This window comes from Mauremys mutica, chromosome 6 (genome assembly GCF_020497125.1).
Source record: "Mauremys mutica isolate MM-2020 ecotype Southern chromosome 6, ASM2049712v1, whole genome shotgun sequence".
In the NCBI taxonomy this organism is placed as follows: domain Eukaryota; kingdom Metazoa; phylum Chordata; order Testudines; family Geoemydidae; genus Mauremys; species Mauremys mutica.
In genome coordinates this window covers 78738295-78805411 of record NC_059077.1, presented here as the reverse complement: position 1 = coordinate 78805411, position 67117 = coordinate 78738295, and the positions used below count along the sequence as shown (strand labels likewise).

General features: G+C 41.5%; 1 protein-coding gene across 4 annotated transcripts; it reads right to left on the bottom strand.

Annotated features, from left to right (window-relative positions):
* Nucleotides 1–11978: 11978 nt before the first annotated feature.
* Nucleotides 11979–65441, bottom strand: LYRM7 (LYR motif containing 7). Of its 4 annotated transcripts, none has more exons than XM_045020097.1 (6): nt 65174–65441; nt 57557–57629; nt 55448–55518; nt 52718–52799; nt 47451–47537; nt 11979–12072 (listed from the first exon to the last, which is right to left on the bottom strand). In XM_045020097.1, exons 1-5 carry the CDS (start codon nt 65189–65191, stop codon nt 47467–47469), a joined length of 315 nt encoding a protein of 104 aa, XP_044876032.1. In that variant the 5' UTR covers nt 65192–65441; the 3' UTR covers nt 11979–12072; nt 47451–47466. The 4 variants fall into 4 exon arrangements, with proteins under 4 accessions (XP_044876032.1, XP_044876031.1, XP_044876030.1 ...); XM_045020096.1 differs by lacking the exon at nt 11979–12072 and adding an exon at nt 38941–39359; XM_045020095.1 differs by lacking the exon at nt 11979–12072 and having other exon boundaries at nt 45890–47537; nt 65174–65436.
* Nucleotides 65442–67117: the final 1676 nt, after the last annotated feature.

Genomic DNA, 67117 nt, shown 5'->3' with positions numbered 1-67117 from the left:
CAACTCCCATTAAAGTCAATGGGAACTGAGAGCACTCAGTGCCTTTCAACAGATGATCAGAATCTCACAGAATTCCCAAATGCCCTGGATTCTTAAATTAGGTCCAGGTTCTGAGCGCCTTTAACTGCTGACTGCCTCACAGGATTGGGCCCTTATTCAGCGATGGCAATAGCAGCCTGATCTTACAAGCGGTTGACTACCTCCTGTACATCTTCAGTTCCCATGGATTCAAAGGGATGTGAGCTGCTTAGTACTGTGCATGGGGCACTCCCCTCCGTGTAGATTTGGCCCTATCTGAACAAGGAGAAAAGGCTGAGCTTTCACTCCACTGAGCTGAAAACTACAAGTATGGAGTAGAACAGGAAATGTGACTGATTTACAGGGTTAGATCTTCCTCGTCAGTTGGCAAGGGTGGTGACAGCCTTCAGCGGAAACTGTCCATTAATTTCCAGCTCTCCGCATTAAAAAAAGTGGTAATCCTTCTTGTACCAGGTCACATATACCCAACTTTATGGATCATATATAGTTAACTTTATGAACAAAAATGGACAATGTCACAATAGAAAAGAATTTTCAATAAACTGCACTTGAACATTATCATACATCTGAATGGTGGGAGTCTTTTCTACAGTGGAAAGTTTCTTTATCTATACCACCTAGAACAGAAGGTTATAAAGTAGTCTAGGTAAGGGAGCATACAAAAGACTATATCTAAACATTTAAAAAATGGTCTTTTTGAATGCACATGAATCATTCCGAATTTTATACACAGCAGTAATACAGGTTTAAAGTTCTTCATATATCCTAAATCACTCTGAAAAGCAACTGTTAATGAAACACAATAGTCTATCCTAACAGTGTTTTCCACTGATTTTTCTTGTCTTTTTGCCTGTTTTTCTCCCTTGCTATTGAACATTTTTCCGTGTTCTTTCTATTTACACTTTATTTGTATCTGCAATAAAAATATTAAAAATGTGTTGAATCCAGAACAACTGAGTCCCAGTCCAGTAGTCTAACCATAAGATCATCTTATTTCTTAGATTTTAAAATGGGATTTTAGAATTTCATCCCTGAAGATCTGTCTGAAGGAGGCAACAAAGTAATATTGAAGAAAAATATAGCAACAGAATAACTGTATGAACACCAGTTCATGCTGGAGATTAAATGGTTAAATGGAGATGTTGGGGCTTGGTAGATTTGCATAGAAAACTTTCTGAAGTGTCATCATCCTGTGCTGTCAAGTCCATAAGCCAAGATTGGGGACCTTCATACCATGATCTATAATTTCTATGTGCAAAATATACATGACATCCAGCTGAGACAGTTGCACAGCTCCTACTGCCTAAATTTTCCATTTGGCCTACTTCCAGACCACAGGAGTTCCAAGCCAAATCTTGGCTGTGGTTTGCACAGGATGCAAATTTGTGGTATGTCTACACTACAAAGACTATACCAGCATAGCTATGTTGGCATAGCCCCACAGTGTACTGACAGAATGTTTTTTATGTCAGTGTAGGAACACCGAATGGAGTTAGCTATGTAAAAGAGGCATTCTTCAAAATAGCTCAATCTACACCAGGCGTTATATCAACATAGCTATAGTAGTCAGGGGAGTGTTTTTTTCAGACCAGACCTTGGTGACTCCAGTAAAGACCTGTCCACATTACAGTTATCACTGTATTTTTAACCAATTTGTGACACTTTCTTTGCATTCTGTTACAACAAATATAGTTGGAGTTGTGTCCACACCAACAGCTTCCTTCACAACACAACCATTCATGAGTCAACTGTGTTTATGCATCCCCATCACCCATGACTTACATGTTTTGTTTGTTTGTTTTGGATCACTCTAAGAATTTTTGGGCAGCTATCCCATAGGGCTTCAGCAAAGGTTAGCGTATCACAAAAGAGTCACAGTTAGGGGCCCATCTACACTGCAAAAGAGTGTGCCAAATGGTGTCATAAGACAATCATGTGCCAGCCTGTGCTCCTGGCAAGGACAGCACATATTTAACTGTCATGGTTACTAATAGAGCATTAATCATGTTGTGTGTGAGAACAAACTGTATTTGGAGCCAGCCATGCTGCTAACTGGATACAAACTTAGTTAAAAGTTGCAGTGTAGACAAAACCTAATTGGATAAGTGTAATCTGGCCACCATTTGGGAGACACAGCAAATATACTCTGTTTTATTACCAAGCTAGTTCTTAATAGTGTTCAACCACCTTTCCTTTACTTCCCTCCAAATATTTCTCTAATCCTGCTTCATTAAAAATTGGACATTTTCCTACTAAGAATTCCTTCCCAGTGACAAACAATCCTTAACCAAATGCTGATTATTTTCCACTCACTGGTTACTCTCTTTCCATTTTTATGTTAAGCAATAACCACACGTTTCAAGAGTTTCATTCTTTTTCCATTCTGCTGCCTACAGGGTCTAACTTGAACATCTGAAAAAAGCCGCATTGAGCCCAATCCATGTTCACATAATCCAGGTTTCTGTGATAAATAATATTCCTCCTTTCCTGTGTGCCAAATGTTTACTGGCAGGCATGTCAAATAGGTCAATATTAGTGTTTTGGGTGTCGCCTGAAAAGTCCTCATCTTCATACACTGTGACACCCAGGGAGCAAAAATCCTCCATTTGCTGAGTTTGGTTGTATAAGTATTGATTTTTAAAAGGGAAAAAATGTTTTCTAAATCTGTTTTTCCCTGACTTATTGATTAGGTTAGGTTACAGGACTATGCTATGTGTATTGTGGTGGAGTCCAGACATTGTAATCAACCATTCAAAAAAAGAGTCTACAACGACCATTCCATTTCATTTCTGATTAATAATATTGTGTTATTTAAAACAATGCAAAACTAAATCCTAATTTAACCATATTGCCACTAGTTCTCCATCACACCTGCTGCATTGCCTTTGCCTATTAACTTTCCATAGAAATTAAAGAACTATGTGGACATACCTAATCTATTCATCAGTAAGCCAGGTTCATTCCAGCTGCATTAGTCCCAGGCTGGGGTAGTTTGTATTTGTTATTCTTTTTTTTTTTTTTGCTTATGTTACTTTGTTTGGTTTTGTGTTTGTAGATTGGTTCTCATTGCTGCTTTCTTCAATATTTGTAAACTGAGCTTCATCTTGAGGGTTGCCACTCATTCTAGACCCCCTTATCTATGTTCCACACAAATCTGGTGTCCCCTCACTTGTACTGTTGAAAGTTATTTACATCAGAAGTAACAACTCGAGAAACAAATTATAGAAAGAATTTATTGCACTAATGTTAAGTCCAGATTTAATTTTATTTTGCATCTCTTGTTTTAGATCCTGGTCACATATTGTGTCCTACATTTGGGCCTTGGCAGGTTGAAAAGCATGATTGCTGTGTTTTGTTTCTACTCAATCATCCCTCCAACTTGCAAAAGATTTAAAAACTGTTTCCAGTCTTATATTTGGAAAACTAATATTAATTTAAATAGACATACTCATATGGATGTAACAGACAATAATAAATCAAGACTATTCAAAATTAAATTGAAAGATATTGGTATAATCTCAGCTTTGCAGTTATTAATCAATCAATAAAGATGAGGTCATTCGCTTTATATAATGTCAGCCGCAATAGTCAATTAAATTAAAGCCCTCTTCCTAAATGTAGAAGCTTCTATTTCTTATTTTAAGAAGGTGGGGGAGAGACAAATCTGGAATTAAGTAGCCTTGTTTTGCAACAATTGGTCTACTGTATTTAAAAACAAAGGAAAAAAACTGATTCATCTTATATTTACCTTTAAAACACTGGTAATAAAGTATAGCACCAATATATCAACATTTTGATTGATTGTAGTTACACTGAAAAATAAATCATCTCATCGGAGTAATAAGCTGTCATTGAATCTGCTGACAGGTAGATTAGGACTGTATCAAAATGAAAGGATGAGGCGTATTATGGCATGTCTTTAATTCAGATTCACTGGAGGTTTCCTTTGAACAAACAGTAAGAGTTATTTTTCACTCATATATGTTCATTGAGGCAAAGCAGTAGAGTGGGGGCATAACACTAGAAAACACCATGGGATACATTTATTTCCAGTGTAACTCTATTCAGTCAGTAGCAACAGGGCTTAATATTAGGGTCCTGTTTTTGAAAATCTTGGCCTACAAGCCAACAATTATAGCCTCCTCGCCCCCCATGTTAGGCGCTGATAAGATATTAGCTGTGCCACAGTATACTTACCATTTAAATAGACAAGATGGAAAGAGTGGGAGAAAGGAACTGGACTATCCTTTCCATGATGAACATAGCTAATTGTTCTAACCTTTGTTGTTCATGGACAGTAATATTCATAGAAATGGATGGCACTTATCGATACATCCTATTAAAGGAAACAGCATTTTTTTGTAGGCAATAGCCACTAAATTACAGTACTTTCTCCATGAGGTCCCTATTCAACACTCCTTATTCATTCTGGCAAAACTTCATTGAAGTCAACAGGAATTTTGCCCAAGTAAGGAACACCTAGTAAGACTCCCATTTGTGATTATTCTTCCCTACATCCACCTAACAGTTCTCCGCTTACACACATTCAGAAAGTTGACTTTGTTCTTTTTGTTTTTATTCTTCAGTTCATCTTATTTTACCCTCTTTTTCATTTGGAGTTTGCATGCGCTCCTCTTTCTTTTGAGTAGGGCTGCTGTATTAACTAGCTAACCTGCAAGCCAGGCTGACAGCTACAGTCTCATTTTAGCTGAGCTAGCTCAATTCAGCTGAGTTTTAACTAGGGGGCAACTCTGTAACTGGTAACCTGCATGAATCGCTTCAGCTCTTGTTTCTTCAAGCCATTTGAACTCTTTCTTTTGTCCACAAGGGACATAAAAAACAAACCAGCCAACCCTGTTTCTACTGGTGCCTTCAGGACTGCTCCATTGTTGGCTTGTGAAAAGTACAACAGTACATCTTATCCGGTGTCCCTTTCTCACATGGAGAAGTCAATCAGCTGCAAGACATGTCCCTGGACCCAGAAAGGTGCCATTGTCAGATGCTGAACCCAGATTTCTAGGGTGAGGTTAATGGGAGCTTTGTCACTGACATCAATGGGGCCAGGATTTCCCCCATTATATTTGTTGATCCCGTGTCTACAAGCTGCCTCATTGAATGATTGGCCTATTTTCTTTACTTTCCATTAGAAAGGATTTTATATTAGATTTCATAATGTAAATTGCAATGTACCCTTTCCTCCTATCTGCACTGCTTAATATACCTCATTTAACTGGCCATTTAATTTCTGAAATTGCAAACAAAATCTAGTTTAGTTGATGTATAGAAGTGTATTGAGAGTCTGCTTGCAGCAATAGTCTGGCTTTGGTACAAGCAGCCCTTCTATATTATGTTACCTCCTTCATTTATCTGACTGCTAGTTGCCTTAACACATTTGGTGACTCAGATATTGTTGGTATTTTTGATTCCCAGCCAAAACTGCTAGTCTAATTTTGAACAACTTTCAATCCCTAGCCACCCAAGATTGACACTGTTTGTTCTCAACAGAAAATTCGTATACAGACTAGAAAACTCACATGCTTTGTGAACACTCACTGTATAATCCAATGGTTATGCTCTTTGAGCTTGCAGTTTGAGTTTCATATAATAATAAAACTAATGGTTGAGGTCTTTTTCTTGTCCATAGGACTGGGCAGAAGAGGTGTGGCTTATATCAGGAGAGGTAAAAACACCAGGGCTCTGTCTACACCAGTGCTCTAACTGCTGCTAGAGTTGCATTGGTGCTAGAGAAATGATGGAGGAATTTTAGAAAATCCTCAGTGTAGATAAATCTAAAGACTGCCCTGCATCAGTGATTGCCTCTAAAATTACATTCAAATCCTTAACAAATGAGAACCTGCATGCTTAACAAAGCTTTTAACCACCAGCCTCGTGGGATTGGTCTTGGAGGAAATACTGTTCTCAATGGTTTGCTGCACTGCAATGTTAAACAAGTGTTTGTCACAATTAACTTAATCAAAACAAAAAAGCATAAACCAGGACCTGATGCAGATACAAGTGAATGGCCCAAATGTAAATGCTTGCTAGCACCAAGAGGTTATTCTCTGGCTTTAAGGGGGACCAAGCCCAAAACATTTGTGGACAAATTCAGTGAGCTCTCAACATCAACAGCCAGCAGATCCACTGGAAGATTAGACTATTCCTACGCTAGATGATCACATCTAGATTTCAAACCACATGGACATCATCCATAATACTGACCTATTACGGTACAATGTTTGCCTGTATTTGAAATAAATAATAACAGTGTCTATTCAGACTCCCAGTGTCAGAGGAGGGCAGGGGTAGGCAACCTGTGACATGCGTGCCAAAGGTGACAGGCTAGCAGATTTTTACTGGCACGCTGCTGCCAGCTGGGGTCCTGGCCGCTGGCCCCACTCAGCCTGCTGCCAGTCTGGGGTTCTGTCCACTGGCCCCACTCAGCCCGCTGATGATCTGGAGTTCCAGCCACTGGCCCCTTGCCAGCCGGGGTCTTGTCCACCGGCCCCGCTCAGCCCGCTGCTGACCTGAGTGAACAGAACCCCTGGCCGGCAGCAGCTGAGCTGGGCCAGCGGACAGGACCCCAGTTGGTAGAAGCCGGTGGACAGAACCCCAGACTGGCAGCAGTCTGAGCTGCTCACCCGCCGCTGGTCTGGGGTTCTGTCCGCCGGCCCTGCTCAGCCCGCTGATGGTCTGGGGTTCTGGCCCCTTGCCATCCAGGGTCCTGGCCCCCGGCCGCACTTAGTCTGCTGCCGGCCTGGGTGAATGGAACCCCTGACCGGTGCAGGCTAAGTGGGGCCGGTGGCTGGGCCCCCGGCTGGCAGGAGCCGGTGGACAGAACTCCAGACTGGTAGTGGGCTGAGCGGCTCAGCCCACTGCTGGTCTGGGGTTCTAGCTGCCGGCCACTTGCCAGCCAGGGTCCCGGCCATCAGCCCTGCTCAGCCTGCTGCTGGCCTGGGATACCAGCCGCCGGCCCCGCTCACCTCGCTGCTGGTCTGGGGTTCCAGCTGCCCAGCCCCCTGCCAGCCGGGATCCGGGCCTCAAGCCCTGCTCAGCCCTCCTGCCGGCCTGGGATACCGGCAGGCAGCCCAGGGCTCTGCTCCTGGCCTGGTCCCAGCACTCTGCAGCCCTTATCAGGGCCGGCTCCAGACCCCAGCGCGTCAAGCGTGCGCTTGGGGCGGCATTTTGCCGGCAGGGCGGCAGGCGGCTCCGGCAGACCTTCCGCAGTCATGCCTGCAGGAGGTCCACCGGAGCCGCGGGACCAGCCGACCTCCCGCAGGCATGACTGCGGCGGGTTCGCTGGTCCCGCGGCTCCGGTGGACCTCTCGCAGGCATGACTGCGGAAGGTCCGCTGGAGCCGCCTGCCACCCTCCCAGCGCACCCTCCGCAGGCACGTCTGCAAGAGGTCCCCCGGAGCCGCGGGACCGGCAGCGTGCCCCCTGCGGCATGCCGCCCTGCTTGGGGCGGCCAAATTCCTAGAGCCGCCCCTGGCCCTTATAAAAAATTACACTACAATTAGCTTAACTTAAAAAACTTTCAACCTTTGTTTGTATATTACAGTAATCGTTAAAACATGTATAATGTTAATAAATACATAGGTTTGATGAAACAAAGTAGTTTTACTTATGTGCCTGTGCTTAATTTGTGTTTTAGATGATTTACCTTTTAAAAAGATCTCACATGTCTCGCACCCCCAGAAAGGGCATCTCACACCCCTAGGGGGTTCATGCACCCCAAGTTAAGAACCACTGCACTAAATTGATAAGATCTGCATTTTAATTTAATTTTAAATGAAGCTTCTTAAACATTTTAAAAACCTTATTTACTTTACATACAACAATAGTTTAGTTATATAATATAGACTTACAGAGAGAGACTTCTAAAAACATTACAATGTATTATCAGCATGCGAAACCTTAAATTAGAGTGAGTAAATGAAGACTCGGCACACCACTTCTGAAAGGTTGCCAACCACTGGAGTAGGGTATAGCAGTTACATTTTAATTCCTTCCAAAATGAGGACAAAACTAAACATATAAGATGACATCGGAGTCAAACACACTAAAAGCAAAAGAACAAAAATGAGAGAGCCTCAGTAAAACAGTCCTAAAGAAAGCAAATGGAATACTGAGAAATGCCTTTAGACAATTACAAAAGCAACAATATTCCATTTTTATTTATTTGTGACAATGAGACCATAGCCTGGGAAATGGAACAACTCAATTTTCTTACCCGAATACCATACTTGAAGTCTTAGCTCCCAATAGACAAGAGGCCAGAATTTCCTCCTTACCTTTAATTGCCTCAATAATACATTATGGCAGTAAGCTCCATGGGCTAATTACATTATAAATCTAATTGTCCATTTTAAATCTGTTGCCTCTGAATTTTGAGTGACCTCTTTTTGTTGTATTATGGGACAAGATTGAAAAAGGAGCATCAGATTGGCCTCTTCCTTTCCAGTTCCTATTTGATATTTAGGCCTGGTCTACACAACAGAGTTAGGTCAAAGGAAGCTGCCTAAAGCTGACCTGTTAATGTATGTGTCTACACTACCATGTCCTTTATGTCAACCTAAGTCACCTCTGATGTCGACTTCTGTAATCCACCTCTGTGAGAGGCGAAGCTCTTAGTTAGATTTTCATGGGCCGACTGCGAGGTAGTGCAGACACAGCGTTGTGTAATTTGACTTAATTGGCCTCCAGATCATGTCCCACAATGCTCATCTGTGACCGCTCTGGAGATCATTCTCAACTCTGCTGCACTGCAGCCAGGTACACAGGAAACATCCCCTCCCCTGCTAAAGCCCTGGGAACTTTTGCTTTCCTATTTCCTGTTTGATCAGCACTGGGAGTGTGCCAGCTTGAGCACAGCTGATCATGGAGACTACACGCCCCAAACGCGCTCCAGCTTGGTCTGCACAGGAGGTGATGGAACTCATAACTGTGTGGGGTGCATAGGTGCTGACTCCGTGGGTGCTCCAGGGCTGGAGCACCCACGGAAAAAAATTGGTGGGTGCTGAGCACCCACCGGCAGCTCCCTGTGGCCCCGCCCTGCCCCTATGCTCCAACTCACCTCTGCCTCCGCTGCGAGTGCGCTGCCATGTCCTGCTTCTCCTCCCTCCCAGCTCTTGCACCATGACACAGCTGATTCGCCGGATAGGGAGAGAGGGGGGGGCGAGGGGGAACACGCGCGCTGGGGGAAGAGGTGGGGGCAGGGTGGGGATTTGGGGAACAGATCCAATGGGGCAGGGAGGGGGCAGAGTTAGGGCAGGGACTTTGGGGATGGGGTTGGAATGGGGGCGGGGCCAGGGGCAGGGATGGGGTGGGGTGGAGTCGGGGCGGGGCCAGGAGCGGGGAAAGGGGCTGCGGGGTGTGGGCACCCACCGGCACCGGAGAAAATTGGTGCCACTGGTGGGGAGAAGAGTCTGTGCAGGCAGAGCTCTGATTCAGCAGAAGAAACACTGACATCTATGCAAAGATCGCTCGTGTAATGAGGGAGAAGGGCTACATGAGGGACACGAAGCAGTGCCGTGGGAAAATAAGAGAACTTCGCCGAGCGTACCAGAAGAACATAAGGCAAGAACAAAGAAGGCAAGGTGGCAAGGGAGACAAACAGTAGTTCTGGTGCTGAACCCCATGCCAGTTCTACAACAAGCTGCATGCGATTCTCGGGGGTGACCCTACCAGCACCCCCACAAGCAATGTGGACAGCTCACAGGTGTGTGAGTGTAGGGACAACAAAGAGGATGATATGGTGAATGAAGAAGAGGAGGAGGAAGAGAATGGGAGACAGGCAAGCGGTGGATCCATTCTCTCCAAGAGCCAGGAAATATTTTTAACCCTGGAGCCCTGTGGGTCGCAGGACATCACAGTTGCCAACCGTGATGCCGAGGAAGGCACCTCTGGTGAGTATACAGTTACTATGAAAGTCCAGTTAAACTTTAGCGGGCACACACATTCGGTGGTATTGCATGTTTACCGTGAAGAAAAGGCGAAGTACTGTGGTTTTCTGCTTACAAGAGGCCGCTCCAGCTACACAGAGGGTTGGCCCCAGAAAAGACTGTTTATGTGGACTGGGATAGCCCGGGAATCCTCCATGGATATCTCTAGGAAACTTTCATGGAGGTACTCTGCAATCCTTTGCAGAAGGTTTCTGGGCAGGCCAATCTTATTTCTTCCACCATGGTAGGACACTTTCCCACGCAACTCCTGAATTAATTCTGCTGGCATCATTGCGGTACACAGCATAGCAGCATAAGGACCAGGTCTATACCCAGACGCTTGCAGCATCTACTTCCTTTCCACCTCTGTTGCTCTCAGGAGACTGATATCACATCGGGTCACGTAGGGGAAATGGGGGAAGTTGTCATTAAAACTGCTCTTACACAGAAAAAAAGGGCATGTAGACCCACTCCAATCATCCACATTCTGGATTGCCAAACCACGCAGCCACTAACGTGCCTATACTGTGCTCGGCATAGGTCGGCAAGTAGTTTAAAGTGGCTGATAGGAGACTGGGGCCTCACATGAAAGATTCCGCAATTTGGAAGTGAAACCCCACCCCCCACCCCCGTTTGTAAACGTTTCCCGTGGTGCTATGGGGAAGGGCCATTGTTCAACTAGCTACCTGTGCTCCTGCCATGAACCTGCTATAAACTTCATTAAAAATGCAGTCACCCATGACCTGGGAGGGTCTACTCACCATGGCTGGAGCAGCAAAATGGCACAGTGAACAGTTACAGATTCTGATTATGTTATGGCTTGCACCTAGTGTAATAAGAGGGGTTTTTTTTTTGTTTTTTTTTAAAATAAAAATGGCCTTGCTATGGAAACATTTTATTCATGTACAATGGCTCCTTTATTTTTTCCCCTGACTAACAGCTGGAAATGTGTCCTTCAGCGTGTCATCAGACTTTCAGTGCTTAGAAGGAGGAGAAAGAGAATGCAGGAGGACATGTTCACTGGGATAATGAATGCCTCCAGGACAGCTGATACAGAGCTGAGAACGTGGAGAACTGCACTGTCCAAAAAGTTAGACATGGACACGGAGAGCAGGAAAGTTTCCAATGAGCATGAGTGCATGGCACAGGATGAGATGCTTCGGATTATGAGGGACCAAGCAGACATGTTGAGGCGTTTGGTTGAACTGGAGGAACAGAAGCAGAAGGGTAGTCCCTCTGAGGACCCCAATGGACAGCCAGCCAGCATCGCCTGGTGCAGAATCACCCTCCCCCAAGTGTTCCAGGAGGTGTGGATGAAACATCCATTATCCCTTTCACTTAACTAAGGGGCGGGAGGGTACAAGGAACAGAAGGTGCCCATTCACAGACCTTTGATGGTCTGGAATGCGGTGTTATGCTACCCAGTTGAAAATGTTTCTCCTGTTCCAACTTTACAACCCCTTTTCCCCAAGGTTAGCTTTTATTTCTGTTCTCCCTCTTTACTTATGTTTGTTAAGTAAAGTAAATGGATTCAAGAAATAAATGCTCTTTATTGAGTAGAAGCAGTGGGCTTGGGTGGGGGGGGTTGGCTTTACAGGGACAGTGATACAAGCCAGGTGAAGGTTTGGGAAAGCACAATGCAGACAAGCAGCTCACATTACTGTAACTCATTAGTGAAATGGCTTTTCAAAGCCTTGCGGATATGCAGAACCCCTTGCTGTGCTCTTCTTATTGCCCTGGTGTCTGGCTGCTCAAAAATGACTGCCATGCAATCTGTCTCAATTGCCCACCCCTGCGGTAAACTTTCCCCCTTTTTCTTACAGATATTATGGAGCACACAGCAGACCGCTATAACCAGGGAGATGTTCTCCTCACTAAGGTCCAGCCTTGTTAGTAGACTTCTCCAGTGCCCTTTCAAACAACCAAAGACACATTCAACCACTGTTCTGCACTTACTGAGCCTATAGTTGAACCGTTCCTTACTGCTGTCCAGATGGCCGGTGTAAGGCTCCATGAGCCAGGGGAGCAAGGGGTAGGCTGGGTCCCCCAGGATAACTATAGGCATCTCAATGTCATCAGTGTTCTTTTGTGATCTGGAAAGAAAGTCACAGATTGAACCTTTTTGAACAGACCTGAGTTCCTAAAGATGCACGCATAGTGAACCTTTCCTGACCATCCTATGTTGATGTCAGTGAAATACCCACTGTGATTCACCAGCGCTTGCAACACCATTGAAAAGTATCCCTTTTGGTTTAAGTACTCTTTGGCAAGGTGGTCTGGTGCCAAGCTGGGGATATGCGTGCCATCTATCGTCCCACCGCAATTAGGGAAACCCATCACAGAAAAACCATCCACTATGTCCTGCACACTTCCCAGACTCACTACCCTTTGTAGCAGAAGTCGATTAATGGCCCTGCACACTTGGAGCACAGCAGGTCCCACTGTTGATTTACCTACTCCAAATTGACTCCCCACTGACCAGTAACTGTCTAGCATTGCAAGCTTCCAAATAGCAATCGCCACTCGCTTCTCCACTATCAGAGCAGATCTCATTTTTGTGTTGCTGAACTGTAGGGCAGGGGAAAGCTCTGCACAAAGTTCCTGGAAGGTGGCCTTCCGCATTTGGAAGTTCGTCAGCCATTGCTCGTCATCCCATACCTACAAAATGATATGGTCCCACTAGTCACTTCTTGTTTCAAGGGACCAGAAATGGCACTCAACAGAGTGCAGCTGCTCTGTGACTGCCAGCAGCAACTGTGAATTGTTTTTTTCAATGGCTTGCAGCAGGGCTGCTTGCAGAACATCGCTATGTTCCATGCGGTGGACCCTACTTTGGCTCTGGAAATACTACAGGAGAAGGCACAAGGTTTTTGAGATGCTCACAGCAAGAGTGCACAATTGAGCAGGCTCCATGCTTCTGGGGCTATGGCGTATGCATGCTGGTTTTAAGGCGCGAAAACCACTGAGCTGTTTGCAGTTGATGTGAGGGAGGAAGCACAGTGCATCATGGGATGCTGATGCAATGTTCTCATTCTCCCCTGCAACAATGTTTTGGTCCCATGAGGCATTGCACAAACTTCCCAAAACACACTGCGTCAAGTTGCACTTTGGGATAGCTACCCACAATGCACTGCTTTGTGCATTGATGCAGGCACTGCTAGTGAGGACGCACTCCATCGAAACAATGAACATGGTGTGGCCACGCTTAATTAATTCGGAGGCTCAAGGTAGAATTAGATAAAGTCAACTTAATTTTGTAGTGTAGACAAGCCCTGAGTCTTAACTTTTCTCCTTTCCAAACTAACCAGTGCTAGGAAGTTAAAGCTCTCCCTACATTTACAAATCATTGCGTAAATAACAACATTGCTACCTGAACTAACACAGCATCTAGGTGCCATTAATTAATTAAATGCAATTATGTTATTAAACAAAATGTAGGTCCCTTAAAACAACGGGCCTATACTAAAACCCCTCACAATGCCTGCTGCAGGAATGGTTTAACAGTCCATTCAAAGTATGACTTAGCAGATAAATTTCATGCTGAAGCTTTTCAAACTTGGCCTGCTGAGGACTGCCAGAAGGAGAGATTTCCAAAGGCATTAAACCTCCACTGAGAATATCTTGCTGCTGGGCCTGGAGAGTTCTACCCAAGAACTAAGAGCAAGAGCAACAAGATGGATTGTAACTCTTGTAATAGGACACAGTCTGAAAGAGTCCCATTTACTTCCAGGAACCAGGGGTGTGCACAGGAATTGAAATTTGTCTGCTTTTCGAGGGGCACGTTCTGTGCCTTGCTGCAGCCCCAGGGCTGGAGGAGCTCTGTAACCCTGCCATGGCCACAGGGGCCAAAGGAGCTCGCTCTCCCTGCTGTAGCCCCAGCGTTGGAGGAGTTCTGTGTCCTCGCTGATTGTTAGGGGCCTGGGCCCCTGATTTGCCCCCCTTTTGCCCACCCTTGCCAGGGACTATGATATATCAGATATCTGGGACCCAGACTACATAGGGCTTTATAGATTATAATCAGTACCTTGAACTGCACTTGGAACAAAAAGCTCCTCAGTTCATTAATACTTTTTATTGTCCTTCTTTGAGCTTTTCCTATTTCTGTCATGTCTTTTCTTTTACATGTGGTAGCTAAAATTGAACTTAGCCTAGAAAGACATCCCTAGAATGTGGAGAAGAGGCTTGCCCAGGCAGTCAGTAAAATCAGGAATGTTTCAAAACATTGCACTTTTACCCAAACACTACCTATAGACCGCAATATGAATGTTTAAAGAGAATGTTTTTAAAGGAGGGTAATAAAACATCCACACTGGCTCATACAAAACAAGTTCTGTGAGAAATCACAGGAATGCGAGCTTGATTTTTCCCATAAATAGAGGCATTTAGCTTCTGCTGATTGGATAACCCAAATATTGGAATTTCTAGTAGAGTTCAGTGGAGCTGGAATAATTGCAGAAAAAGGCATGCACAGCATGGTAGAAGTGGGCAGACACTAACTTAAAAACAGTCTGAGTTTTAAATGGACAATAAATGTCATTTCGGCTCCAAATTATGGGCCAGTCTAGGAGCTGTTCCAGGATGGCAAATCAATGGCAGTTCTGCATGCAGAGCAGCTCCAGGACTGAATCCTAATCTTACTACCATTTATTAGAAAGCAGTATATTACAATAGGTCCTTTATCATCCCAGAGTATATTTTGATTGTTTATTTCAGAACTAGCAACAAATATAAACCAAGCACATTAAGTATAGGTCTGACACATAAACAAAACTATATATATGCACTAGCAGACAGATATTAACAAAGGTTCAAGACTGATACTAAGTAATGCATTTTGTTTCTTTTCTAAAATTCTAAAAAGAACCATGATTCCATAATCCCTCCTTGATAATCTTGTTTTCTTTACTTAAAAATTCCCAAGGTCACAGAATGCTTACAGTGTGTATAAATCAAAGAATTATAGCAACTGAATGGAGAACTGCAGTGTGGACCAACAGTGCAAAAAAAGTCCAGCTCGTGTTATATTTGAGGAGATATTCTAGGAAATGTAAAGGGGCTTGTATGCAAACATTCAGTAGCTGAGCTTTAATTTGTAGTGATCCACAAATAGGATTCTATATTGTGATGATAAGGATATATAATTTAAAAAAAAAAGTCAGTATGTACTTTAGTGCTCTGTGTCCATCAAGTGATTTTTCCATTTTGGTTTCAATATTTTTTGTCTTGTTGGCCCAAATACACACTTGGAAGCAAGTTACGCATCACTTGTTTCACTGGGATCAGACCAGGTTACTTATGTAATAAAACCACGGTCATCGAGGACTTCATGGTTGTTAGTGTGCTGGTGCACCAAGTGGCAACAGCAGGGAGTAGTACACACACAAGCCAATACATGACGTCTTCTTGTATTATTAGGTAGAAGGGAAGGATTTGAAATGCATGGGATTTGGATCAGACTGTGAGGGATTGCGATGGCATTCTGCTCTACAGATGTCCGGCTCTTAAGGTTATTTTTACATGCCCCTATTTTTTTTTATTATCTGGCTGTATTCTGTACTTCTACCTTTAGGCCCTATCGCAGAGTGACTGGTCCTTTTAAGGGGAAATGGGGCCTCAGCCCACCTGTGAAAAGATCAGCTCACCTCCCCTAAAGTGCCTAAGAATGAGCGCATATGATTAACTCAGGAAGGCCTGGTGAGGTAACAAAGGAATGAGCAGATGCTTGGGAGAGTCCCTAGGGAAGAGAACTCAAGGGGGAACTGAATGCTGTCTGGGATTCTCTGCTCAGCGTCCCCCTCTGGCTCCCTTGTTTTGGCCCTGTAACCTTCACTCTCATCTCTGTTTTTCTCATTTTTGGCCTCCAAACTCAGTTGTGGCCTGGGTTTTGGGGTTCCTCACTCCTTGGTTGAAGGGATGGGCCTAGGCCTGCCCATCTCTATACTGACAATGGGTCGAGTGGGAGTTGCCTGGAAGGAAGGAAGGAAGGAAGGATAGTATTTTTATGGTATTAGGCTGGTACTCTTGTGGTCTGAGTTCAACTCTGAGATCTGCCATAAACTTCCTTCCTGACCCTGGGCAAATCAAAGAGAACTTGGTAACACTTCAGCTAGGAAGCCCAGATAGGAAAGAAGACTAGGAAGCTATAGCTGGTTTGAGGAAGCATCTGCAGGTGAATGCCCTAAGAGAACTGAACTCAGCTTTGAGAAAGAGAGCTGGGGCCTTCTGACTCAAGGGGAGAGAGACCCTGAACTGGGACTGGGATCTAAAAGGCCAAATTCCTGACTCAAGGAGAGAGACAGAACCCAGCTCTGGAAAGGAGGGCTCCTAATTCAAGGAGAAAAACACAGAACTGGGCTTGGGACCCAGTGGACCACTGTGTAAGAACTAAATAAACTGGACCCCAGGAGGGGAGTGTTTTAATTACTGTTGGACTGTGACAAATTATTGAGGAGCCCCGTGAGAAGGGAAACTGAGGCTGGGTGGTGCTTAGGAAGGTGCTGCTCTGTTACAGCCCTGCTTACATGGCATTTCAAACTTTTAGCCACCACTATGCTTAAACCAGGCTGTTCCTTAAACCAGGCTACACAATTTAGATGTCCAGTGCAGTCAGTTTATAAACTGTTTTAATCCACTAAGCCCGTAGCCTTTGTCTACATGTAGGAGTATTTTTTTGGTTTAAAAATGCTCAAGTTACTAATACTAGTGTAGGTTCATATAGCAAATGGAAACACTAACATAGATAAGTCTCCTTCAGCTACTGGCATTCTTAATGCTGTGTTGTCTAGACCTACTCTGAGTGGCTATTGGAGCTTTGTCTTCATTTGGACTCCCACCAGCAGAGTTACACTGCTGTAAAGAATGGTGTGAAATTTTTTGACAAAAAAAAAATCTCATTGTAGATACTGCCCAAATCTATACCTTGATTTGGTAAAATGATTTATATCATGCTTAGGCCTCATTTATATTGCCCAGGTAAACTGTCAGCAACTGGACATATGTCCACAGGGCTTTAACCAAACTGTGTTATAATCCACTATGGCTAATGCTGAGATTTTGACTTGATCTTTCAGGTTTCCTCACTAATCCATTTTACATCTGAAATGAACCTAGAATCTTTCTAGAAAGAGAAACTCCCTAAACATCTGCTCTCCTGCAGTGTAGGTTGTATTTATGACACCACATTCTAACAAAAACATAATGATGCATCCCACGTGCCTGTTTCTGTGCCCACTGAAATCAGTTAAAAAACTCCCAGTGACTTCAATGGTAGCAGGATCAAGCCCCAAGAGCTATGTTAGCTTCAGAAGATATATAATAGGAGATTATATACCTGCCTTGGACAAAAGAAGAATAAGGAATGTCCAAAGCATCAGTAAAATGACATGGGGCTTCAGGTCTCTTTATTATACCCAGGCAATTTATGGTTGGAACAGGTCAGTCAAATATTTTTCTGTTCTCCTATACAAGTTACTTCTACTTTCTTCAAATGAGAGGTTTTTTTTTTTTAAAAACCAGCAACAACCAAAGCCCTAAAAGTTGCAAGAAACCCCCCAAACAACAAACAACTTCTCTGAATCAGACGGTTGTGTTGTAGAATAAAAAAATCAAGATTTTAAATATTTCTGAACCAGGAAGTGCCTCTGCTTTGTTTCAGATATAATATTTCTCTATCAGCATCAACCACAGTTTGTATTACTTCATGTATTATTGATGGGGTCACTGTGTGCTGCATCCTAATGTTGGTAAGATCCCAACCAATGCAAATTTGTTGCAGGTTTTATGCTGTTAAGTATTTTCCTGGGTCAGAGACTGGCTAGCCCAGCTGTACTGTTGTTAGAAATTCACCCATCTAATAAAAAACTACTCCACTCCTGAATACACAACTTTTTACAAGTACAAAGAATGGAATCTACAGTAGCAGTACATAGACTTCTATATGTTCTAGTAGATATAATAAGTATACCCATTGTTCTCCTGGGGTATTCAGAGTTTTTTTTTTAATAAAGTTTATATTAAACCTGAGTGCCGTTTTGTTATGGGGATAAATTGATATTTGGGTGTAATGCTATTGTAGCCAATTAACTTACACAAGAAATGCATTTGGCTAATGGTTTTGTATACTCACTACAACAAAATTTCAAATTTTTCATGTTCTCTGAACTTATGAGAAGACAGAGGAATACATGAAATACATCTTGACTCTAATCAGCAATAACTTTCCTTTTCCAACTTTCCTTTTCCATTGCTTAGCACATGTACAGTGATGTCCATTTTCAGAATGATGAGGTATTGAGGGGTATTGAGACAAGATCTTACAAGCCCCTGAACATCTTTAACTCCATTGACCTGAGCAGGAGTTGATCGTACTCAGCTCCTGTGAAAATCAGGAGCAATACCCGATATAAAATGAAAGAGAAAGTTTACCGGACTCTCAGGTTTATTATTTAATATTTGCCTTGTGCTAACACCGACACTCCCCCACCCCAAAGGATCAGTTTCAGAGCCCATTGTGTTGTGTTTAACCTAAACAAAACACCCCACACACCTGTATCCAGAGTCCCTGCCCTAAGGAACTTACAGTCAAATTTGAACCCAAGATACAAGAAGCAAGTGTAAGAAGCAACCCTGAGGGAAGATGAAGGTTCAGTGCTGAGATCACAAAGGTCCATCAATTATCTGTGTGCACTTCCTGATGGTTCTAAATCACCAATCAGAACACAAATCCACTCTTGACATTGGATTTTATTGCTGGAGGTTCTGGTATAACCCAAATTGATACCAACTTGGCAGAATGTCTCTGGCTGCACTCATTCCATTCAGTCTACAGGCAAGAAACTCAAAAGGATAAACAAAAATCTCCCATACTCATGTCTTCCCAGAGCTTTCTGCCTTTGCTTCTGTCTGCCTTCTCTGGGAGTAACCCACCTATCTTTAAAATGTTGAACCCAAATAGACTCAGCTGCCCTAATTAATTCACAGCAGGAAATACCTCCCTGAGCAGCTTCTGAACCCTGGCTGGGAATTAATGCACCAAGGCCCAGCTATGGATATGGTTTGGTGAGCCCCTCTCCTTGGGGCAAAATCAGGCTGGTGTGCATGACCTCTCAGTCCCCTTCAATGGCCTTCAAAACACTTGCACACTGTATCACAGTATCCATGTTACCCAAGAAGGATTTAGGTGCCAAACATTGTCACCTAACTTTGAACACGCTCATGTAAAGGTATGTCTACACTTTGAGCATGAGGTGTAATTTCCATTTTGAGAAGGCATACCTGCACTAGCTCTGATCAAGCTAGCACACTTAAAATTGAGTGTAACCATGACAGCATGAGCAGTACAAGGGGCTAGACCCCTGATCCTCATTTAACAGATGGGGAAACAGACACAGAAGTTTAGTGGCTAGCTCATTTGTAAAGTAATTCCCTTCTCTTCATGTGCCAGTATATTTATGCCTGTATCTGTAATTTTCACTCCATGCATCTGAAGAAGTGGGGTTTTTTACCCATGAAAGCTTATGCCCAAATAAATCTGTTAGTCTTTAAGGTGCCACTGGATTCCTCATTGTTTTTGTGAATAAAGACTAACATGGCTACCCCTCTGATACTTTGCAGTCTCCATATGGCCACAAGCTGCTAATACTTCAAGGCATTTATTTCCAAAATCTGACCTGCTTTCATTTTGTGCTTCTATGACCAAAGGAAAAATAAATACTGCAGAATATGATGTGTGACCTTACAATTTTTTCTTCTCAGCCTGGCAGCAGCTAGAAGTGCTATGGAAGAGGTTCTCCAGCATGGAGCACCCTTTACTACATGCTGTCACTACCACCTCCTCACAGTCCTCCACTCCCAGCCACCAACTGTGTAATGATTTTGCAACCACAAAGGGTTCTATTTCTCTCCAAACTGCAGTGCTACCTTTGCATGGAATTAGGCTACCCATAATATTGCAGGAGAGATGGGAGAAAAGGAGACTCTTGGGGCAGAAAAGGCAGCCAACAGTAAGAAAGGGAATCCTTCTTCAACACATTGCTCCAGCAAGGAAAGGGTCCCCTCTTGATTGGGCTGAACAGAATGAATGCCCATTCTTTGAACATGTAAAGGGCCCCTTTATCACAAAAAGAGAATGAAAACCACATTCTCTAACTGGCTTGAAACACAGCTAGTACTGGACAAAATGCACTCCAAACATTTTCCCATGAACCAGCCAATATTTTTCACCTACAGTAACCCTGTGTGACAACTCAATACATTGGTATATCAGGCTGCTTATCGAAGCTCTTTAGGACAGTGGCTCTTTCCATTTTGTCTTTTTTCATCTTCCCTTTTTCCTGAAAAAACACTGATTAAAATTAAGTTCTATAGAGACATGAATGCAACATGAATCCCACAAACATGCACTTAACTATACACATGAGAGCAGCCCTATTGAATATACGTGTAACTAGTCCCATTGAAAAGTTACTCATGTGCATACTGCATACGTGTTTGCAGCACAAGTCCTGATCCAGAGAGGTGCCAAGCACATGAAAATCTAACCTTTGGTTGCACTCTCTTTTGCTATCAGCCTCTTCTGATGCTTCTGGGTCTTTCCTACTCCTTTTTACTATTTTTTTCATCCCTTTGTGCCCTGCAGTGAAACACAACAGGACCCAATTTGTTAAGAACCAAATTGTCCACTTGGAATAAGCACAGGCTGCCTACAGCCATCATGTGCAAATAATCATCCCCTTGATTAACTTTATTTTTCTTCATTGTGATTGAAAAGCATAAACTGACTATTACCAGAACACAGATCTCTTGGAAGAATTGTTTTCTTTTTTCTGGATGAGTTTTGCCACAGTCGGAGTGACCAAACCTTTAGGCCCCAACCCTGCAACGACTTACACACTTGCTTAACTTTATGTACTGTGAGCAGTTCTGTTGATTTCACTGGGACTACTCAGTGACCCTAAAGTTAAGAGTGTGCAAATGTCTGCAGGACTGGGGCCTTAGTGAGCATACCAAAACAAAAACAACCACCCCAACCATCCCAAAATGCTGATGTTGCCTTAAAATATTTTAACGGATCTGGGTGATAAAAGTAATATCTCAAATAGAGATGTGTAAGTTTTCATTGTATTATAACTGAAAAATTTGGGCTTCATTTTCCTTTCATTTCCACCAGTGTAAACTAGTATTAACTCAATCATCATCAAGAGAGTTTCACTGGGGATAGTGAGAGGAGAATCAAGTCCTCTGTGTATGTTTTAAGTCTTTAAAATGTCTTGTTGCTAACCAGAAACTTTTATGTAAAAGCACATATTTTTCCCACCACATGTAATCTGAAATAGTTTAATGAAAGTCTAAGTTTAACAAAGCTATTTTTATTTTCAGGAAGTTATAGTTTACATGGTTTAAAAGCATGAATGCATGAAAGACAGCCCAGGGGTAACTAAACCCATATCTGGGAACGCAGTGGCTGGTGGTTCATGCCAATTGCTGACTTAGCAAAGTTGGCTTGGAGAAGTCAGAGCTAATTCTGGACATACTAAAACTTTCCAAACTTTTTGTTTCCCTTAGTGATATATACACTGCTGTATTTTCCTAATTATTTTGCTTTAGTCTCATCAGTGGAATTACTAAATACAATTTGCCATTGTAACAAAGGACAAATATGAATAATAAAAGTCATTACAGGGAGACAGCATTACCTGATAGAGCAAGGATTTGTGAGTTAGGACTCCTGGGGTTTATTCCCAGCTCTACCATTGACTTGGTGTATGATTTTGGGCAAGCCACTAAACTTCTGTGTCTGTTTCCCCATCTGTTAAATGATGATCACGGGTCTTCATAAAACATTACTGAGGAAGGGAAAAGATTTGAGATTCATAGAGGAAAGGTGCTATGTAAATGCCAGGTGTCAGTAATATGTAAGAACCAGGGGTTAGAGAAAGGACTGCTACTGCTACTGCTTCATTTTATGGTTCTTGTGTTCACCGAAGGCCAGGCACAAGGCATTGGTCAGCTGCAGGTAATTTAGTCACTAAATGTCAGATAACACATGGATGGGTGCCAGTAGAATACCCTGAAATAGATGCTCAGCACAAACTTTACCAGGGATTTAATCTGGATTTTTCTGCTCAATGTCATTTTAGTTTGTGTCACCACTTAGTCCTGTTCCTGTAGGTAGAGCTTGAAAGTGAGTTTAATGCAGGTCTAAGGAAGGTCACTGTGGAAGCTTTTTGGGGGTAGGGGAAGGCACAACAGAGTTATGGAAATAAAGCAGAGAAGTGAATGCAGGCACTTGTCACTCTCTGGGTTTTCCATACAACCTTCTGTCCTTCCAGACTCTCCACCTGCATCCTTCTCCTCCTGGCCTTCCAGCCCTTATATCTATTTCTGTAGAAACAGGACCAGCCTTACTACACTAATGAGGAATTAAAGGTTCATCTACTTCTGTGGTTGATCATCTTATTTTGCAATTGAGCTCAGTGGAGTCTTTTGTAGTCATCAGTAAAGCTGGCTGAAATTTTTCTAGTTTTAATTTTTTGACAATTGTTTATCAAAAATCCTAGTTTGGTTAAAAAAATTTGCCAAAAAATTAACTTTGTTTTTGTTAGCTCCTATAGAGCTGATCATTATTTCCCACTCTCCCCGCCACGTTTTGAAATTTCCAAATACTTATGCATGCATAAATTTATGCTATGGGAACATTATTCCCATTAAACCCAATGGGACTACTTGTGTGCGTACAGGAAAATGGGTGCAAAACAGGAAAAAATGAGGGGATGTTGCAAAACTGTAAGGGTTGTGTTCAGGGTTAGTGCAATTGGGAAATGAGACATTTTGAAAAGTTTAAAATGAATTGAATAGGCGGCTTATTTAAAATAACTCTCATTCCAATGTTATTTTTAGCATAGACCCATTCCGCTCCATGCTCAGCAATCTGGATAAGGACTGGTAAGCACTGGTTTTGCTGTGTGTTCACTTCTTTCATATTGATCTCATTAGTTCCTTACAGTGATCTCTGTGTATCTGTTAGGGGTAGGGAAGCTCCAATATTGCAACAGAGATTGTTTTGCAAGAGGCAGGCAGCTTGCATGATGGAGCTCTGCCACAACTAAGATCTCAGGAAACCACCGTGCATGTCACCTTTGTCTCTTGCATGTACGTCACCTAGTTTTCTAGCCAAGGTTGCTCTGAATTTGGAAACATTTCAGCAAACAAGCTGGGATTTTTTTCTGTTTTTTGGGGAGGGCGGGAGCATGCAAGGGAAGGAGAAGGGCATAGGTGCTGGAACTAGGGGTGCTGCTGCCCCCTCTGGCTTGAAGTGGTTTCCATCATATACAGGGTTTACAGTTTGGTTCAATGGGTCTCAGCACCTCCATTATACAAACTGTTCCAGCACACCTGAGAGGGAGCATTGGTTATGGTCACACTAATAGGAAAATATCAATCAGCCATAGCCAGACACATTTTAACTTTATTTATTCAAATTCCATTTTATTAATATACCTAATTTTGGAAGTTTCTCTCTTCAGATTTAGGTCTTGACAAGTTTATTTCACTCCTTTGCCCACACACTTCCTTGCATCAAGCCTGCCTTCCTGATATTGATTATGACTCATTTTACTTCTGACAGATCCTCAGACTACAGGTTTTATATGCTCATGAAAATCTCTTCTTTCCAAGAGTTTTAAGCACATAGAACAGCTAAAAATATTCAGAATTAATTTTTTTTTACAAACTTAGTTTTTAGGAGACAGGTTTATATTGTAACAGAAACATAAACAGGACCATCTCTGTTGGATAAAACTCACCTCGTTGTGTATGACCTGCACCACAGATGCCCCCATAGCAGCACCCTGTGGGGACATGCAGTCAGAAAGGTCAAGCAGGGGGACTTCTGCACCACAGAGGTAGGCTCCATGCCAGTTTCAAATAGGCTGGCACTGACTGTGGGGAATATTAGGATGGAATAGGATGATCAGTGGATCCATGCTCATACTGATCTAGGGGCTAGGAAGTCCTTATAGGAGGGAAAGTGTTTTTATTTCAATTTCTGCTTATTTTACTTGAGCCCTTGAGATTTAGCTACCACTGTAGCTACACCAATGCAGCTGCAAATTTTTAGGGTGCACCAGTGAGCAGATTATCTCAATTCCAAAGATTACCATTGACATCAGTGTTCTCTGGATGATCATGCTGCCAGTGCCTGAGGCTCTGGCTAAGTACAAGAATAAGAGGCGATTCAGTTAAATGAATAAGAACCAGACTATATTCGCTCAAGATGGAGCAGAAATAAGTGTACATTACATCTCCCTGCAGCAGCCTAGACCTCTGCATCCCAAAGGAGGGATTCATGCTGAATGAGGACAGGTGTTTTTGCCAGCTGCTCTGTTGTTCCACCAGAGGAGGAGGAAGCAGCTCTACATTTTGTTGAAGCTCTGTGGGAGCCTGGCCAGTAGAAGCTGCTGAATCAGCCCGTGCCCTGGTCACACCCTTTGCCCAGCCAGCACCACTCACTTCTATGCCTGCACTAGACGCCAGTGGAATTTCTATTGATCTTGGGTTTGTAAGAACTTATTTCTGACACATTTGACTTGTTACTGTCTCTTTGGGCTAAATCACAACTCATGGTACTCACCTTGCAATTGGGGATGTGTGGTTCCCCAGGGGCGTACAGTGGGGGGCATGTTAGGGGTGCTGCCCTTCCAAACTGTATATTGATTTTTTTCCAGTAGTTTACAATTCAGATTTAAAAAAATCTTTTCTGCATGTAACCCCCACACCTCCTGGGTGTGGTGTTCTGTCCCCTCTACTGGCACCGAGACCACTTAGAGATGAATGCTCTACAGCCTTAGCTACGCGCCATAGGGCTTTTAGCTCATGCAGTAGAGGCTCATGCATTTAGCTACAAACAGCGGCAGCTCCAGGTACTAGCGCTCCAAGCGTGTGCTTGGGGTGGCAAGCTGTGGGGGGTGGCCTGCTGGTCGCCGTGAGGGCGGTAGTTAGGCTGCCTTCGGCGGCATGCCTGCGGGAGGTCCGCCGGTCCTGCGGCTTTGGCGGTAATTCGGCGGTGGGTATGCCAAAGGCATGGGACCATGGGGCCTCCTGCAGATAAGCCGCTGAAAGCCGTCTGACTGCCGTGTTTGGGGCAGCAAAATATATAGAGCTACCCCGGCTACAAAGGTCTCAGGTTTGATCCCGACTAGTGGGGTCTGTCAGTGTTACATATGCATCCATGATTCCTAATGTGAGGTACAGCACTGCAGTGGGACTGGGATCCTATGGATCCTGCAGGACCGGCTGCCATAATAGCAGGAGCAGGATAAAAATTAAAAAAACAAAGTGGGAGCAGGTATTGCTGGCAGGACGAGAGCAGGTTTAAAAAAAAACAGTCCTCCTGCATCACACACAACATGAACGCCCAGCAGCCAGAGCTAGGCGAATGGAGAGCAGTGGCTGCTTGCTGGGGGCCCTGCCCCCCCACAAATATAGAATTCAAACTATGCCTATGGGTGCTCCCTTATTCCCTGCACTTATTACCAGCACTGTGATTATACAGGAGGAGGAGTCATCTCTGCTCTCCTCCCCCCACCATAAGTGAGTGGGAAGAACTTTGAAGTGGCTCTTATCCGCCCCTTGTCCCCCCACCCCCACCCAAATGCACTGGCCAGAGCAGCTGAAGTAAAGGCTAGACTGATTACCTCTACCTTGGAACAAGAGACTGAAATGTGACACTCTGGACTGCAATTGAGTCGCTGATCTGCTTCCGGGGTAGTGCAGCTGGGCAATGCCTCTTAATCAGGGTTTATGGTAACTCCATGGTCTAGCCCTTATGATCAGAATTTCTAGGCTCTGCCAGACAAGTCAAAAGAGACTCAAAGATAAAATATATGCTAAATATACCACATCATTTAGGCACATTATTCATGGTAACACTGCAAGTTTCAGGGTGTCTTATAATAGAACAATTTAAATGCAAACACGTCATAGTGGCTTTTTATTTTTAAGTTTTAGACAAACATAACATCAAACAACACATCCTCTGGCATGAAAGCATTTTTCTTTAATAAGCTCACAACACTGAAATTGTTCACATAATTGCTATCCTGTGCTGCCCTTCTCTGGTGCATTGTTAGAGTATTTTCTTTCTTTGTTGTATTTTGTGTGTGTGTGTGTGTGTGTGTGTGTGTGTGTGTGTGTGTGTGTGTGTGTGAAGGATGATATTGCTACAATATTTTCTGTGTAAAATAAAGTATGTATTTTAAAGCACACATATGCTGCATGTGTATATGATAATACACTGGGGTATTGCAGTCCCTGCAATGCATAAAATCGCACCAACTTCAGTGAGTGATTTCTATTAAAATTTCTGCTGTGGGTTACAGAAACATTAAAGCAGTGTGCTGTCCCTCAATGCACATTCTTCACTACCCCCATTTGCCACTCCAAATATTAAGCCTAGAAATGCAACTGTTTCGCTGTAATATACAGTGTAAAATGACTGATTGTGGAAGCCCTAGCTAATGTGACAAGACGAACATAGTTCCATAACCAAGAAAATACAAAAATGTGAGGTTTTTTTTATTTATATGAGTGCCTCCAGATGACTTTGTCCCTCTGGCAGATCTCCTGTGGGGATTTCAGGGCTAAGCCCCTGATTTTTCCATGTGGAAGGAAAGCCCTCCTTCCAAGGGGACACTTTGAGGAAACTCCATGAAGAAAACCTGTTTTCCTTCCTTTAGCTCCTTTTGACATGTTTTCTTGTGACCAGGCATGAGCAGGCACTGACCACTCATATTTACATCATTCTGGATGCCAACTGTCACAGCCTGACTTTGATTTTGGAGTCTATTCTGGTGAATTACAGCTATGTGCAGTGTTGTTCACCATATCACCTCTGGGTGAACACTGTTCAAAAAGCAATCATTCCAATCTGACTGGTCAGTCCTCATCCGAAAAGGAAACTGGCACAACGCTTTCAAAAGATGAGCCTGAGAGCTTAAATTTGTAACTTTGCTAGACAATAAAAACCATGGTCTTAATAAGCCACAAATCCAGTGTCTTTATTACAAATCTGTAGACCACTAACCCCCTTTTTGTCCTATGACTATAGGGGTGTTAATGGGCCATTTCACTTTGAATGGTCCCTAACAATATGTCCTAACTACTTATGCTAAATAATCTGTATTTACTCATGACAAGCAAAATTTATGTCACTCAGGGGGTGTGACTATTCCACCCCGTGAGCAACAATACACTGACATAAGTGTTCATGTGCACAGCGCTGTGTCAGTGGGAGAGCTTCTCCTGCTGACATAGCTTATGCCACTCGTGGAGGTGGGTTTTTTATGCTGACTTGAGATCTCCCTCCCGTCGGCATAGAGTATCTTCTCTACACGCATTGCAGCGGTACAGCTGCAGCACTGTACGTATAGACATATCCTAATTAGCGGTGACACTCTTAGTACCTTTCCAAGACCTGAAGAAGAGCTCTGTTAGTTCAAAAGCTTGTTTCTTTCGCCCACCAAAGTTGGTCCAATAAAAGATATTACTTCACCCACCTAGGGTTGCCAATTTTGGTTGGACATATTCCTGGAGGTTTTATCATGACATAATCTTTAATTAAAGATTGATCTTTAATTCCTGGAGACTCCAAGACAGTCCTGGAGGGTTGGCAACCCTATAGCCACCATATCTACCTATGTCCAATGTAAGTTGTTGTTATACAGTACAACTCCTGAATTTCTAAGATGCTCTTCATCATGGTATCTGTGTACCATGGCGTGTGTGGTTGCAGTGTTGTTGGTGATGAGTTTTTTAATGCTGAACACGTTCCTAGCTATAACAGCAAAACACAAAGGGCTTGGCTGTAACCTTACAGACAGCACAAGTAAGGGGAGCTGTGTTACCTCAGGAGCAGGGCAGGAACCAGACAGGTACTCTCTGGTTCCTGACCTCCCCACTTTTGCTCTGGCAGAAGGAACCTGTGCCAGCCCTTCCCTCTCTGTGCTATTTTGGATGTGTAGGCCAGCATATTTAAGGGAGAGCAAGCAGTGCCTAATGTGTAATGAAAGAGGTGCCAGGACTCAATTAATTAGGTGCTGGGGCTCAAGCAATCTTTTACTTTCATAACTGACATGGCAAGCCCAGAGGTGCTGGGGTTATGAACTGCCAAGTCTAGAGGTGCCAAGGTTCAGCCCTGGAAAACCCTGGCCCAAATTAAGAACTGAGAGCAGGGTTCCAGCCACCTCTCTTCAATCCCGTCACTCACTTGACTGTAAAGAAAATTGGCAGCCTTGTGACAGTTGATCTATCCCCACTGCAGGGATTGGAGCTACAGGCAGCCTGGGCAGGGACATCCTGGCCCCAGCCACAGGCATGGAAGAAGGCTCACAATGGAGCCCAAAATGATAGCATAGCATAGCTCCTGTTTGGGCTTGGTACGTTTTAAAAAGATGCGTGCGCAAGAATTTTTTCCCCCTGCCAAGAGAGGGGTAGTATTATGACTATGAGAATAATTTTGTGCTTCAGCAAAAACAAAATGTTTTGAATATAAGAACTTCAAAGGAGGGTCAGAGTGATAAGAAGCAGATCACAATCAGAGATTAATTTCCTGTTTTCTATTCAAAACAGGCCTATGTCACAAACAGTGCAATATATACAAACTAATGTGACCAGTGAGTTTTCATTCTGAATGCTTGCCCACAGCTAAAAGCAGAGCCTGAAGAAACAATAACACCACAAATCTCATTTGATTGGTATTTGTCTATTACATCTTCCTTTATAATAATTTAAGGCTCACCTTTTTTTTCTAACCACATAAACTTCTCATCCAGGCCCTCATTATCTACCATCTTGGTTACTGAAATCTCCTCCGCACTGGCTTCCCTGATATTCCTGTTGCCCAAATGTAATCCATACTAATCCATCAATCTGACTGTGTCAATCCATACACAGGCTCTTCCTACTTCACTGCATTAAGTCCAAGCTTGCTTCAGGGCCATGCATTTACTCTGCTGATGCATCCCACCTAGTCTCTTATGTTGCCGGACCTCTCCCTCCACACTCTAGTGATGCCAACCTCATCATCCTGTCAGTCTATTTCCCCTACAGCCATCCCCACACTTTCTTCCATATCACCTTCAATGCATGGAATGCTCTTCCTGAGCTGCTTTGCAAGACCACTTCCTACTCTCCTTTCTGCCGTGACACCTGAAATAGCTATTTATATGTTTATTAATAAACACACACACACACACACACACTGCAACCTCCCCAAGCCCCTAATTAAACAAAAGTCCCTCTTTACTCCATTACACTGTACATTAGCTGAGTAACCATATAACAATGTTGTTGTACCATCTCAATTCTCCACTTTGTTGAGTCACATTCAAAATTAATTTGTTAGCTTTTCAGGACAGGGATCATATCTTGTTTATACTGTTTGGCACCTCACACACCTAAATCATCATTTTAAGTGATTAATGTATGCAGCAGATCTTGGCTTTGCAAGTTTTGTACTGAACTGCTCTAAGTTCTAAATTAATCAGTTCTGTATATGTACAAGAACAATGCCATATCACTGGATAATTAAATTCAAAAGACTGCTATTAAGCCTTCTAAGCACAGAGTTTCTTTGCACTAACACATTCAATCCATGCAGCTGGAATTGTATAAAATCCTTCAATCATTAAGTCAGGTAACTGGTTTTTCAATTGTGACATGCACCTATCCTTAAAATAAACACATACCGATTGTTTTCGCTTCTGAAAAACACTGGCATTTGAAGTAGAACACTGACTCCTTTGACTATTTGGCATCAGTGCAAAACCCAGAAATGGGTGGTGGCGGTGGTGGGGGTTTGAAAAGGAACATTTGCCAACACATACTACACAATTAACATAAGTCTAGATCATGATGAGTTATGACCATAGTAAGATGCACTGTATTGTTGTACTGTCTCTGCAATAGCTTGGGACGGAAACTAACTTGAAATCACAATCTTTCTTCCACTTTTCCTGATGATCTGAGACAGGAGTAAACTGAAACAAATGTATTTACCTGTCAGTGTATGCTCCCCCTATACCAATGTAGCTATGCAAACAGGTGTGTTGTGGGTGGAATCAAGTATTCATCCCGTCCACCTCCTGCTTTGCTATGGGGGCGAGAGGTGGACATAGCAGCTCTGTGGAACCTTCTACACACTGCATACAGGAAGTAAAAGTACAATGCACCAATTGAAGTCAGTGTCTTACATCACCTTACTCCCTTGGGATAGCCCCTAGTTATTTCCTTTTGCAACTATAGAGGAAAACTGCACTACATAATCAGCTAGTACTCTGTGATGACTGACTTTTTTAATGGCAACCACTGTACTGAGAAACATGGATATAACTCGTTTTGTCTTTAAAACGTACTTGGGTGATCTGAAACCTGCAGTGGTTCCTTGTTCACTGCTGATTCCATTTAGATGATCTGGAACTGATCTAACAAAATCCTTAGCAGGACAGGCCTAGGCTACTTTAAGGTCCATCTTTCCATCTGTGCTCCTTTATAGCTGCTATGTTCAAGTGGCATAGCTGTTGAACAGAATCCCAGGGTGAAATCCTGATGCATTGCAGTCAGTGATTGATTTCAATTGGGCCAGAAGTTCACCAAGGAAGGGAAGATCCTCTGAGAAGTGGTCAAGAGATCTATCCTTACCATCTTCAGAGCCAGCTGCAAAATTCACTTATTCAATCAAGCAGGACAAAATACATAATAATACTCCATATTAGAAGACATCAAATAAATTAAAGAGCAGATGGAGAATTGCTTTTCCTTTCAGGAAAGATACATTTTAATATGTAACAAATGTTTAGCGACTAAATACCACAGTATAACTAAGACACCTATGGTATCACATTGTTATCTAAGGACATATACAAACACATAGATGGATGGATGTTTTATTACTCCAAACTTCTTGTGCAAACAAATCTTCATAAATATTAATCTTCTCTCATGTTAATTTTGCATCTTGAAGATTATATATGCAAAAGTAGAATACATTTTATATATTGTAAAGGTTATGACAAGCCAACAAAAGCCACAAAATTCAAAGGGGCGCATGACTTTGCTTTTGGAACATACACTGATGTACATAGAAAAAGTACAGGCTTAGCAGTGAGAGTCAGTGCATGCACCTTTATTTTGAATTTCCTTTTTATTTTTGTTGATTGGCCTCCATAATACCACGTACCAACACAGGTTAGATGGTCTGAAGGAAACTCAAGGCTTTCTTGATGCTGTTCACTGCTGAACTTACTAATTGCATTGCGTAGGAGTTAATACTGCTGCCAGTCAATATACCCATTAATTTCTGAGCTAACTGTATCACATATGCCTCTGTAAGAACCACACTGTAAGTCAGTAGAGATAAAACACAAGAAATAAATTATGAAGCTGCTTTCTTTAAAAAAAATCAATTATTGTAAGGAAAACATAAATTTCCTCTAGGGTGATCATTTAAAATGGCTCCATAAATTAAATGAATTCTTACAAATCCCAGCTATTGATTTCAGTATTCTAGCCTACTACTTACCCTGAGTATTACAGTGCAAGTACTGTTTGGCAAACTCAAACAACTATGGATCTGTAACTCAGGGCCACATGCTGCTTGCCTCACTCACACATGTGAATTCAATGGGACTACTGTGCATAAGGCATGCAGCATTTGCCTGTAAGTCTTTCATTTCACTGGCAAAACATGCTCTAGTTACAAAACAGGCCCCCAATCCTGCAAGCATTTTATTAAAGTATATAGTCGTATTGATTTAAGTTACGCATGAGTGTATGTGTTGGCTGGATCAGGACCCAAAACAGGAAGGGAAATTCGCACATGAATTACAGACAGACAAAAATAAACCAACATAAAAGATTATTTGGGGCACAGCTATAGATGCATGCATATTATAATGGTTTGGCTAGAATAAATTGCAAGTTAAATAAATTAAGATTTTCAAAAAAATTTCCACGTATATTTCACAGCTAGAACTTTCATGAAGAGTCATAATGAGTTACTATAGCAGGTGAGATTTTCCTCCTTAAAATAATATCTTCTAACTGTTCTGCCAGAGAGGGGAAGAGGTGGTGTGGGAGAGGACTATATCTGCAGGGTTAAAACATGTATTTCTATGCAGCTCTCCACTTCTTCCTCATTGTGAAATTCAGGGCAACGACAGGGCAGGGAGCAGTTTTAGCGTTTCTCGTTTTAGTGATCACAGAAAATAAAATTATGATTTGCATGTTGCAAATAAAAAGAATGCGCTCTATGCACAGTTAAGGCTGTTTTGCATAGAGCACACTACAACGTACTCTTCCTCCGGGTCCATGGAAAAAGTGCCATACAGCATCAACCTTTTTTTCTCCTTTTTCAGATATGTTAATGAAGGACAGAGTTAGGGCTACATTTTCAAAGAGAACTGCCTGAGATATATGCCTAAATTGTCATTTGTCTGCCAAACAGGGCAGGCAATTGCTGGCTGAATTTCACATCATTAAGCAGCTGAAAGAGCAGCTCCAATCCGAATATTTATTTTAAAAGGATGTCATGCCCTCAACATAGCTCAAAACAATATTGCGTACTGCTCTTGTGTTGTAACATTATATACTATGTTTCAGAGTCCACAATCTATTTCTTCCTCTGGATATTGAAATAGAGGGGATTTCACTCCCTTTTCCTTTTATTTCAGAGTTTAAAAAGCAACTGACAAAAATCTGAAGAGGACCAGGGCAGAAGGAAAACAGAAATTAAAACAAAGCACCACAATAAAGGACACTTTTCTGCACTACTTTCTATGTTTCCTAGATCCAACTTAAAGTTTGCTGTGGGCTAACATGAAACAGGCACTCGGGCCCAGAACCTTAGAGACCCTCTAGAAGAAACCCAACTCCAACTGGGTGTGGGACTCAGCTACCACAGCTCATCTACATGCACAGTGTAGGATGTATATTGTTATGAATACTTTCCATAAAAATATTTATATAGTTGAATACTTTACAACCATTAAAAGGCAGGAGAAACTGAAATAGGACAATTTAATAGGGGACTAACACCACTAGCCTAAGCCCAAGTAAAACCCCTGGGAGGAGGGAAGGGCACTTAAGAAACTTCACAAGGTTTGCATTGCAGAGTTCAGAGGGGAGAGCTACAGGAAGCACTGCTCCCTCGCCTAGGAAGAGTAGAGGTTGCTGCTGTGCTCCACCCACATCTCCTGCACAGAGAAGACAAATTCAGATGCTATATTCAAAAACATTTATGGGAGGATCTGTTCCCAGTACTTTTCCACAGGTAGTTAGGAGTTATTCTGCAACGGGTCCCTCCACTTACACCCCTAAACCCAATAAATTTGGCTTGGAGTGAAAAAACCTTGGATTCCCCAGGAAGTATGCTACAGGGAGCAACTGATCCCCAATCCTATACCACCCAGACCTACAGAGCTCTGACTGCATGGCTCTGGAGAGGCTGCTGCAGGATCCTCACTTCTACAAGGTGCTTCTGCCCCTTTCAACTCTGATTTGCTTTGCTCTTCATCTGACCTGATTCACTTTCTAGAAACAAAGTCAAGTATGTTGAGTACGTCTGTGTAGCATCTGCTTCCTTCTTGTTCTTAAATAAGCTCACTTCTTAACTAAATTCACCTTCCTTAAGCCAAGTCCTTGTGAATTATCCCATTGAACTCAGTCCACTTCATAGTGTGTAAAGTTAAGCACATGTGTAAGTCTTTGTAGGATCAGGGATTTACTGATTACAAGTGTAATAAACCTGGGCTGGGGTTCAAAAGGATATAGTACCTATTTTTTTCAGAGGGATCACATATGCAGAATGTACATCAGAAGCTGAATCACACTGCACAGACCACAGTAGTTTGCCACTCTTCCACCTCCACTAGAATAGCACTGTAGCTTCAGAGTCTACCCAAGGGTGTGCAGTGGTGCTCCCTTCATTATCATTTCTAATTATTTCTTTACCATTTTGAAGCTGCAAACATTTCAAGTAGTAAAAAATTACAAATATATTTGTAATATCATTAGCTGGTTATAAACAAACATATGAGACTAGGGCTAAAAAAAAAAAAAGACAAGGGAACACACAGGGCATTAGTTTTATAATATAAGCATCCAATAAAGATCAGTTCAGATGCAGCATCTGGTTTTCAGAGAGTTCAATTTTTTAAATCCATTTCTCTACTTTGGTTGATTGAGACATCTGTCCAAGGTCATACAGTGAGTCAATGGTTCAAATATACAATAAATCAGAGCTGCGAATATACAGTAAATCAGAGTGTGTCTCAATACTTTGTTCTAACCACACAACCTCCTTTATTACATGTCAAGGAAGAAAGGATTGCAGAAAAATAAATTGCCACTGGAAAAAAACAGGAAAAAATCCCATCTAAATCACTAGTAATATTTGATCCATTTCAGAAAAATAAAAAAGATTTCTGGTGATTCATAAAAAGCCAAACTTTGTGAGAGCATTTTGACTCTGAGGTGAAAATTTTATCGGTAATAAATCATCAGGAAAACCTCTTTGTTATTTTACCAATCACTTAGAGAACGAGTTTATGATGGGACTTTCCTAATAGCTAAAAAACAGAAGTGCAAGCAACCATCTGAAATCTTAAAATAAATATTTATTTTTTTTAAATGATACTGGTTGAAATGTGAAGTGAGGAATAAACTAAGCTTAGCCAAGTGGCTAAGCCATCCAAATATCCAATTGCCACCCTAAGCAAACACAACTGGCATAAACTAGCACTGCTCCATGAAATGGCTCAATATGTCTATCAACATTCAGAGGGTGTAAACCCAAAGGATGAAAGGGAATATTAGGGTGGTTCAAGGTCTAACTGGGACTGATAGGATGAATTTTAAACCAGGAATATATAGGCTGAATGTCAAGAAAAACACCTGGGTTCTGATTCATGTCCAACTGAAATGAATGGGAGCCTGCTCAGAGAGTTCTTTTAGACTGTGGAATATTCCCCTATCCCTCCCAAAAAATGGAGGCAGCCACTTGCTTGCGATGTTTAAAGCTAGACCTCATAAAGCACCAGAAAATGGACTGCAGTGAATATTCCTTCACCAGCAGGAAGGAGGATTAGATAAAGCCTTTTACACTTCTAATTTATTTGTGTCCATGAGACTAGTACTATAGCAAAAGAGAGAATAAGACTTTTCACACTCTTTTTGGAATGATTCTCTGCCCTCCTCCTAATTTTGTGGTGCATTTTCTGTTTATAGCTGAGAGCACACCTGAAAAATCTGTTCCTCCTAGGAAGACAGGAACCTTATCTTCATATTCAGTTTTAGCTGATGTGCAGACCTTCAGGCTAATTGTGCTTGGGAAAGGCACATGGCTTGAGGAGCTGATGCTTTTAATTCCATTTGTTTCCCCAGGGCTTCTCTTTTGCAGACTACAATTGCATCAGTTTCACTCCAATAATAAGGGCAGATTATCTGAAGATTCTTTGGGACCTCCAGACTAAGAAACAAAAGGCAAGCAAATTTCCTCTGTTGAGGGAGCTACTATAACTGTTGCCACATCCTCTGTTTTTTCTCTCCTGACAAACCAACATTACCTCAGTCTCAGCCTGCTAGTTCCGATCCAATCTCCAATCAGCCAATCTGCTGTAGCCAGGTTGGATGCAACAGCATTTCAGAGTAATATCACCTACATATTGAAGGCAGCAGATTAGAAATAAGGAAGGAAAATTGTTGCAGCCTGTATTGGAGAAGCAGAATCATGCTCGTGGAGGAGGTGCTGGGAGAAAATGTTGTGCCACCAGTTAGAAGGCAGAGGAAGAGAGCCAGCACAAACACAATGGAGAAGAAAGATGCACTTGTTCCTGTGGAAAAAACTGCCCTTAGTCATAATAACCTTGCCTAGAGAAGGTCTGCCTACCAGCTGAATGAGATTAGAGCCTTGTGAGCCAGTAGGCCCTGCATGACAGTCATCTTAGGTGAAAATACTGTTTATGTATTTGACTTCCTCTTCTTACAGGAGACCTGTGTGCTGGAACCAGTTCTGTATTTCCAGTTGTTGTCAGCCAACAGGTGGGTAGGCAAACACTCAGGTAGCCTGAGTTACTTAGCAATCACTCATCCAGCAAATGGACTGCATATTCTGCACTTTACAGTTCTGCAGGGATTGAAACCTGATTCTCTCAGGATTCCTCCCTCCCTGATTCCTGGGAGGGTGTCTAACCACTGGGCTATAGAGCCAATCTGACTCTCTTTGGACTATTTAATTATTTTATACACAGTGGAACATTTTCAACAGAAGAGACTGAGAAAGTCTGCCTCAAAATACTCCATAGCACACTGGTTAGGGCACTCACGGGAGATAGGAAACCTGGAATCAACTACCATCTCTTTCTCTCCCATTCTACGTGAAAAAGGGCTCACCTGCCTTAAGGACCTAACTTCAGCAGAGGGCTCTTGGCTGAGAATCTCAAGGGGAGGGAGGTGCCTTCCCTCCTTGATAGCTAGCTTAGGCAACTCCTGGCTCAGCATGCTGGCTTTTGTGAATCCCCTTCTTAGGCACCTAACTCTCCCTATGCATCACATAGGGAGCCTAAGCTCCTGCCCAAAGGCTGTGGACTCCAATGGGCAGCAAGGTGCCAAAAAGTTAGGTGTTGCAATGATACATTTAAGTCTCTTTTGTGGATTTAGCCCTAAGTGACTAGCCCAAGCTCAGAGAGAGTTCCTGGGGCAGAACAGGGAATTGAACCCAGTTCTCCAAAATTCTAAGTTAATACCCTATCCTTTCTCTTCTTAATGTTGAATATATTCAGTGCAACAGAATTGCGGCCAAATGCAGGCCATAGCCATAGCCATAACTACCTGCTCTCTTCACTTTTACCTTTTGTATCTCCTTGCTCCACAGATACTCAGTACACCTTAAACTTTTAGCTACATTATAGATGGTAGCCATTAGTTTAAGCAACTTCTATATTATTAATAGTTAAAATAGTGTTTAAAGAACCATTTGGAACACAGTAATTTTTTTCTCTCTTTCACTAGTGAGATCTCTCCTTAATCTCTCTCCAGCTTGCTTTCTGTATTCTTCCTTCCGTGAATTTTGATGTCCTCATCCTTGTTCATGTTCTCATGTGTTTTGCATTTTGTTTTTGTTTCATGGCTCTGTTTTCTTTGGTCAAAAGCCATTTCTGTTTTTCAGAGCACTGACATGACTGGTTCATATCTATTATTTGTTTGACAGGAGCCTCCCACAGGCTTATACTCTACTGATTTTGGTAAGAAACCACTTGTCTGTTCGCATTTCCAAGATAAAGACCTACATTCAGGGAATATTTCTTAAGGAGGAACCCACTTGCATAATCAAATAGTAGTGACCAAAAATCGGGTACATTCTTGCCCACACAGGGAAATTCCTTCAGGGACCACTTCCAGCTGGGTAAATATTCTCTCTTTTTCATCGCTGACTACTATGCTCTCATACAAGATATCTTCCCTGCTATTTTAGTGTGACATTTTGGCCAAACTGCTGGAGGACGCCTAATGTACACACAGCCTTTGAAGTCAAGTCAAATGGAAGTTACTGTCTAAAGGCCATATTGCATAGTGACATAGACAGGCATGTAGACAGAGCAAGTTCCTCCCTTCTTCTCCCTAAATGCACCCTACTTCATAGACCATGTTTCAGCTAGCTGCCATACAGCTTGCATGGCTTTTGGCTTAAGACCCTTCACCGAGAATTGATTTCAGGCTGTATCTGGCTTTGTCAGTGATAATTTTGAGGCACAGGGCAACAGTCTTTCAGAATAGAAAACGTGTGACTAAATGGATAAAGATCTACACACTCGCAACAGAGCTGTTTTATCAGCAGGCGCGTTACAAATGGAACAAAACTTATCTTAAATATATGCTGAGAATAGGAAGGAAATTGCGCAATGACCTTTTGATGATTGTCCCTTCTTAAGCCACGATCTGTAAAGAAGTACTACATGGGTCAGAGCCCGCTCTTCTCCACCAGTGCAATTCTGCTGCATGGAAAGCATGAAGGCAACGTACTGAAGCCCAGGAAAGGAGGCCACACCCCAAGTTTCTCATAATCTAAATGGTGTCCTGGGGCAGGCAGATCAATTTCCACCCACCTTCACTGACCCCTCCCCTCAGAAGAGGTGGGGAGGGGGCAGTAGCTATGGGACTATTAAGTCTGCACTAGCAGTGCCACAGAGCAGCTCTGTCACCACACTGCAGCCTATGAGGAAGGATTCTCTCTCTCCCGGATGTCTACAGCGTTCTCCATTGCACAGGCTATTTACTTGGGCTGTGGCCTGAGTCCAGGATTGGACCCTTAGTGAAGGGAGAGACAAAGGAGAGGTGTATACTGTATGAGAAAAATGAATGCAGTGTTGAAAAGTGGGTACTGTTTTTACTTCTTTCTCAGCCACACATTGGAACATGAACAGTGCTGACTAAATGGAAAACTTGCAGACGGAAGAAGTAACCCATTTAGACAAAATTATTTCTTCCCCCCTTTTTTCTAAAAACAAAAAACAAAACAAAAATCCAGGAAAACTGTGTGTGTGTGTGTGTATATATGTATGTGAATAGTCTGACATATGAAATCTGAAAAATTCAGGAGTTACATCGGTCTCCCCAGCACCTTGTACACACAGAATTTAGCATTAAAGCTGACGCACCACACAGGGCTAAGTGTGACTGTTAGAGTAACCAGAACTGTGAATTTCCTGTCTTTTGTGTCTGTAAAATACCAACCTTATCATTGCTTTCATGTTGTACTTTGAGTTTAATTATATTTGTGAACAGTTATTTAACAGTAATGATCAAGGTATTTCACAGAAAACTGAATTGAAGGTTTTAGGACAAACTATTTTCTACTGCAAACATTTTGGAAAGTTTTATCTCAGACAGGGAAGTACTAGGACTCAGCTCTTCCTGTAATAGTCGGTCAGCCTTTATTTTTAGTTTTCAATTGTCAGTATTTTTTCCCCTTTTGTAAAGGAAGTGTAAGGAACTGCCAGTACTAGAAGCTGAATTGTCTTATTCGCAGTTCCACTATGATACACTCAATTGCAGTGAAGGTTTGTAGCATTGAGCCCAGTCCAATGCTTTGAGGGCATAATAGATGATAAGGCTCAAGCTTATAACATGATTGAAGTCAATGGAGCAATGAAAATTTACACCGGCTGGCAATCACTGCTCCCTGGCACTCAGCATCTTGGAGGAGGTTCGGAGCATCTCACAGTTTCAGACTCGTAATGCTTCTCCTACGTGGACTGTCTGTGGTGTCACATTTTGGTGTGAAAGAACCAGTCCTTGTAAATATAGCAGGCCAAATTCATCCCTCATGGAACTGTATTGAAATAAATGGAGTTATGCAAGAGATTAACTTGGCCCAGCTAAATTAGAAAGGCCACTTTGTTTCCCCAAAAGACCAGAAACAGGCTTCAAACTCCAATCTTACATATGACAAAACAAAACAAAACAATTCATTCACAGACTAAACCCTCCAAGTGGGTGTTCCATGACAATAGGCTGTAGTAAACATATAGGAACATTAAAAATAGCATTTAGTATCAATGAAGCATTGTTTCTGAAGGGGATGAAGGAATATGGCTCATATGGGCCCAGTCCTTGTGCACTTCACTGATGTCACTGGGGACTCGGGATGTACAAGGAATATTGGTGTTATTTATATGACTGTACCATCTAGAGGTCTCCAGGTGTGACCAAGGCCTTTCTGTGCTAGGTGTTGGAGAGACATATAATAAAAAGCAACCCCTTTCCCAAACAGCTTACTAGCATGCAAGACTGGGGCCACCAATGTCTTCCAATTGCAGATTCCACAAACTGTCCAGCAGCAGTGCATGAAAAGTGCTTTCTTCTGTGAAGGTTTATGCAAAGTTAAGAAGGCACAGTGTGATGGAAGATCAGGAAATTGGGTCTTGAGTCAAAGCATTGAAGCAGATGAGTAATTCTGTGGGGATTCATGCTTTGCTGAACGGGTACCTCACAAATATAGGCAGAGACCAAGCGGAGCACCACCACAAGGACAGCAGGGAACAAACTCCACTGCTCCTCACTGGAAAAAACACTTTATGCAGGTTTTAAAAAGCGGCCAGAATAAACGTGGCTCACCATGGTAGCCCTTGCAGAAAACAGTAGAAAACCCTCTCCTTAAAATTCTGTTAGATGAAGGGGAGTGGGAAGAAGTGTGGTTTATAATAGAAAAATAATTACAGCTTAAGAATGTTTCCTGTTTAAATATGAATGCTTTTATTAACCCCCTAATACACATACAGCCAAGATCTCCTGAAGCAGAATGCAAGGCTGGCAATGGATACAGCTGTGATGGCAGGTGTCAAAAAGTGAACTGCCTGGGTTTTATTAAGTGTACACACTGAGCTGACATTCACTGTAGCAAGAATTTCTCAAGCATGACTTGCACATCTGAAGAAGCTGATCATCAATAATCAACTCCAGTTAACAGCAGATTTCCATCTGTTTGGCTACCGCACACTCCTTTGATTTTTTTTTTAAATTTAAATACATGGTCACAGCCTAAGCTGTAATTTTAAGAGATACCATCACCTCTAAGCCTCTTTTAAATTATTAGTAATGTAGTCTTGAAGGACAACATGTAGACTTCATCTGATTAAAAAGTATGCAGGTCCTATATATGTAAAAAAAAATAAAAATAATAATGAATGCCACCAAGTCATATTGTTGTGATCACATCAAATCTCAGTTTCTCTCAGTAAAGGTAGAGCCTTCCTTCCATTACACCATTAACTGAAGGATGAATAATGCTCCGGACACAATGTTATATTCACCAACTCAATCTCTTCTGGAAGAATACATCAAAACCTCCTTTCTTTTTAAAGAAAATATAGAGGGTAATGTGGGTGTGAAGGCAGAGACCAGCAGTATTGAGCAATAGCCCCACAGTAAGAAGATAGCTGCATGGGAGGGTTAGATGCTGGAACATGAGCTACTATCTAGTGGGGAAGGATATGCAGTCAATAGTACAGGGGAACCATGAATAACAATCTGCAGATAAATGAGTTTGGAAGAGTGTTTAAAGAGTGGAAAGTTCTGTTTGCATAAGCATCCAACAGTTTGAATACTATAACTCCCAGACAGGGCTGGATTTAAGGGTAGGTGACTGCCTGGGGCTGTTTTTGTTGTTAGCAACAAAAAGGAAAATAGAATATTTGAAGTTACATTTCAAGTAGGGCTGTCAAGCAATTAAAAAAATTGTGATTAATCACACTGTTAAACACTAATAAAATACCATTTATTTAAATATTTTGGATATTTTCTGCAATTTCAAATATATTAAATTCAATTACAACACAGAATACAAGGTGTACAGTGCTCACTTTATATTTATTTCTTATTACAAATGTTTGCACTGTAAAAAACAAATTAGTATTTCAATTCACCTAAGTACTGTAGTGCAATCTCTTTCTCATGAAAGTTGAACTTACAGATGTAGAATTATGTACAAAAAACTGCATTCAAAAATAAAACAAAAAGCTTTAGAGCCTACAAGTCCACTTAGTCCTATTTCTTGTTCAGCCAATCACTCAGACAAACAAGTTTGTTTACATTGCAGGAGATAATGTTGCCTGCTTTTTATTCACAATGTCACCTGAAAGACATTGTGAGAACAGGCATTTGTTGTAGCCAGTGTCACAAGATATTTACATGCCAGAAGCACTAAAGATTCATATGTACCCTTCATGCTTCAACCATCATTCCAGAGGACATGCATCCATGCTGATGGGTTCTGCTCAATAACAATCCAAAGTAGAGCAGACCGACGCATGTTCATTTTCATCCTCTGAGTCAGATGCCACCAGCAGAAGGTTGATTTTCTTTTTGGGGGGTTCGGGTTCTCTAGTGTCCGAAGTGGAGTGTTGCTTCTGAAAGCATGTTCCACACCTCATCCCTCTCAGATTTTGGAAGGCACTTCAGATTCTTAACCTTGGGTTGAGTGCTGTAGTTATCTTTACAAGTCTCACATTGGTACCTTCTTTGCGTTTTGTCAAATCTGCAGCGAAAGTGTTCTTAAGATGAACATGTGCTGAATTATCATCTGAGACTATAATAACATGAAATATATGACAGAATGCAGGCAAAACAGAGCCGGAGACGTACAATTCTCCCCCAAGGAGTTCAGTCACAAATTTAATTAATGCATTATTTTTTTAAATGAGTGTCATCAATGGAATGGTGGCCGAACCATGAAGGAGCATATGAGTGTTCAGCATATCTGGCACATAAATACCTTGAAATGCCGGCTATAAAAGTCCCATGCGAACGCCTCTTCTCACTTTCTGGTGACACTGTAAACAAGAAGTGGGTAGCATTATCTCCCATAAATGTAAACAAACTTGTCTGTCTTAGTGATTGACTGAACAAGAAGTAGGACTGAGTGGACTTGTAGGCTCTAAAGTTTTGCACTGTTTTGTTTTTTAGTGCAGTTATGTAACAACAACAAAAAAATCTACATTTGTAAGTTGCATTTTCATGCTAAAGAGATTGCACTACAGTACTTGTATGAGGTGAACTGAAAAATACTATTTTTTATCATTTTTACACTTTATAATAATATAAAGTGAGCAGTATACACTTTGTAGTTTGTGTTGTAACTGATATCAATGTATTTGAAAATGTAGAAAAATATCCATAAATATTTAATAAATTTCAATTGGTATTCTAGTGTTTAACAGTGCAATTAAAACTGTGATTATCGCGATTAATTTTAACTGCAATTATTTTTTGAGTTAATCACATGAATTAACTGTGATTAATCAACAGCCCTAGTTTCAAGTATTCCATATATGGATTCATTTTTCACTAACCTCCTAGAATGTTTTGGATGGTTGTAGAATCTCATGGAACCTTCCAGACTTTTTGAGAACAGCATTTTCCTTGAATCTCCTAGAATGTTGTCAGCTATGCGCTTGGGGTTATATAAGGGCAAGGCCTTGCCAGTCAGTCAGTGAGATATAAGAACAAAGTGAAGTGAAGTGAGAGCCCAGCTGCGATACTGTGAACCTTACTTTATTGTGTAATTGTGAAAGTGTACTTGTGTTTTAAGACTTGAAGAGTGTAAGTAGCAACTAATAAAGGACATATTTAATAACACGTCAGAGATATCTATCAAACCCCTATCTTAATACTGTCACTTCGTTTGCCATGCTTAACATGTAACGTTGGTGATTTAGTAAGACTGCAGAACATAGACTTTGCTGTCGGATTTGAAGATGCCATCACTGCTGCCAAAGAAATGGCAGAAATCTTAAGAGTTGAGCCTGTCTTCAAGGAAATTCATATTCAGCGCAAGAAGAGACAGTTTGGTTACGATAGCAGAGATAAGGTGATGGGAAGCTTGGAAGAAAAATTGAAGAGAATATTTTTGCTTGCTCACTGATACTGCTCAAGTGTCCATTGAAGAAAGTTTCAGACAAATGAAGCACCACAAAAAGATCTGGAGGGGTTTGTATGACCTTAGTAAGCTGCCAGTGGACAGGAAAACACTCGAAAAATTGTACGGACCTTCACTGGACGTTGACGAACGTGTGGAAAGTTCGGACATCAATGATAGAGGTTTTTATGTTGAATTGAACATCAGTCACATTTTGCCACACAGGAAGCACTCTCCACTCCAAGTCCTCCACTTCATTCATGATGCAGAGCTGACAGATGCTTTTCCTAACGTGTGGATAGCTTTGAGGAGTCTGCTCACGCTGCCAGTCACAGTCACGAGTGGTAAGTGCTGCTTTTTGAAGTTCAGGCTCATTAAACATGTCTTTGATCAATGATGGCTGACTACAGTGACATCGCTTGTTATTTTATCGTTTGAAAATACCATTGACCAGTCTTCGGATCTCTCTGACGCTGAGCTTCGGTTTGCAAGGACAAAGGTGTGAAAAGTGACATTTAGAACTAAAGGCCTAGGGTTAATATTCGAAGGCTGTCACTTACTGTAACACTATTTAATACTCGTCCACCCAATGTTGGTGCACAGTTCAGTTTCTGGATGTTAGTACATTTCAGTTATTTTTAAAATTAAAAAGTTTTCTTAAAGTTAAAAAGTATTCTTAAAATTAAAAAGACTATATAACTGGGTTCAAAACCAACCAAACAAAACAAAAACCTAGATAAATTCATGGAGGATATGTCCATCAATGGCGTCCGTAGCCTCTGTTTGCCAGAAGCTGGGAATGGACAGGGGATGGATAACTTGATGATTTCCTGTTCTGTTCATTCCCTCTGGGGCACCTGGCATTGGCCACTGTCGAAAGACAGGATACTGGGTTAGATGGACCTTTGGTCTGACCCAGTATGGCTGTTCTTATGTTCTATAAGTTAAGAGGAAACAATTTTTTTTTATTTGCTTACACATGGCATGAATAAATGCAGATTTACAGATCCTAGCAATGACAGGGATAAATCATGCACCAAAGTTGTGAAGTGGGCTACAAATGCAATAAAAAATAAGTTATTAAAATGTTTAACAAATGGTGCGTGGGGGTGCCAAAGATGCTCCTCGCCTGGGGCATCATTTGGTCTAGGGCCTGCTCTGCTCACAGACCTTTTGAGAGTCACCTACCTATTCAAAACCAGTTCTGGGTTTCAATTCTCATTGACTCAAGAGCAACCAGTAGGGTTTGGCAATGTTCTGCATTAACAGCACTGTATGTCAAGACTGATTTCTTTCTTCCTTGCATTTGAAACTTCACTGTGGGTCCACTGCCCAGGAATATATGACGACAGTAAGGAGCATGTAATTTTAATGCAGTAGAACCATAAGCAGAATGCACTGATGCAATTCTTCTTACAAACCTATGTCCATTAAACCAAGGGCAAACACTCAGAGGGGTTTCAGTGATATTCAGGGAAAAACAGCTCTAGAGTTTTTATATATATTACAATATATAAGGAAACTGAGGTACACAGGGTGCTCATGGAATTCCATGCACGATGATGGCCATGTCTGGAATATGATGCAAGATGCTGAATCTGAAGTTCCATGATTTTTTATTAGGTTCTCCCAGCGTTAGTCCCCTAAAATCAGCTAATCTGTCCCACTGAATTTTCCCCATCTGTTTCACAAGGATGAGGTGAGGCAGGCTCTGGGCAGTGCTTACGTGGGGGAGCTTCCCGAGAGCAGTGACATCCACCTCACTCAGCTGCTACGCAGACGGCACTGCCCCTGAAGCTCCCATTGGCTGGACCGCCTAGCAGCTGAGCGAGGGGGATGTCACCATTTCCTGGGAGCCCCCCAGGTAAGCGCCGTCCAGAGGCCGCCTCACCCTGTCCCGTGCCCCAATCCCCTGGCCCCTTCCACACCCAAACTGCTGCTTCTCGGGGAGGCGGGAGGGGCCACCATGAGGAGGTCCTGTACCTCCTCATTAGTGCTGAGTTGCCTACCAGCTCCACTGGAACCACATACTAGGTCTTCCTTTACCAGCAGCTGTCCCTGGCCTTTTCACTCCTGGAGTGAGAGTGCACTGCATAGAAGAGGACCACAGAAAATTTCACACATATTTAGGGTTTTCCAGATATTCTTCACAAGCAAGGGGAAAAACAATGAATCTCCCCTCAGTCCTTCTGTCCTTTCAGCAGCCATAGATACTACACAGACGGCTATCTGCAGCGTCAAGGGAAATGGCAACTTTTGTGCACTACAAGTAGGAGATCCATGCAGAGGGACCTCTTTAGGTGTGGATCTGAGGGACACAATCTGGAACTATCTTTACTCAACAGTATGGGGACTCACTACATTAGAGGACCCATTAAGGTGTATGTTTCCTTTCAAGGGAGTGCACACTTCAATAATGATGACACATTGACAGCATGCTGATCAGTTTAAGTATAGGTTGATTTCTATTTAATACAATTCCATATACTGCATATCAAGGACTAAAAAAAAAAAAAAAAAAAAAAGACATGCATAGTGGCAGAATATGCACAAGTTTAGAGTGATATCGTCTCACAAAAACTATTTTCACTTGCACTGTGTACAGTTCCTTAATATATATATGGAAGACTGCCATCTACTGTTGATATCAGTAGGTTTTTTATATATACAAACATTGTTGTATACTTTCAGGAAGGCCTGCTCCAAGTCAGAGTGAAGTCAATTGGCCCATAGCAGCTAGTTAAACAGCAAGAACTAGATGGCTCTTTTTAAAAAATGAAATAAGGTGATGTAGGTTGAATAAAAATTACTTTAAATAAGATAATGTCAGCAAATCAGGTTGCTTGACACTTGCTTATTAAATAATTTCAGATTGAATTTTCATTTATAAAAAAGTATAATAAAATAGATTGTTAATGTACAACTACTTTCTAATTTGAAGAATGACAGGATAAGGCAATTTTGTGAGTCAGAGTGAACATTTTATGTAGTTAGTTTTGTTACCACATTCATTTGAATAAACTGACTAGATCCTCCCATCATTTCTCTCTATTAAAATGTATCTATCAAAAACTGGTGAGTTGCATCTCCCTCACTGACAGTACTTATATCAGGTTATTCCAATTAATTATTTTTTGAAACTAAAATTATTGGCTCTGGCAATAAGATGCATACACAGCGATGTTATTACTGATCACCACTTTGAATGTGACCAGACTCTATTTTTGACAAATGCCTCAGGAAATCAATCTATAGTCATAACATGCAAGTTCTTTAGCTTTATGGTCTAATAAACATAGCACAATTTGTTAGGCTGACTAAATTTCCTTGCTCCAGTGTGATCCAAACAGTCACCCTTACACATTAAAAATATAAGCACAGAGTCATTGTCCTATCTGTAAAGGCTGATAATTTATTTAGATGTGCCTTATAAAAACCCTCTCATATGCTACCAGTGCACTATTGTATAGATAATAACAATTTCAGAAAACAGGTCTGTGTTGCAATTTATAATTAAAAAGATAACTAGACATTAAAGAATGTTTTTTCACCATTATTTTGTAGCAGTTTGTCAATATATTTGAATTTATAAATAAATATTTCCAAGACTAAACACTCTACTTCTATTTGTAATTATTATAATTAATCATCTTTGCAAAACCTCTGAAACACAATGAAACATTTTCTCTGGAAATGGCAGAGATAAAAGAGTACACCTAGGATATTTTTAGCAAACAATATAGGACTTTAGTTTCTATGGAAATGTAATCCTTCCCAATGAAGAGAAGAGTCCTTCAGAAACACATGACATCAGTCTTGCTTCTCTCAAATACACCTTCCCAGTTCAGAGTACAATCAGTGGATTGAGTTAATCTTTGTTTCCTGCCAAAAGGATTCAATATTTTCCAAGTTTAGTCTGAACACAGAGATTTCAGCTACTTGTTTTCAGGGATTTTGTTCCAGGAAATAATTTTGGTTTGAGAAAAAAGAAAATAAAACAAGATGTACTTTATTCCTTGAAGGTTCAAAGCTTTCGTGTTGGACTATCACAGTAAGGAACATTGTCTAGTAGCAGATCTTTCCTGGGTATAAGCACTGCAAAAAAACAAACAAAAAATCAGTAAGAATAATATTTTATCATAACAATCTACAAAATATACATGGCCTTTAATATTTTTACTAGCAATGAAGCATCTTATTACAGAGCATCTAGTTTTAAATTAAACCTACAAGAAGCACTATGGTAATTTCCTAAGCCAATAAAAATGAACTAACATTTTACTTCTGTTCATCAGAAATCTCTTCCACCTCCTTCACCTATTTTGCTATTAAAAACATCCTTGAAAATATTTTAACTATCATTGCTACATTTTGCCATTTGTCATGTGAAGACATTTTAGCAAAACAGGATAGCAAATTATAACGTTTCTAGCAATCCTGATTCCAATGTATTTAAATACCAATTTCAAAATGCATAAAACATACTTTAAAATATACAGACATATCATTTAAGATCTGTAACATTTATTAATGCTGTACCTGTTCTTTTAAGAACAGCAGAAAAATCAAGTGTCAGATGACATTTATTGCAGGAGAAAAGAGCAGTATGTTGGGTTTTTCTTGGCTGTGCACTGTGCTAACTGCCCTTGGCTCTAATAAAGTTTTGACCATCTGGCTCCTTGGATATCCACTTGGGAGTTCTGCACCTGAGGGCTGTCCGATCTGTACAACTGGCACCACCTACAAGCTGAAGCCCCATGGCTGCAAACACAATCCTGTACTTTGACTAGTCAGGCAAGTACTAAACAAAGGTACAGTAAACGTCTAAAACACTCCAAATTCCATTCCATGTGTGTAACCAGTCACATCTCATCCAAAGTATGCTGTTTTTCCATATATTATAGAAAAAGCAAGGGAATTGCTTCCCTTGAAGCTACATTTCTTTTTCCTTTTCTGGCTGTGGTACTAAAACAGAATTAAAACACATTTTTAAATGGATTAAATAATATTTTGTCTGTGTTCTACCGATGAAGGAAACATTCATGTCCCAGTGTTCACATGTATTTTTTCCTCTACATTTTAGGGACAAGACTTTATTCATGAGAGAGAAATACAAGTATAAACCAAACAGTATAGAGGAGGAAGAACGAACAAATAAAAACAAAAAGGAGTCCGGTGGCACCTTAAAGACTAACAGATTTATTTGGGCATAAGCTTCTGTGGGTGAAAATCCCACTTCTTCAGATCAAGTGGGTTTTTTACCCATGAAAGCTTATGCCCAAATAAATCTGTTAGTCTTTAAGGTGCCACCGGGTTCCTTGTTGTTTTTCTGGATACAGACTAACACGTTTACCCCTCTGATACTTGGACAAATAAAAAAAGACTGATGGGGACAGAACCTTCTAACCTCTCACTGAAAAATAAAAGTTTGGCACACATCTCACTCATCACTATAGCAAACCCAAAGTGAAAACCATCAGGATGGTTTTACCTATATGTGGTAAATTAGGGTGAGAAAAGCTCTACTTGTATCAGTTTGTTCTGCAAATATAAAAACAAGTTGACTAGTGCCAACTCTCTTGCACAACAGTGGATAATTTGACTTGACAAGCTGCACAGCAATGTCTCAAAAAATCTGTTTAGTGAGATTCTGAATAATGTGACTAACACAAGCTCTTAGCTGCAAATCTCTTTTCTTTATCATTTTAAAAACTTTTTTCAGATTTGACTCTTCAGTGCTGGCAGAAATAAAAAAAAGAGTACACCAATATAGGACATTAGTTTCTATGGAAATGTAATTCTTCCCAATGAAGTGCATCTTAACATCTCTCTCTGCATGACAGCTAATGTCCACAATATTCTGATCACAGCTTCATAAATTCTTTAACGGTATTCCAAGAACAACCAAGGAGATCAGGAATGTAGTCAATACCATAGTACTGTAAGTCCATCTAGTTCAGCATGCTGGATGACGGTGATCAGTACCAGACGCTTCTGAGAAAGATGCAACAAACCAACTACTGGAAAATTATGGAATATCCTGTTCACAGAGAAAGTCTCTTCTTAACCTCTGGCACTTAGTGATTAGCCTACTACCATGAAGCATAAGGGTTTGTGTATGCTTTCTAAAAATGCTTGGCTTTTATCCCATCTAATGTAACCATTAGTTCTTTCATTATGCCTCTGAACATCTACTTTTTTAAAATTTGACTCCAAGCTCTTGGCCTCAAAGATATTTTGTGTCAGTAAGTTCCACAAATTAATGATGTATTGCGTAAAACAGAGATACATTTCCTTTTATCAGTTACTGTATTTCTAACATCATGGAATGTCTCCTTTTTCCTTTTTAATGTGAATGTGTAAATAGGAATACCCTATTTACCTTTATTATTATTCATTACTGTGACGGTACCTCCCATAAGGCTCTATGGAAATATGCTTAGAATGTGTTTTATGCTACATATGCCATGTAACACAGGGGTCCCCAACCTTTTCAGGACCAGGGACCGGTCATGCCTGTGGAGGGAGCGCTCGTCCCACGGCTCAGCTGGACCGCCCGCAGGCGTGCCTGCGGGAGGTCCACCGGCTCCGGTTGAGCTGCCGCAGGCATGACTGCGGACGGTTCGCTGGTCGCGCGGCTCAGCTGGACCGCCCGCAGGCATGCCTGCGGTAGCTCAACCGGAGCCGGTGGACCTCCCGCAGGCGTGCCTGCGGGCGGTCCAGCTGAGCCGCGCGACCAGCGAACCGTCCGCAGTCATGCCTGCGGGAGGTCCACCGGAGCCCCGGGAGCAGCGGACCTCCCGCAGGCATGACTGCGGAGGGAGCGCTCGTCCCGCGGCTCGGGTAGACCTCCACTGGGTCGGTTCGCGGCCCGGTTTGTAAGAGGCCGCGGCCCGGTACCGGGCCGCGGACCGGGGGTTGGGGACCCCTGATGTAACACATATCCCTAAAGGTTATGATCTACTGAATGTATTAATCCTATCTGTATGCATGCATCATTTTTGTATTCGAAGTTATGAATGTTATGAATGTTGGCTGTGTCCTGGCTTGATTTCTAAATAACCTTAGTAGAGCATTTGGTCAGTTCCTGGAGAAAGGAATGTTGAAATTAAGTACCTAATCAAGAAACACTTAAAGGACAATTGATCTTGGAATGCTCCAATCCACATAAGAAGTCTACTTGAGGATGTTCAAGGTAGCATGTAAACAATGGATGCTATCTGTAAAAACTGTGAGTCATGCATGGACACGTGACTTGCCCAGGTGACTCCAAAACTCCATCTTGGAGCTGGACTTTACACAGGTGTGAGGAGGGGGATCTCCACCCACAAGAGAAAGTCTATTTAAACCCCTGGGAGACCCCTCCATTTTGGTCTTCAGATGGCTAAAGAGGGAGCCTCTCCACCCCCCAGGATACTTGAAAGAAACTGGAACAAAGGACAGTAACTACAGGGGGTGTGAATGATTGCTGGACCCAGGCTAAAAGGAGATTAGTCTGTAAAAGGGAGCATTCTGGAACTGGTGAGGATCTTATCTGTATTCAGTTTGATAAGACATAGATTTGTGCATTTTATTTTATTTTGCTTGGTGACTTACTTTGTTCTGTCTATTACTACTTGGAACCACTTAAATCCTACTTTCTGTATTTAATAAAATCACTTTTTACTTATTAACTCAGTATGTATTAATACCTGGGAGAGCAAACAACTGTGCATCTCTCTATATCAGTATTATAGAGGGCTAACAATTTATGAGTTTACCCTGCATATGCTTTATACAGGGTAAAACGGATTTATTTGGGTTTAGACCCCATTGGGCATCTGGGTGTTAAAGACAAGCACACTTCTCTTAGCTGCTTTTAGGCAAACCTGCAGTTTTGAGGCAATTAATTCAGACCCTGGGTCTTTGTTGGAGCAGACAGGAGCGTCTGGCTCAGTAAGACAGGGTGCTGGAGTCCTGAGCTGGCAGGGAAAACAGGAGCAGAGCTAGTCCTGGCACATCAGTTGGCAGCTCCCAGGGGGGTTTGCAGTAGGCAAAGTGAGGTTTGGGGTGGAGGCTGACAGCTCATGACCCTCCATGTAATAACCTCGTGACCCTCTGAGGGGTCCCAACCCCCAGTTTGAGAACCCCTGCCTTAGGCATTAAGGAAGTTCACAGAAAGGACGACATCTTGCTTAAATGAGTGTGTCACTATTTATTACACAAAAGACGAGACATAAAAATGATACAGGAAGCGCTGAGACTTTCCCTGTAACCTCAGTCAAATCTAGAACACACTTCTGACATACATGGATATGTAAAATTGATCCACAATGCATGGGTTTGAGTTTGCTCTATTCTGAGTTTTACTGAAAATAGACAAAGAAAGTTAAATACATAAAAGGCACTTGTATCAATTAAAGTTTCAGGATACAGAACTTCATGATGTTGACTCTAATTTAGTTTTCTGACTTGGGAGACAAATGACTCCTAGATCTTAAGGCCAGCATCTACTGCTCCCATTCCTTCTCCCTCTCATCCCTGTCCACTCCTCATTCCACTCCCCACACTCAGTCCTCATACATTATTTCCTTTTCTTCACTCTCTCACCTTAGCAGAGGGATGGGCCATCTGGGATAGAATTTAATTTCCCCAAAAGTAGGAAATGGAGAGGAGCTGCTTGAGACAGTAGTGGCAACACAAAGCAAGAGCAGGTGCCTACCACAATGCCCATTTTCCTAGCAGATGCAGAAGGAGGGGGAAAATGGGCAATTTTTATGGTGATAATGGCAGCAGGAGTCCCAGCACGCTCAGGGCTGGCACCAGCTTCCCCGCAACAGGAGATGAAAGAAGGCAGAGGGTGAAGGATCTCCTGAAGTGTATCACAGACGGTGCTCTCTGTGATGCCTGAAAGCCATGAACATGCATGCTTAGAGGGAACATGTAGGACTATGGGAAACTTGAGGGCCTGTACGAGACTTTTTTGGGGTTCATACTGGTTCACTTTTTGAGTCTGACAATTTCAGATTTGAATGAACCCAATACTGCAAAGATCTGACTGGCTTTGGGTCAAAACCAAATCAAGCAAGCATCACAAATCTTTCACCAGACACCATAATTCGGCCTAGCCTCTCAAATCTAAATGAATCTGACCCAAGTTTGGGGTAAATAATATACAACACTAAAACAAAAAGAAACACACACCCTCAGTTTCAGATTTTGTCACTGAAGTTCAGCACAGATCTAAATACCATTTAAAAAAAAAAAAGAGATAGATGCTGTGCAGCTCTACTTACTCAGACTGTCAGAACCTGTGTGAAGTCCCTGTATAACAGATGTTCTGAGTAGAAATTCAACATCTGAACCTATTTTCATAAGCTGGTAAAGAAAAAACAAGGCAATTAAAACAGTGCAAAATTACTCTTGTACACATTTTCCATGTTTGGTAAGTATAAATCAAATATCGTCAGTATTTTTATATCTTCTGAATAATAGAGCATCTTGTATTTACATAGTGCTTTTTATTCTGGAGGACCCCAAAGTGCTTTATGAACCCATACGTAAGTCACTCTGGCGTACAGCCAACTGGGATGAAACAAGTCTACTGTTTGATAACACACACATCAATAGAAAATACTGTATTTAATTGAAACTGCAGCAGGATATTTAGGTAGGTAGGTTACCAGAGCAATTATATTTTAATTTGTGTCCAATTATCCTGAACTCCAGGAGGAACATCTTGCAGTCAGGTTCTTTACAGTTCAGGTACGTTTTGGACTTCTTGCTCCTCTTTTCCTGCCCAGTCTGAGAAGAGGAGTCAATGGTGCTGAGATGCCACAGGAAGGAGATCAAAAGCAGCAGGAGTGGCCAGGCGAAGGGGCAGTCCCCCTCTCCCTAGAAATCAGCAGCATTAGGAGTGTGTGATTACAACACTGTAATCCCTTCCCTATTTGAGAGGAAGCATGACCGAGGTCTCCATGTGCATGCCCCTGGCCAAAGACAGAACTTGTTAAATGGCTAGTACTTATTTGTATGCAGCGCCTTCCTGCAATGTATACAGCTGCACAAGTGAGAAGCCTAGGGGGACAGAGTTTCTTACATTGCAAAGTTTCTCAGGTAGTTATTCTTCACTTCTTGTCCTAAAAACTGTTTAATGTCATGGGCTGGAAAACATGTGCTATATTCTACTCTGGCAGTGGATGAAGCAACAAATAAATAGGGTCAAAATTTTGAAAAATGGATGCCTGAAGTTAGGCACCAAAGTCTATATAAGGATACCTGAATAGGAGGCCTGATTTTCAGAAGTACCAAGGTGCCTGGTGCCAAACAGTTTTGACTGGGTCTGTAAAGCACTCTTTGGTCCAGTTCTTCTGCATTAATGGCACTTCAGCATATAAATGCACAATAATTATTAAACATGACAGGTTGTGTGTCCCCTTTCCCCCCCATGGATGTCATCAAGGCCTTGCTGGAGACCAAGAATTTTATCCACTGATCTTTCACTCAATGAATATGCCAATTAACTAGCATCAAAAGAAGAGTCAATATTAAATATGTGCATTTTGTAGATCACCACTCCTAACAAAAGTAGCTTTGAGAATTTTACCTGGCATCTTATCTGTACATCAATTAAAACAGTGTTATATCATTAAATTAAAAAATAGAACAGAAGACAGAACTTGATGCCTAGGACACACGCACAGAAATATTGCTACTGTTGCTTGGCAACAAGCAGACATACTAGAGAGAGTCCTGAATGAATGTTCAGAAGTGTTAACGTCAGTGATATGTGGGTGCTAGGATGCAAAGTACTGAACTGATCGTCTTAGTTGGTTTTTTTCTACAATATATGCTTAAATATAGATGTGGTTTCTTCTAATGCCTCCCCTCATGGACTCAAGAGAAGCAGCATACATGTGTCTACAACTTCAAGAGGATTTCTAAAGAGAGAATTCAATTAATTGGAAAATATACTGAATTAGAAGAGTGACAACAATTAATTCACTTCTTCAGCATGTATAGTAAAATAAAACCTCCAGTTCACATTGTTTCAATGTTAATAATTGCAGGCCTAAGTAAATTCATAATCTTACTGCTAATTAAAACAACTTTGCAAATGTGTTACATAACAGCCGGGAGAGTTTGAATTATATAGTAAGCTAAAAGAATTTTCTACACTGTAGTCCCTTCATTTACCAGAGAGATAAAGACAGGTGAGGTAACTAATGCATCTGTATTAACAACTCAATCACAAGCACTTGATTATTTGGGAGGGAAGGAATTTGTGATATGATATGAGTCAGAACTACTAGGCCCTATCGCCAGCTCTGCCAATAACTGCCTACATTTACACTAACGAGCTAGGGGGTGTGACTCCCATCTTGCATACACATACTCATGCTACTTCGATGTGAACTAGTGTGAGTACATGTACACGAGCAATGTACATGGGAATCACATCTCTAGCTCATAGCATAGATGTAGCCTCACTGTGTGACACTGGGCAAGTCACTTAACCTCTGTGCCCCATTTCACATATCTGTAGAGTATAAGAGAGTCACTGATAGATTTTAAGACCAGAGGGCCCATTATGATCATCTACTCTGATAACCAGTCTAATACTTAGCTTGACTGCATAAAGAGAAACAAGCAAAATATTTCCACTAAACGGACAACAATCTGGAAAAACAATTCTAATTTTGTTATGAACTTGAAAATAGGCAGAGCAAAAATGGCTTTGAATTGTAAACATGGAAAACTGTTTTTCATGCAATTTTTAATGTGAAAAGTGCCATTTGTAATTTTTACATAAACTGATGGTGACAGCAGGACACAAAATAGAAAATAAGTTTGTACACAAAGTTCCATGAAATTACATTTTGAAATTCACAAAGCTCTGGTTGCGAGGCTCAATTAGTATTTACAAAGTGCCCTGAGATCCTTTGATAAAAGATGCTGCTATGTGAATGTAAAGTATTATGAGACTTAATAGTATAAAGTGGAGAATAGCATCTCAATGAAAGTACCTCTGCTATTCTCTCAGAAGAGGTCTCATCTTGATGGTTTCTGAATTCTTCATTTATCTTTAGTCTTGCAGCTAAAGGGGGAAAGTAAAATAAAGTAGTTTAGTTTTTTTGATTTTTTTTTAAATCCCCTCACTTATTATCAGTTCTTTGTCACTGGCTCAAAACCCACATTCCTTAGCAGCTAAAACCCATCTCAGGTAGACAAATTTGCCCCTTGTTTGTTGATGCTGTCCTACAGCCATGGTCCTTTTACTACCTATCCTCTTCATATTTCACTCAGACCAGAGCCTTGTACTTCAAGATCTCTGTGGAACTTGAATGATAGCATGTTTTATTCCCACACCAATCACACCAGAAATGTGTTGTAATATGGTTTATAAAAAAAAAAAACAAAAAAACCCTGAAAATACTACTATATATAAAACTAGTATTTGTATCTGCTCAGTTCAAATATGCATGTTTACTATCTGATGGAGTTGTGTTATTCATTTTAAGAACAACTGTACACAAAGATAAGAAACTCGGGTGTTTGGTAGCCTAAGACAGCTGAGATTCACTGTTTTAGAAAATCAACAAGACTACAATTTTAGAACCGTATGGTTCTGTTCTACTGAAAAATTTTTCATAACATTACATCTTAAAATAGTACTTACTGGCTTGATTCTAGCCAGAGATGTAATTTAATCCTTGGGAATATGAGGGTAAGGGGCAGCATGGGGAAAGGGGAGATTTCCCCTCCTTATTCCTCTGAGATGGGTGAATGGGAAAAATCACAACAATTTGAGGCAAATACTCTTTAAGCATTATTTCCCTCCCTGCCTTGTTCCTCTGCACCAGCACTTCTGTAGTCAGTTTTTCACTAAAGCCATTCCTGTTTCTGATCTTTTATAGAGTGTGTGCATGCATGTATGATTGGTGGAAGAGAGGACAGAAGACTCTTAGAACTGGCAGGGAGCAAACTCTCTTCCCTTCCTAAAAGGCTGCTTTTTGCATTTTCCATAAACTGGTATTAATGGGCTCCCTCTTCCTCACACTAGCATTGCTGCTTCTGTTACCATAGTAACTTTAGAATCTCCTACTCAGTGTTGGCCAGTGCAGCAAGATCTGCTATTGTCTCCTTTCCTAACCCACCCTCATTGCAAAGAAAGGAAAACTGGAGGAAGGAGAGGAGAAGAGGGAAGCAGAGAGTAGGAACAAATTGGCTATCTCCCTGGTACAGCGGAATAGAGTTGATGCCAAAAGACCCTACTCTGCACCCTACATTTACCTTTCCCTCACCACATGAACTGTTACTGAGGTGGGAAGTCAGGTTCTCAAGATCCTCTATGACAGGTTTCAGAGTAGAAGCCATGTTAGTCTGTATCTGCAAAAAGAACAGGAGTACTTGTGGCACCTTAGAGACTAACAAATTTATTTGAGCATAAGCTTGGGCTACAGCCCACTTCATCAGATCCATAGAATGGAACATATAGTAAGAAATATATATACATACATTGAACATGAAAAGGTGGAAGTAGCCATACCAACTGTAATTAAGATGAGGTCTTATCAGCAGGAGAAAAAAACTTTTGTAGTGATAATCAAGATGGCCCATTTTAGACAGCTGACAAGAAGGTGTGAGGATACTTAACATGGGAAAATAGATTAAATATGTGTAAAGACTCAGCCAATTACACATACTGAATCTATTTCCCCATGTTAAATATCTTTTCATGTGCTGTATATTTATACCTGCCTACTGTATTTTTCACTCCATGCATCTGATGAAGTGGGTTATAGCTCATGAAAGCTTACACCCAAATAAATTTGTTAGTCTCTAAAGTGCCACAAGGACTCCTCATTGTTCCATCTGTTTGCTCCCTGGACCAGCAGAGACTACATGCAAACTCCACTCACAAAAGAAGAAAGCGTGCTTTGCCCTGTTTGAGTGAACCCATTAAGCTTCTTAAACAACAGCAGATTCCCAAAAGGGGCTCATCTAGTTCAAGTCCTCTCAGACAGAGGGATGATAGTTGCTGTAGAGACCTTCACAACAGGCATGCAGAAGGGAGGAGGGTCCTTAGAGCTTTTGTAGAGATGCACAGGATCCACTAAGACAACAATTCTTACCTTCTAGAGCTCTGGCATCATTTTTAAAAACCTGTTGCCGTGTTCTGTGCAATGCTCTAAAAAGCTTCAAAACCTGTTAACAAAATACAAGTCAACAATAAATGTGTTTTGTTTGTTAATAGGATTTCTTAAGTAAAGTTAATATTTTTGCAATTAAAAAGGTATTTTGTTTGCATTCTATTGTTTCCTCCATAGCAGCTGGAGTAGACTCATTCTGTCAGAAATGTTATCTCAATTCAGACTTTTTGCAGATAAAACAGATATAGAACACAGAAGACATGACAATTTTTGATATCTAAAATACAGTAGAACCTCAGAGTTGCGAACACTAGAGTTACAAACTGAGCGGTCAACTATACACCTCATTTGGAACCGGAAGTATGCAATCAGGCATCAGCAGAGAGACACACAAAAAAGGCAAATACAGTACAGTACTGTGTTAAATGTAAACTACTAAAAAAATAAAGGGAAAGTTTAAAAAAAGATTGACAAGGTAAGGAAACTGTTTCTATGCTTGTTTCATTTAAATTAAGATGGTTAAAAGCAGCATTTTCCTCCTGCATAGTAAAGTTTCAAAGCTGTATTAAGTCAATGTTCAGTTGAAAACTTTTGAAAGAATAACCATAACATTTTGTTCAGCACTATGAACTTCCTCCATTCCTGAGGGTATGTAATTCTGAGGTTCTACTGTAACTGAAGACACAAAAGAAGTTCTGGTACTATTTCAAGTCACTATTTTGACCTCTATGGCCCTACCCCTGCAAGGAGACCAGCACAAAAACACTCATGCCTGCAAAGTAAAATTTACAGGATATGGACCTGTAACTGTACAGTAAAAGCCACACAATTAAGTGAAAATCCTGGGTATCATCAAAGATTAGTTTTACTATTAAATATTAGATACTACACTACCAAAAACCTGGACCAGCAGAGACTGCAGTTCTCATAGGCTATAGTTCAACAGTTCTGAAATACTGACAGCATCAACTCATTTATAGGCCAGTGTCACAAAACTGAATGAATAAGATGACCTCAAGCAGCAGCTTGGAAAGCTTATGTCCAAACATTACATTTTCAATAGAACTACTTAAACATAAAAAGGATACAGCAAAACCCATCCAAACTGCAAGTTCCTCTCTAACAATACGTACAAAATCAGTAGGTAATGACTTTGGTCAGGAGAAGATACTCAAAAAGACTGAATTACACGATGGAAATACATACGCCAAAAATGGTTTTTAAAATTATTATTAAAGGTTATTATAAGCATGCCTATGCCTTTACTGAATTTTAGTAGATACTTCTAAACATCATATGTTTATAGAATAGAATAATTCATATGCTTATGATTTTGGTTGAAATGTTCATTCTAATTAAGGAAATTTCTAGGAAATCTCTGCTCTCTGTCAATCAAGGACAAGCACCAGAAGTGTGAGAGGATACCTCCTTAGCCATAAAGCCATATTTATTACCTTCAAGTGTATTTACACAGACTCTGGAATGCATCTTTAGAGCATCTAGTTAGTTTTGACATTCCATATTTTATTATATAGACATCTTTCATCTTTATTATATAGACATCAGTATAAATGTGTTAATGCCTTGTATAGAATGTTTGATAGGAGTCTTTTACTCCAAACTGTATACTACAAACGATAGGTTATAAATCTAGGAATCATTTGGTGAAAAGGGCAAACAACCAACAAGGGGATCGTCAAAGAACAGGGGACTTCCACCCTGTAGAATATAACAGTTCGGTATAGGCATGATTTTTATCTCAAGAAAACAAACTTTATATAATATTTAAGTTTTAGAAAGAGACCTGTTTGTGTCAAAGAGTGGAAGGCTTTAGTCAGGATACTCTAAAGGGAGGTGGTGCTTAGGATGTATTATCAGAACTGTAAACTACGTAATAAAAGTGGGCCTTTTCACCCCACCTCTTTGAAAGAAAAATAAAAAAGCCCCTTAATTTTAAACACACACAAAGAATTCTAAAAATAATCTTATTTAAACTGATTTCTTTTATAAATGCTCTAAAATTCTTATTCTTTAAATGTTAAGGAGAACTTATATGATTGGGAAATATTTTACAGAAATTATTGGTTACTTCTAACCAACAGAAAAGGTGAAAGCTTTTCTTGTCCTCAAAGTCCTTGGATGAATAACTTCTTCTGAGATGCATATTTGCAAGTATTATTATATCTAAATGCAAGCCTTCATTTAATAACTGCCTGATACCATTGTTCTGTGAATAGTGAGATGTTCCCTGTATAAATATATCATGGTCATACTCTTAGCAATAACTAATATAAGAAACCTCTTGAGTGTAAAAATATCCCTCAGCTCGCACTGCTTCCCGCAGTCCCCATTGGCGAGGAGTGGCAAACTGCGGCCAGTGGGAGCCGCGACCGGCCGAACCTGCAGACGCAGCAGGTAAACAAACCGGCCCGGACCGCCACGGGCTTTCCCTGCACAAGCAGCAGACCAGCTTTGAGAAGCACTGGTCTAGATAATACTTAGTCTTGCCTTGAGTGCAGGGGACTGGACTAGATGACCTCTCGAGGTCCCTTCCAGTTATATGATTACATTGATTTATTTTAGCTACTGATAAAAACTCTCCACTGGGAGATATACAGAAGAGATAGTGTCTGAAGTAACCATTATTTACTGCTTGATTTGTCTCTCTCTTTTTCCTTTCTTTAATAAGTCATAGTTAATAGTTATGATTACTTTGCTCATCTTTAATCATGGTGTCCCTTAAGGCCTGGCAAGAACACATCTGACTAAAATTGGAGGGAAGGGGAATGTCACATATCTGAATTGGCATAAAATGAGGCATTTAAAATTTGGCTTGTGGTTTATTGTTTCTCTAGGCTATACATTTTTAGTAATTTTTGAGATAAAATTACATAGCATCAGCACTGCTTTCTACCACACAAATGAGCTTACTATCTTCAAAACAGAGTCTTATTAGAATCACAGAGAATTTTGAGTCAGTGACATATAGGAGGTGAAACCAAAGGAACTGTTCCCCCAATATTTCCATCAAACTGTCTCTTCTTTGGGTTAACATTTTCTCATGCAAATAATATATATATCCCTTTATATATTTTTCTCTTATCTTATTTGTCAAGTAGATTTCAACATTTAGTACCTCAATCTATAGCTTCGAAACCTTTGTGTCGACCCCTTTGGGGAATTCCACAAATAAATCACCACCTTGAATCAGACATAGTTACAGAGATGGAGGGAGATGCCGTATGGAACAGAAGGTTTGTTATTACTGTTTATTATTTACTGAGTGTTGATAATGTTCTTGATACTGCACAGATGACCTAAAGACCTTAGTTGCTGAAGTATTTGAAATACTATATTTTCTAAAATGAAGGGTTCAAATCCCAGAAACGTCAACTCAGCCCTTCATTCTTCCAAGGTAGATAAACATCTACTTCTCTGCTCTTGCTTTTCTACTCCCTCCCAGCCCCTCTTCCATTCTGCCAATAAATCCTCACTCACTGTCTCTTCATAATCCTCTGATTCCCACCTTTATGCCTTTTTAAACACTGGCCACTGCACCTAGGGTGACCAGATGTCCTGATTTTACAGGGATAGTCCCGATTTTGGGGTCTTTTTCTTATATAGGCTCCTATTACCCCCACCCCCGTCCCAATTTTTCACACTTGCTGTCTGGTCACCCTAATTGCACCTGAACACTCACTTTGTACTACTGTACCTAGTGTCCTCCCTGTCTTAAAAAGAATTTCTTCTCTTGAAGCCAGAAGTGCTAGCCCATGTCAGTAAAAATGTTGCTCTCCCATTAAATGTAAGCAACCCCCCCCCCCCCCGCAACCCTACACTGTCTCCAAATTCACTGCCTGTCTGATTTACATTTATCTGTTTAGTCTGTAAATGCCATAGCAATGTAATCCGGAGTAAACTGAGCACCATGCAGTTTATGTGCACGTAGACTTTTCAGATGAAATGCTAAAAACTCAGGTCTTGTTTGTTCTATGATGTTGAAGTTTCCACAGCATATTCTGCACCCTAGTGTCTTTAGTGTACTGTTCTTCAGTTGCATTTATCAACATTGATAAATGCAAAGTAATGCTCATTGGAAAACATAATTCCAACTATACATATAAAATGATGGGATCTAAATTAGTTGTTACCACTCAAGAAAGATCTTGGAGTCATTGAGAATAGTTTTCTGAAAACATCCACTCAATGTGCAGCGGCAGTCAAAAAAGCTAATAGAATGTTGGGAATCATTAATAAATGGATAGATAATAAGACAGAAAATATCATATTGTCTGCATATAAATCCATGGTACACCCACATTTTGAATACTGAGCGCAGATGTGGTCACCCCATCTCAAAAAAGATATAGTGGAATTGGAAAAGGTTCAGAAAAGGGCAACAAAAATTATTAGGGGTATGGAACAGCAGCCACATGAGGAGATATTAATAAGACTGAGACTTTTCAGCTTGGAAAAGAGTCGACTAAGCGAGGATATGATAGAAGTCAATAAAATCAGGACTGGTGTGGAGAAAGCAAATGCAAAGGATAGGCTCCACCTAAACCAAAATGGATCCATACTGCTGGCACTTAACATAAAAAAGGTTGCAAAGCAGTTTTTAAACTAAGAGATGGGGAAAGTTGATTGCTGCAGCAGAGCATGTGGATCAGACAGAGACTTCTCTTAGAGGAGAGTCTATTGATAGAGATTCTCTAGGTTTTAGTCAGGAGGAGAGGATGGAAGAGGATATAGTATGGGCCAGATCAAATGAGAAACATTCACATAAAAAAGAATCTGACACATCAGAAAAGGGCAGACAAATAAACAGTGACAAGTTTTTGAAGTGCTTGTACACAAATTCTAGAAGTCTAAATAATAAGATGGATGAACTAGAGTGTCTCATGTTAAAGGAGGATATTGATATAAAAGGCATCACAGAAACCTGGTGGAGTGGGGACAATCAATGGGACACAATCATTCCAGGGTATAAAATATATCGGAAGGACAAAACAGGTCGTGGGGGGAGGGAGGGGGAGAGGGAAGTGGCACTATATGTGAAAGAAAATGTAGACTCAAATGAAGTAAAAATCTTAAATGAATCCATATGTTCCACAGAATCTCCACGGATAGTAATTCCATGCTCTAATAAAAATATAACAGTAGGGATCCATTATCGACCACCTGACCAGGACAGTGATAGGACAATGAAATGCTAAGGGAGATTAGAGAGGCTATCAAAATAAAGAACTCACTAATAGTGGGAGATTTCAATTATCCCCATATTGACTGGGTACATGTCATCTCAGGACGAAATACAGAGACAAAATTTCTCGACACTTTAAATGACTGCTTCTTGGAGCAGCTGGTACAGGGACCCACAAGGGGAGAGGCAATTCTCGATTTAGTCCTAGTGGAGCACAGGATCTGGTCCAAGAGGTAACTATAACAGGACCGTTTAGAAATAGTGACCATAATATAATAACATTTAACATTCCTGTGGTGGGAAGAACATCTCAACAGCCCAACACTGTGACATTTAATTTCTGAAAGGGGAACTATGCAAAAATGAGGTCAGTTAAACAGAAATTAAAAGGTAGTGCCTAGAGTGAAATCCCCGCAAGCTGCATGAACACTTTTCAAAGACACCATAATAGAGGCCCAACTTAAATATATACCCCCAAATTAAAAAACACAGTAAAAGAACTAAAAAAGAGCCACAGTGGCTTAACAACTATGTAAAAGAAGCGGTGAGAGATAAAAAGGCATCTTTTAAAAAGTGGAAATCAAATCCTAGTGAGGTAAATAAAAAGGAGCATAAACACTGCCAAATTAAGTGTAAAAATGTAATAAGAAAAGCCAAAAAGGAGTTTGAAAAACAGCTAGTCAAAAACTCAAAAGGTAATAACAAAATGGCTTTTAAGTACATCAGAAGCAGGAAGCCTGCTCAACAACCAGTGGGGCCCCTGGTTGTTGAGATACAAAAGGAGCACTTAAAGACAATAAAGTCATTGCGGAGAAACTAAATGAAATCTTTGCTTCAGCCTTCACGGCTGAGGATGTTAGGGAGATTCCCAAACCTGAGCTGTTCTATGTAGGTGACAAATCTGAGGAACTGTCACAGATTGAAGTGTCACTAGAGGTGGTTTTGGAATTAATTGATAAACTTAATTGATAAACAATGGCTATTAGCCATTGAGGGACTGGGATGGTGTCCCTAGCTTCTGTTTGCCAGAAGCTGGGAATGGGTGACAAGGAATGGATCACTTGATGATTTCCTGTTGTGTTCATTCCCTCTGGGGCACCTGGCATTGGCCACTGTCAGAAGACAGGATACAGGGCTAGATGGACCTTTGGTCTGACCCAGTATGGCTGTTCTTATGTACAGTACAAAAGAAAGTAGCTTATCGATTTTCCTTCAGTTGGCCTCATCCTTGCACCTTCCTGACTTTTTTGTCATTTAATAACAGTGATGTCAAATAATTTTAAAACAACAAAAGGAAAATATTTCCCTTCTTTAAATACATTCACAAGCGAAGGAACTATATTAATTCCAGCTCATCAAGGCAGAATCTATCTTTATATTTTCTCTATTCTTTCTGATGTCACTTTCATGGCTGACACATAACAGATTACAGAAAAGGCTGAGATGTGTGTCTTGGCTTCCTTTTCCCTCACACCAGGATTCTCTCTCCCATCTGAATTTTAATTCACTTTAAATGAATTCTGAAAACAGTGGTGATGTTTTTCATATGTGTGTATGTGTGCACAGTTACTCAAGGATTCAGGTCCCACCTGTCTATATTTCTTTTAGCTTATGTGATGCCACTTCACTGACTGTGACTGCTGAAGCCAAGGCTGCACCAAGAGTCAGGAGATGGGTGAGAGAGACCCGAGGGCCTCCACCATCTCTCAACTGCCCAAGTCTCAGGGCTTGTCTTCGCCACCTCACTAAATCAGCGCTGCTGTGATTGATGCAGCAGCATCAATTTAGTGGATCTGGTGACGATGCAGTAAATCAATGGGAGAGCGCTCTCCCATCGACGTAACTAATCCATCTTAATGAGAGGCAGAAGCTATGTCAACAGGAAAGCGTCTCCCGCTACCATAGAACAGTGTAGACACGGTGTTAAGTCGATGTAAGTTATGTTGCTTCGGGGGGAGGGGGGGTTTATACCCCAGAGTGACCTAAATTATGTTGACTTAAGCTGTAGTGTAGACAAGGCCTCAGGCTTATAGGCACAGGATAAGCAGCACTGGTGCAAGCCCACAGCACCTGCAGCACCCACAGCTACTCCAGCATGGGGAGTTGGTGATCTGAGGGCAGGCTTGAGAAATCAAGTTGTTCAGGACCCTGCCCTGCCCCAAGCTGGGCCTAGGCCTGTTACAGCACCTGGCCAAGCTCCCCCATGCTCGCAGTGCGCTGGAGGCCGCAGGTACGTAAGCCGAGGGGAGGTCACGGGCCTTGCCAATCCTCGCGGGGAGGGACATACAACGGCCCCAACTCCCAAGCCCAGCAGCCAGACCCTGCCCTACGCACTGCCACCGACTCTGCTCGTACGCAGCAAGCGGAACACCGCGCATGCGCGCGCGCTCACTCACCGCCGCCCGGCTCCCCATCGCCACAGCAGCTCCCCCACCACACGTAGCGGGCCAGCAGAACCACGCCCACACCCTGCCGACTGGCTCATGAGGAGCCAATCGGAAAGACACGTTTCAGCCCCGGGAGCGTCTCAGCACCTCACTAGGGTACGTTACTGGACGTGCCTGCGCCGAACTTTTCCCTGCGCTCCACTAGTGGCGGCGAGGCTACTTCCGGGTGAGGCGGGCATTTGTGTCCGATAGAGCCGTGTCCCTTGAACACTGGTTCCGGACAGGACGGTGCTCCCGGAGCCGTGAGGGGGGCGGGGAGCAAGAGGGCGTAGCTAGGCTGCAACAAGGAGAAAGAAACGTGATTGGCTAATACGTTTCCCCTGTTCCAGCCTATGGGTCGCTAGGGTGCCTTGCGCTCGTGGTGCTGCTGGGCTGCCCTGCCAACACGCGCAGGGTAGAGTCTGGGCCCCCGCAGCGCTGTCAGGGATGCCCTGTCTGCCCAGCTCCACCCCCCCCTCCCGGCGGCAGCAGCCATGAAATTGCCCCAAAACCCCATGAGATTTAAACATCGTGGCTGTTGTTGGGTGTAGGCTGAGGCTGCCCTCTGAAAGCATGAGGGTTAGCAAGCTACAGCTCTCCCCTAACAACATGCCTCCAGGAGTTTGGGCTTTAAGAAATCACCACACATTGTAATAAAAAACAAACAAACTAGGAGTCCTTGTGGCACCCTAGAGACTAACAAATTTATTTGGGCATAAGCTTTTGTGGGCAAATGCCTGCATCTGCTTAAGTGGGTTTTAGCCCACAAAAGCTTATGCCCAAATAAATTTGTTAGTCTCTAGGGTGCCACAAGGACTCCTAGTTTTTTTGGCTTGTACAGACTAACAGGGCTACCACTGAAACCTGTCATCATACATTGCAATGTGGCTCTATGTGCTGCTCCAGGCTCCTTGTGCATTAATTAAACTGCACCTTTAATGCACCAGAGGCCCACACCAACTTGCCCTTAAACCAGCTGAAACACTTGTATGGATGTCAATGGGAGTTGGGTCAGACCTTGAAGTAAAATTAGTGAGTTGCACCAAGCATCTGAGAACTATACACTGCGCTGCATTAAGTTTTGTGATGATGGGTCTGGGAAGGGGGGGGGGGGGGAATACTTTTAATGAGGTTTTAAATTATGTTCTTAAAAGTGTTCAGAGTCATTAGAACCCTATAAATGACATGAAAAATGGTATATTTTTGCTATCTTTTTGGTGAAGAAACTATTCAGTTTTCAAACTCCTAACTGGAAACTCATCAGATTCCAGCCAATTAACAGATGCACAACTGCTTTTTACTCCCTAGCCAGTGTTTAACTCTGCTTATACTTAATTTCCATTTCCTAAGAAATTGTGGTCATCTAGATAATTAAGACTTATTTTGTCGGAACTGATTTGGGTGGAGTGCATCATTTCCTTTTGTTTATAAAAAAACAACCAAAAAAAATCCAGAGCATATATCTTTTCAGCATGAGAGAACATTCAGATGGGTACTGAGAAAGAACCTCAGAGTGAAGCACCTGCCATATTTTTGATAACTGAAAATTACAGACACAGAGTTAAATTCTACCTTGGAAAAATATTCTCAGCTCCTCAGCTAACTACAAGAGGAATTATACCCACTCATATCAGGACTGTTTTGACTTCTCCATAGATATCAAAGATTCCTTTTTGTCTGTTTACCAACATTTGCAACATGTGCCAGTGGAAGTGATTCTTGGTTCTAAGAACTCTAGCACTTTTTGTTTACAGGAAAATTTAATGCATTATCAATCTGTAAAAGGAGTTGAGCAATGAGGTGGCAAATTTTGCAGATGAGACAAAATTATTTAGGTTAGTCAAGGCCAGAAAAGACTCTGAGAAGCTTCAGAAGCACCTAACCAAGCGAGGTGAATAGGCAACATGATGTTGG

What these genes read in the sequence shown, in the direction of transcription:
- LYRM7 (XM_045020097.1), bottom strand. An exon ending in TGATGCCAGAGCTCTAGAAG is followed by an intron (nt 55,519 to 57,556) that starts GTAAGAATTGTT and finishes TTCCCCCTTTAG; the next exon opens with CTGCAAGACTAAAGATAAAT. An exon ending in CTTCTGAGAGAATAGCAGAG is followed by an intron (nt 52,800 to 55,447) that starts GTACTTTCATTG and finishes TTTCTTTACCAG; the next exon opens with CTTATGAAAATAGGTTCAGA.